At 38.2% G+C, this 72,089-nt stretch overlaps 2 protein-coding genes and 1 pseudogene across 9 annotated transcripts; 2 read left to right on the top strand and 1 right to left on the bottom strand.

Moving 5' to 3' along the window:
* The first annotated feature begins 11,719 nt into the window (after window positions 1–11,719).
* LOC137737618 (low affinity inorganic phosphate transporter 1) lies at window positions 11,720–17,274 on the top strand. The gene is made up of 2 exons (XM_068477153.2): window positions 11,720–12,088; window positions 15,389–17,274. The coding sequence occupies exon 2, from the start codon at window positions 15,473–15,475 to the stop codon at window positions 17,084–17,086; it is 1,614 nt and encodes a 537-aa protein (XP_068333254.2). The 5' UTR covers window positions 11,720–12,088; window positions 15,389–15,472; the 3' UTR covers window positions 17,087–17,274.
* Window positions 17,275–49,118: 31,844 nt separating this feature from the next.
* Window positions 49,119–53,180, top strand: LOC137738077 (putative inorganic phosphate transporter 1-7 pseudogene; annotated as a pseudogene). The gene is made up of 2 exons (XR_015955319.1): window positions 49,119–49,260; window positions 51,366–53,180. The product of XR_015955319.1 is annotated as a putative inorganic phosphate transporter 1-7 pseudogene (transcript).
* Window positions 53,181–54,954: 1,774 nt separating this feature from the next.
* On the bottom strand, window positions 54,955–59,418 carry CRY2 (cryptochrome 2). Of its 7 annotated transcripts, none has more exons than XM_068475942.2 (8): window positions 59,011–59,418; window positions 58,768–58,832; window positions 58,607–58,657; window positions 58,080–58,474; window positions 57,324–57,545; window positions 56,508–57,220; window positions 55,755–56,427; window positions 54,955–55,215 (listed from the first exon to the last, which is right to left on the bottom strand). In XM_068475942.2, the coding sequence occupies exons 4-8, from the start codon at window positions 58,387–58,389 to the stop codon at window positions 55,190–55,192; spliced, it is 1,944 nt and encodes a 647-aa protein (XP_068332043.2). In that variant the 5' UTR covers window positions 58,390–58,474; window positions 58,607–58,657; window positions 58,768–58,832; window positions 59,011–59,418; the 3' UTR covers window positions 54,955–55,189. The 7 variants fall into 7 exon arrangements, with proteins under 7 accessions (XP_068332043.2, XP_088539020.1, XP_068332042.2 ...); XM_088682894.1 differs by having other exon boundaries at window positions 56,508–57,214; window positions 58,080–58,524; window positions 59,011–59,397; XM_068475941.2 differs by having other exon boundaries at window positions 58,080–58,524; window positions 59,011–59,341.
* Between the last annotated feature and the right edge of the window lie 12,671 nt (window positions 59,419–72,089).

Here is a 72,089-nt window from a genome sequence, read left to right as displayed (position 1 = left end):
AAATTTTTCTCATGCATGTATGCATAGATGGGATGTGGAATCAATCACTTTCTTTTTTTTTTTTTTTTTTAAAAAAAAGCATAAGGTTTAACTCAGATGGGCTCCCCTCAACCTTTTATTATAGTCCTTGAATGTCTGTCTATTTTTCGAAGTTTCCTGGAGTTTGCTGGGATATTTTGGCAAATTAATATAAATGGTAAATTTCCCTTTGCCGCTAATTTGTGGATTTTTAAATATGAATGAATGAGATGGCATGTTGAATCAATCACTTTCTTTGGAAAAAAGAAGTTTTTAAGTTTCGACTCATATGAGCTCCCATCAACTTTTTTTATAGTCCTTAAATGTCCATTTATTTCAAGAAGTTTGATGGAGATTGCTTGGAAATTTAGAATAGGATTCTTTTCTATTTTTTTTTTCTCTCATATTTTTCTTTTTTATTTATTTATTTATTTTTTTTGCTCTTTAAAAAAATTAACATAAGATGTTGACATGGTTTAATGGTTTAAATAGGACAGTAGGAGAGTGAGATTAGAAGAGAAAAAAAATTCTACTCTAACAATATAAGAGGTAAACTTCCTTTGCCACTAATTTGTGACATTTGTGCCAATCAAGCAACACCGGCTCAATTAGCCGGCAGACACTCTGAATCTAAAAGATTATTAAGGATGTACTTGTTTCCATGCATCTTTGTTTGGTTTTTACTATTTGTTCCATCTTTATGTATTCTCACATATGGTCGGAGAACAAAGTCCAAAGCTAAAACTAGTAAGTGTTGCCCATCGTGGTTGAGGAACTTTGTACAAGTAACAAAAGCACATCAGATAAGACAAATGGAGGTGAGCTAGGCCTTCCTGAGCAATGTTTCAGTAAAATAAAGCTGTATTACTACGGCAGCACAGTGGCGAAGTTCATGATTTTTAAGCATGTGGGTGAGGGGGTGCCAGGGGCACATTGGTACATCGTGGCTCCGCCCGTGACAATAATATTGTACGGATGGTTGTATCTTCAAACCTGCGTTGAGGAGAAGTGTGCACAAAATAGGGCACTTTGGGATTGCTTGTTGTAAAAGCATTTTTGCTTATAAACGCTAGCGCTTAATTACGTTAAAAGTTCACTTTTATTAAAGAAGTATTAGAGTTTCTCTAAAAAGTGCTTCTTCGTGAACCAGAAGCATTTACAAAGTTTTTATTAAATATAGTCAGAAAGAATTTTTAACTTTTTTAGAAACAACCTCAAACATGCTCATAGTATAAAGGATAATGCTAGAGAGATCAAATTTGCTACACCAAATTTGCAAACCCAATGATGCAGTTGTTAATGATTGGATTATTACTTAACCGTTGATTAACGTGCTTATTTTCTATTGGTGACATATCATTTAGTTTACAAATTTAGTTTAAAACTTCAGTTTCCCAGCTTTACCCTAGTATAAATATTTTTTGGGACCTTATTGTAAAATTTAGTATTTGACACAATATAATAAATGCACCCACCACCCCATGTACAAAACTTTCATATCTCGAAATTATAGAGGAACCAAAAGGGCAGAAAAATAAAAGTCACCATGCATGCTTTTTCATATTGTGTTTAAAACAGGAAAATATGATATAAGTTCAAGTTTTTAAGCAAATATTAAAAATAGTCCAATTTATTAAAATAAATACAATTTTTTTTTTAATAAGCGATATTATCTAGACTAAGGAGAAGGGGTGGACTTAGCCTTACAATGGACTAGTAATAATGTGGTTCAAATTCGCCTTTAGCCATAATTGAACCTAAGACCTCTCATTTTCAAGTGAAGAGGAACACCCCTAGATCGTAATATTAAGTGGCAAATACATACAATCCCTTAAGTTTATGATTATTTTATTATCATAATTATCTCTTTAACGATAAAATTGTATTACAAAAAGTAAATGTCTTCCTAATTATCTCTTTAATTATTTCTTCTTATTTCTTTTTGTTGCAGTCTTATTAGATTGGGAATGTGATTGTGTAAATCCTAATAGATCTAGGAATATCTCTTTATATTCCCATTAGGAGTTAATTACCTATTAAGAGTTGTAATCCTAAAAAGGTAAGTAATTAACCTTCCCTACTACTATAAATAAAGGCACAATGTGGTGGAAGAGAACATATCTCACAACTACACATCTCTCTCTTCTCTCTACTATTGCCGCACCCCTCTCTTTATGGTGTAACATCCCACATCATCCAGGGGAGTGGATCCTGTAAACCTTATATCTATTTTCACATCTCTACCTAGCACGAGGCATTTTGAGAGCTCACTGGCTTCGGGTTCTATTGGAACTCTGAAGTTAAGCGAGTAGCGCGCAAGAGCAATCCCATGATGGGTGACCCACTCGGAAGTTCTTGTGTGAGTTCCCATAAACAAAACCGTGAGGGCGTGGTCGGAGCCCAAAGCGAACAATATCGTGTTACGGTGGTGGAGCGGGCTCAGGAAGTGATCTGCCCAGGGCCGGGATTTGACAATTTGGTATCAGAGCCTAACCCTGGGCGCATGTGTGCCAACGAGGACATCGGGCCCCTAAGGGGGGTGGATTGTAACATCCTACATCGTCCGAGGCCTTTTAGGAGCTCACTGGCTTCGGGTTCCATAGGAACTCCGAAGTTAAGCGAGTAGCGCGTGAGAGCAATCCTATGATGAGTGACCTACTAGGAAGTTCTCGTGTGAGTTCCCAAAAACAAAACCGTGAGGGCGTGGCCGGGGCCCAAAGCGAACAATATCGTACTACGGTGGAGTCAAGCCTGGGTTGTGGTAGGGGCCCGCGCCGGGATGTGACAATTTGGTATCAGAGCCTAACCTGGGCGCTTGTGTGCCGGCGAGGATGTCGGGCCCCTAAGGGGGGTGGATTGTAACATCCCACATCGTCTAGGGGAGTGGATCCTGTAAACCTTATATGTATATTCACATCTCTACTTAGCACGAGGCCTTTTGGGAGTTCACTGGCTTCGGGTTCCATGGGAACTTCGATGTTAAGCGAGTACCGCACGAGAGCAATCCCATGATGGGTGACCCACTAGGAAGTTCTCGTGTGAGTTCCTAGAAACAAAATCGTAAAGGCGTCGTCTGGGCCCAAAGCAAACAATATCGTACTATGGTGGAGTCGAGCCCGAGTTGTGGTGGGGGCCCGGGCTGGGATGTGACATATGGCCTCCATAATTGTTCAGTAAATTATTCCTACATCACGCTATTGACGTTACGCTAAAGAGAGTTTCATTCTTCAATCAAGAGAGTATTACGTTTTAATCATTCATTTTAAGATTAATTTATCATTTTATTGAATTGATCTACATGCTATTGATTCAATTTAATTTTTTTGTGTTGAATGTGATACAACGCATTGGAGATGCAATTCCGGCTTTCCGAGATAGATCTTTTACAAATTCAAAGGCTTTTGTTGTTGTTTTTTTCCAATCAGGTACTCTTAAAATAAAGGAAGATATTTGAAATGACCATGAAGCATGAACCCCCTACATTTATATTTACCTTCCGATATATATATTGTTTATGTTCCATATATTTGTCAATATATATATACACACACACAAACACACGTTTCATGCATTACGCAATTATATTTGCTATGTGGAATATATGAGTCAAAGTATATTAATAAATTAGAAGCAAATCTAGGGTTTGTAAAACCCTAACAATTTTGAGAAAAAAAAAAGGGGAAAATTGGACACCACGACACCACCACAGTCGGCAGAGTCACTGGCCTGAAGCCCAGCTGACCATCACAACAACCAGGCCTTGGCCTGGGGTCAATCTCAACAGTGCCTAAAGCTCTGCGCCCACCAAAGCCGTTCTGGCCTGATTGCCAGCAAGCCTTTGTGCTTGCTGGGACTTGTTGCCCCGACTCATAGCCATTCCACCAACCCAATTGGTTGGGTCCCTTCCCACGGCCCGTGCCTCAGTTAGCAAGCCCATGGGGTAAGGCTAAGTCCTCTTATGTATAAACCCATAGGCCCGCACTTCGCTAGGCCTGACCGGTGCCCCACTTCGTCCTAAATTAGAAACCCAGCTGCGGTTAGGGTTTCTCTCGCACCCGTAAGCCTTTGGGCTTGCCCCTGTGCTATGGTCTCAGCCCAATCTCGCCAGCAGCTTGCTACTGGGCTCCTGTCATTTGGCCTGTGCCCTGAAGCCACTTCATGGGTTGCTATTGCAGCCATACTCGTGCCCTTTGCTCACTGCACCTAGCCCAATTTTTGGGCTATGGTATTTTCAACCCAACACTATTATTTTAGCATTATTTTACTTTTACGATAAACCCCGTTTGGTCCCAATTTATTGAATTAATTAAAAGTGACCTGCAGTCCATTAATCTGATAATGAATCCAAAATTATGACCTGAAGATCACTTTTGGACATTAACGATTCAATAATTTATTTTTATACTTTGAACCATTGACATACTTTTGTATTAACGAAGCTCTCACACTTGAGTTCTCGAAGAAACTCAAATCCACTACATTTAAATTAGTATAATACATTATGTGTTTCTTGCAAGAACCTTTCTTTTATGAACTAAACGTTCATAAACTAAATTGAACCTATAGTTTCAAATTTAGTGCCTTTGAAAACCGAAGATTTCATAAAACAATACACCCATGAAAACCCGATGTTTTTCATGAAAACCATGTCTTAGAACTTGAATATTCTAACTTTGATGCTTATGGATGATTCATTCCTATAACACGAACCACAATCTTGTTCTATCCATTTAGTGGATTGTTGAACCGTAACAAGTTCGATTTCATTGATTTGGACGTTTCTTAACTAAAACCACTTTATGTGGGGTATAAGACGTGAATCTCCACTTGACCATCACGAAACTGAGAAACCATTATAGCCAACAATGGCATGGAAAAGTTGAATAAGCCTCCGCCATGATCTTCATTCGAAGACTTATTCTCGAAGCATTACAAATGGAAATACCTCCCGAAGCAACAGTGTAGAAAGCATAAGTCTACCAAATTCTCGGATCTAATTACTACCACAAATGTGAAAGAAAGGTATAGACTCAGTTTGGTTGGAGTCTACTGAATGGCTCGACCCAGTTCGATCAAAGCCTACTGAATGGTGATTCTGTAGGGATACATCAAAGGGCATGCTTTACTTTAGTAGAGGTGCACCGAACGGTACTACTTTGCTTCGGTAGATACCTATCGAATATACCCTTCCAGCTTCGACTGGAGCCTACCGAACCGAATTCAGGGTCTCTCTCTCTCACAATCCAATTTCAAGTTTGTTTTTACAACATATGGTAAAATCAGAGCCTACCAAGGTGTGGCATCATGCCCAAAGCATGATCTTTGGTACCTAAGACCTAAAACTTCAAGAATAAGGGATAATATTCCCGAACCTTAACCTTACAGAATCTACTTCCATCTTAACGGAATAGATTATTGGTTATGCACCTGCTTGTGCCCCTACCAATGTTTTTAAGGAGTACCATTATAGTAGTCAATATGTGAGACTAATTTTGCTCCACCAAATACCGTTGGAAGGGCCAAATTTTGACATGAATGGCCTTGTTGGCCGAATCCACCATAGTAACTTTGGTTTACTTTGTGAACATTTTTCCATGTTCTTGGATTCAAGTTTGGTGTATATTTTAGTTATGGATAATTTTATTGATATTGTCCTCGAATATGAGTTAATTGGATCATGTTTCTTAATACATGTTACCCAATTCAATTAAACATGTGATTAGGTAGGAATGTGGGAAAGTTAGTTGTCTGGATGAATGCGATACTATGCACACTAACTTTACACCTAAATCACATCTCTAACAACAACTTCAGGTATATCCAACCTGATTAAGAGCATTGGCACACTCCTCGTTGTATAAATGGTACTGAATTACCATTTAAGAGACCTTAAATTCTCCATGTCGTTGAGTTTTCTTAAGGATATTCAAGTTGACAATGATCATAAATGAAACCAATGAAGAAAATAGAGTGAAATATCTTTGCACCACCTCCAAAAATGAGCCTAAAGCTTTGCTTTGGGGCCAATGGATTGTCTCCCAATTGGGAACACACCACATGTGGCCAGCCTAGAACCTGGTGATTGAGCAGTTTACTTGCTTTTGCACGACCTTTTGGAACACTTAGGTCGAACAATGATGTTACAACACATCTTCTTACCTGAAGTAAGGAGCTTATGCCTACAAGCACACTTTGCCAAGCCTGCTCATTAGGGAAATTGATTTCATCCCTCGCAAAGATACGAAATGACCCTCTTTTCACAGTGGATTCAAGGAAATATATGTGGACTAATCCAACGCAAATGCAGACCATATAAATACTTATGGTTTTGGTTGATGAATCAACAAACTAGTCACATGTTTGTCCACACACATTACTGCTAAACCTCTTGGCCGATTAAGAGCTCGCCACTCTACTTATCCCATAAAGTCCGGCAAACTGGATAATGTCAGAGACTTTATATCGACGGTTTTCGATAAAGTATTGCATGCATTTTGGGTTTATAATTGAACATCGAATTCCCATGTTTACCCCAAATAGCCTTGCCTAGCAATCATAAAACGCAATTTAAATGATCATCCAGATTTTGGTGAATGTACCAAGTTTTCAGTTTTTGCCTAGGGCTATGCAATCTTGTACGCAACTATGTTGGTCCACCTTGAGGCCCATTGCTACCCAACCTATTTGACGTTACAGTTGGTTACTGGGTATGAACCTGACGTTTTTCATATTTACGCATTTGGGTGTGCATTCCATGTGTCAAGTTGAGCCACCGCAACGTACCAATATGGACCCTCAACGAAGGATGTGAATCTTTGTTGATTATTATTCTCTTTCACACTAGCTCTCTTAAAGCCCTTGCACGCTATCTCTTTATCGCTCATTTGCAGGTTGTCACTTTAATGAGACAATTTTCCCGCCGTTAGGGGGAGATAAGAACGTCAATGTTCTTGGAGAATGACGCGAATTTGCATGGATGTCATCCACTATGTCTCATCTTGATCCACAAACTGCACAAGTGTGATAAGCAAGTGCGATAAATTCTATCTCAAATTATTTCTATCTCATAAGATTAATCTGGATTACTCCCGAGGCTTGAAGTTCTTGGTCCAGTATACTAGTTTGGATGAGCTAAATGGAATTGAAATAAGATTACTATCGATGATGTTTTCACTTATATGGTAGCTACCGACATAAATGAAAAGCGACGACATCGAACCGTGTTCCGTTGATTAAGTGACAACGTAGAAACTAATTGGACAACTAAAATTACAATCCAGGTCAAATTCCTTATCAAAATGTGTTTGGACCTATCGTTCCTACACTGCCCAAGGTAACCCTATTGTGTTACAAGTGGGAAAGAAAGCGTCATGAGATGAATGAAATAGTGCATTATGATGCACGCCTTATTGTGCAAGGTTTCTCTCAAACGTCCTATGATTGGTAGCAGCATTATGAAATGTGGTTAGTGTTTTGTCCATTGGGATATTGATACAGAGATTTACATGTAAGTTCACGAAGAATTACATGGACTGGTTCAAATAGTTCCAATACACAAAACACCCTCTTAAATTGTTTGTGGCATTCACTTACAATATGACGGATGTGGTATACTTGTCTAAGTGATTATTTGATCAGTCAGGGATGAATTATGCCCTTCATGTTAAACTATGAAGTCTTATTCGAATTGCTAGAGTTACAGTTCATTTCGTTATCACGATTCTCACTAAAATTCTGGAAGAGCTTAAAAAAACTGCCTTGCACATGAAGATGGAATTTGAGATGAAAGATCTTGGGAAAACTCATCTATGCCTTGACCTGAAGATTGAAGCATTGTTCTGATGATATTTTGGTCTACCAGTCGAACTACACCCTGAAGGTATTACCTTTGAGTATACATGTGATCATCCATACGTTATATGCAAATGAGACCTTTGAAGAGGTTATGGAATCTGAAATTTCATATCTAAGTTCAGCTTTGCGCTTCATTATACTTAGCTCATTGTATTAAGACATGACATCTCCTTCGCTATTGATCTTGGTAAAGATGTAGCCCAACGCATCTTCAACGGATCCAACCCCCTTTATCCTCAGAATGATGCTTGCCTTATTTGTTATGCTGATGCTGGTAACTTATCAAACCTGCACAAGGAAAATCCCATGATGGTTATGTCTTTACCGTTAGGGATATCGCAATATCTTTGAGGTCCACGATATGACATTAGTTGCGAAATATTCGAATCATTCCAAGACTCACCTTACTTCACCACGCCATAAGTGAGACATGGTTAGGAGTTCTTGTTGAGCATATTTGAAGTACTTGCTGTGTTTTCATCCATCGTTGAGTCCCAACGACGATCCATGAAGATTATGCCGTATGTATCCACCCGACCAAGACATGATACACTAACGAAGTCAATGCCAAGACATATTGCGTCTACATCTATATCAACAAAGCATCAGAAGATTGAAGTCATGTAAGCCAATCCCAGATAACCTTGCCGACCTTTACACGACATCACTTCTGAAGTCAACCTTCTAGAAACTTGTTCGAGGAATTGGTATGTCTAACTATCATATGCAATGCTTTTCGTTCTCATTTGGAAGTTCTGTCAAACTCAGGGGGAGTATCCAGAAGTATACTTACTTGATCTTAATGTACTCTTTTTCCCTATGATTAGAAGCATTTTTCCCACCGAGTTTTTGCTACCTAACTAGGTTTTAACGAGGCACTCATCCTAGGCTGATCATACCCTTGTGAGCTCTTCTACTTGTGTCCAAAAGACGTATAGTTTTCACTTAATGCAACTTCTCACTTTTCTCTTTAGACTATGGGTTTTTCCCCCACCTTAGGTTTTACAATACCGATGTTTTGTGAGTTTTACCTTTTTATGCATTCTTCCATTGATTTGAGACTCGCATTTGCTCATTGTGCTGACGACTTCATCAACTTTACTTACTTCATCGCTGAAGACCTAATGTGCCATTTACTTGAGTATTTTATACACACTCAAGGGGAAGTGTTGTGGTCCTATTAGATTAGGAATGTAATTGTGTAAATCCTAGTAGATCTAGGAATATCTGTTTATATTCCTATTAGGAGTTGATTACCTATTAAGAGTTGTAATCCTAAAAGGGTAAGGAATTAACCTTCCCTACTACTATAAATAAATGCACAATGGGGTGAAATAGAACACACCTCACAATTACACATCTCTCTCTTCTCTCTACTATTGCCGCACCTCTCTCTCTATGACCTCCATAATTGTTCAGTAAATTATACTTACAACACTTTTTATTTATTTATTATTTCTTATTCTTCCTCCTACTCCAAACTCCATTTATAGATTATTTATTTAATTTTTATAATCAACCTATCATACATACTTATTGTATTTATCTACCCATATGACATATTCATTTTTATAATCAACTTGAAAATCACAAATTAATATGTCTTGCTTGTAAGTATATTATATTTGTGTACCTTTTAGTTAGGTTTCATATCTCTCTTATAGGTGAAATATACATTCATATATTTGTTACTTGACTTAGGGTCGTATGTTCTGTAGATGGATTTGTGTTCGTATATTAATTTTTTTTTTTGTTAGAAGATATCAAGTGGATTGATTGGAATTAGAATATACTTGAAATTAGAACATTTTAATTTATCTCTAATATTTTTAAATATTAAATGCCTGTAAAGGTAATAAAAGTGGAGAAAAGATAATATACTGGACTTAACCTAATAACATGTTGATTTTATGAACCCAAATCTAAATGCCCCCAAAAAAAACTTGACGGTAGAACAGAGTTTTATAAAGTTAAAAAAAAAAAAAAAAAAAAAAAAAAAAAAGAAGTAACACTTTGTCAGAGATGTAAACCTTACCCGTTGTCGTAAACAATAAATTGAAATTGAAATACAAAAGATACAAGAAGAGGGTACTTCTCACTTTGCCAAACTCTTGCATTTATAGGAACAGATTACTTGATGTTCAAGTTGTAGTATTCTCAAAATATAATCTTGACATACTTGGAATTATCCTTAATATCCTTACAAATCATTCTCCCACCGAAACTCAATTACTTCCAAGTCCCGCCTACATCGACTCAAATTAGGATTTTGAACCTAGACTTATTATGTGATCAAGTCATACTTTTGTTGGGGTTTAAAAATGCTTCACTACTCTAGAGATGTTTATCTCACAAAGAAGAATGTAACGCAGCGGAATTGATAGGCAAGAGAAAGATAGAATTCTCAAAGTATTACACAAGGTTTTTATTCACTCACAAACTTAGTAAAAGAGGAAACACTCAAACACTCTCAGAAGCTTTGTTGCTTCTTCTTACTTCTTACTTGACACTCTCACTTCTTACTACTTGCTCTCTTGGTTGTTACAAATGGTGTGGATGCCTTCTCCTTTTATAGGCATGGATGGAACCTTGGAGAAGCATGGAAACATCATGCTAGAGATATCTAAATAATTCAACTACCTTCCTAAGCTAGAATTATCTACATTAATCTTGTATGTTGGTGGAATCCTCACCATTCTTCTAGACTCTTCCACCAACTTGAACTTTGCTAGAATTCTCTAGCATGTGCATGGATCTTTCTTTGTGTATGGGCCAGATCAATTATTTTTAGGCCAAGACAATATTACAATTCAACAACTTTATCCATAAATTAATCTATTGATCGTCCCAAAAAACCCAACTCTGATCCTCAAATAGTCTTACTTCGACTAAGACTCAGCCACGCCAGAAACCAATCTTGATCTCGAAGCAATTCTACTTCACATAGGATTCGGCCAGTAGGATTCGGCCATGCAATACATTACTGAGCTGAGACTCACATCTTTCTTTCTGGTCTGTCAACCAACTAGTCCAAAACCAGGAACGCAGGCTGAAAATCATCTTGATCTTTTAATTTTACCGCTCCAAACATATGGGGTTGATAGTGCAAAATTGTAGCAACCAGCCGAGCTGGTCAGGTGATGTATCTTACCATAGTATGCCGGCACGGTAAAATTCACAACAGAAGTCACTTCATGTTGCACTCGTAAAGGCAAACACAAAACTCAAAAATGCAAGTGGAACTCTTTAACTGTAAAAAGCAATTTAGACGAGAAAAATGATAAAAACTCTTCTTTTTTTTTTTTTTAAAATTTTTTTTATTTATTTTCTTTTAGACATCTATGTTTAATTATTTTGTTGTTTTGTAGATGACATTTTACCACAATAACGAAAAATAATTATATCTATGCACCATAATGTGGATTCCATCCCCTCTCCCACCCCCACAACAACTAACAAATTAATGCACCGATGCTATAGTTTGTAAAAAAAAAATATAATTTTTGTTGTTTTAATTTAATTTATTCTCTGATTGCAGAAATAAAAAAATAGTGTACGAAAGGCAAAAAACGATTGATGAACATTTTGCTTGCATCACTGCTACTTTAGCGGCATACAACGTCCTTCTCGTGTTATCCATTTTCTTTCACATGATTGATGAATATTAGACCATGACTTCCAACTTCCAAAATAGCATTAAAAAATATATATGACATCAAATCCGCAATAGAAAATTAAACTAACAGAACATAACAATTAAGATGTTGATGATGATGGAATTTATTAATATTATGAATTGGAATTTATTTTTCTGCATCTCTTGATCAAAATTACAACGTGACTGGTGCTCCAATGACTTTTTTGCTTTGACCACAACCATGTTTACTCTATTTTTGTTTCTTCTATGTATCTTAAATAGTCGATCGAGGAAATGCCAAGAAGAAACTGTGAGTTAATCGGAGAGAGAATTTAATCGTTAATAGATTGAAGGAATTTGGAGAGAGAGAGAGAGAGACTATGTTCAAGAGTTGACTTTCGCGCAGGCAAGGTTGAAGTTTAAGGCAGGAATATTCTAATAGATGCTAGAATTGATTCTTGCCGTTGAAGGATCAGTAACCCTTTAAATGTCCGCTACTTTCTTCTTTGACATCCACGCCATCAACCAACAACACATCTTCATCTCCCTCCTCAAAATGTCAAGTTCAACAAGCAGCAGGTAATTAGTCCCTGCAAACTCAGTTTTTCTTTGAACCTGCGAAATATGTGTTTGTGTGTGTGTGTGTGTGTGTGTATTCCGACTTCTATGCATGAAAAAACTTTCACTTTTTTGGAACTGGTTTTCTTAATTTGGGAACTTGATAGGGCTACTTAAAGTAGAGATAGACTTTACCTTTCTAAAAGGTAAAGGTTGTTACCATGCAAATAGGGTAGCACTCGAATATTATTTCTTTTCTTATCTTACGAACTTTTTTACTTGTTCATGAGTCAAAGCTTTTTTCTAATTGGGCTCTTCGTTGAAAGTTGAAACTTTCCCAGTTCTTATATTTCAATTTGTTTTGCGTATTCAAATAAATAATCTAAATTTCAGTTTATGAAGTAGATTCATAATCTTCTATTTCACGCAGAGTACAGGGTCCCACTAACTTCAAAAACGTATAGCGAAGATTCATATGTGGAATAGAAAATACGTAGTGTTTGTTGATTTTAGGTGAATGTTTAAGCATCTTAGTATTCACATATGAGATAATTTGATATTTTCTTTTCTTCAATCAAAGCAACTTGCACGTCATCCCCTGCAGGCCTTTTGTTCCACCTTTCTGTCTTTAATTCCTTCAATAGAAAAGATTTTAGCCCAAATTTTCCGGAGTATTTTAGAAAACCCCAGAAAACTTTCGTTTTTGATTTAAACTACCATATCGCTAGCATAACCTTCCGTTTTCGTGTGATACATAAGAGAACTTGATATAAGTCATATTTTTTTTAGTAAATATTAGAATAGTCAACTTTATTAAAATTAGTCCGATGCTTCATTCTCAATCTGTCCCTAAATTTAAAAATGGATAGAAACATAAATTTATTGCTTATTGTCAATTCAATGCTAAGTTATTCAACTTTTTTTCTTTTTGTCCGTATTATTCTACCTTATATGGAGGAATAATTTATATTGGAATTTGTCATGGTGATAATAATAACTAAAGATAATATATATTTCTTTTGCTTCTACATGTCTTAAAATTTGCTAAATGCTTATATATCTTTGACTTAAGTATATAATTGTTTTGGTATCTTTGGTAAGTAGTAATATTTTCATTTGTATAATTGTTTTGCATCCCTTTTATAGGTAAATGAAAATGTTTATTAAATATTTTTCATAGATATAAAATTGTATTATATATTATTTCAACAACAAAAAAAAGTGTTTTGAGGAGAAAAAAAAAAGTATTTTAGATATTTAATCGTCATAGCTAAATAAATAAATATAATTATGAATAAATAATTGTCATAGCTAAATAAATAAATAAATATAATTATGTCGGTTGGGCAATGGAAGAGATGGTTTTTTTCTTTGGCCAATGGAAGAGATGATTCAAATGACAAATTCAGGATAGCTGCGTGAATAGGGTTTTTTGAGTTTTCGGTGTCCAATTTGGACTTCTGATATCTTTCCAGGACTCATAGCTTTGCCAAGATATAAGATGAATTTTGACATATTAATTACGGTTTGAAGGGTTAAAAAGAGCATTTAAGTTTTTAAAGGATGTTTTTGGTATTTTTTTTTTTTCCCTGTTTTGTTTGCTTTTGCTTCTAGTTTTTTCCCAAGACTGTAGAAACATCGCTAGGGTTGTATTTTATTTGTCTATTATTCAATTGAAATTTGAGAGTTTCTCTCAAATCTCTGGAGCTCCAAAGCTACAAAGATGCCCGTTCGTGAACTCGTTATCGTATAACTTCTGCTATTTCAAAACCAAAAGACTCATTTCCTACAAAAAGTTACTATGGGTTAACTGTATTATATATATATATATATATATATGTAGTGATACCATCTTGGAACGAGGGATTTTTTTACTACATAATTGAGAAGCTAGGGGGAGAGATACTTTAATATAGTTTGCTATATCAGCTAGGGGGAGAGGTACTTAAATATACTTAAAGCTTGGGGGAGTGATACCATCTTGGAACGAGGTAATTTGCAGCCATCTATAGGAGACGAGACTTGAGACTTTGGTTTTAAAGGAGAGATGCCACTATTGAGAGCCTTTAACAAGAACGATCCTCATTTTTCTTGACCGTTGAATTGACTTTAATGAAATTGTGTGGTTAAGATTAAATCTCAGGCTACACAATCTCAACCACACAATTTTATTAAAGCCAAATTCAACGCTTAAAAGGATGTCCTCATTTTTTTTTTTTTAAATGAAGATCCATCTTATTAAAGAATTCCTTGAGTGACGTTTTAAAACAAAATTTGAAAAACAAAAATATCCCTATTGAATGACGTTTTAGAACAAATTTACTGTTAGGGTGTGAAAGTCAGTTATCAACCACGGTTAATTTCCCAAAATTATTGCTTTAAACACACGCATGTACATGCGTTAGGCTTTAAGCCAAGTCGTTGATCCATCAATTTCATTGATGCAGGCCTGCGGTGAATAAAATTCCCATTAATTTAATTTATGCGGGCCCGTAGTGAATAAATGGCAAGAATTTGAAAATTCAATATCGTACGCTCCACTCCACGGACTGTATGATTCAATACTAGAAAAACAAAGGGGCTTTTGAACATTAAATATAAAAAAGATCGAAAAAAAAAAAAGTGTTAGATTACATATGGATTTTAATTCTTTGAAGTTTCTTTTTATTAAAATTATATTCTATTTTTTTTATTTAATGTGTTTCATTTCTTGTCACCACATAACTGTAGAGAAATGTTTGCATAAGTGTTCTGAAATTATAGTAGCGAATATATTAAATTGATTTGTTTATATTGAAATGTCTGTACTTAAATATTATCGAACTATATTATAATAAATTAGTGTATTTAAATGTTTGTACTGAAATATAATTATAATAAATTACTGTATCTAAATATTTGTACCGAAATATATTTTAATGAATTAGTGCAAACTTAGGAAAAGAAAAGTCCTGAAATTACCAAATAAATAAATAAAATGACATGGTATATAAATGTTGGCATTTAAATAAAATCAAAGGACTCAACTCAATTTTGAATCTTGTACCAGGTATTTATCTAAACTTCATCTTATTAAAGGATTAAAATCCAATTTTCTAAAACAAAAAAGAAGTTTCTTCTCCAATATTTCAAATAGTCATGAGCGAATTTTTCTTTTAACTGATATGCTTCTACAAGGTTTGTGGATTTTAATTTGTGATAATGAAGATGGGATTTATTATTGTTTTTTTATTTATCATATGCTCAATTAAGTAGCACTTGTAGTTTATTTTCTTTCTATTTTCTTGCTTCATTTGATCATTACTCCTTTTTCTTATGCAGATGAACTTAATTTACAGTGAACTAGTGGAGAGGAAGATTAACATTGTTATAAGTTGTGACAATTACTAAGCTTTGTAGCAATCAATGGCTAGAGAGCAATTGCGAGTGCTTAATGCACTAGATGTGGCCAAGACTCAATTGTACCACTTCACAGCAATTGTGATTGCTGGAATGGGATTTTTCACTGATGCTTACGATCTCTTCTGCATTTCCTTGGTGACCAAGTTACTCGGTCGTATATACTACACCGACCTAACTCACCCAAAACCCGGCACATTGCCTCCCAATGTGGCTGCTGCTGTTAACGGTGTGGCTCTATGTGGCACCTTAGCCGGCCAGCTCTTCTTTGGTTGGCTCGGAGACAAAATGGGTCGAAAAAAGGTCTATGGTATGACCCTTATTCTCATGGTTTTATGCTCCGTTGCGTCAGGCCTTTCGTTTTCGGATCACCCAAAGAGTGTGATCTCCACACTTTGTTTCTTCCGGTTCTGGCTTGGGTTTGGCATTGGTGGTGACTATCCCCTCTCAGCCACAATCATGTCCGAGTATGCCAATAAAAAGACTCGTGGGGCATTTATTGCCGCGGTGTTTGCCATGCAAGGATTTGGGATTTTGACTGGTGGGATTGTGGCCTTGATTGTGTCATCCGCGTTTGATCACGCTTTCAAGGCTCCTGCATACTCTGTGGACAGACGTGCTTCTCTTGCACCACAAGCCGACTTTGTCTGGCGTATCATTCTAATGGTTGGCGCCCTTCCTGCTCTTTTAACTTACTACTGGCGTATGAAAATGCCCGAGACAGCTCGTTACACAGCCCTTGTAGCGAAAAATGCTAAGCAGGCTGCCACAGACATGTCTAAGGTTCTCCAAGTTCAGCTTGAAGCTGAAGATGAGAAACTAGAGAAGATTACTGAAGAGAAGTCCAATAGCTTTGGATTGTTCACCAAGCAATTCGCTGCTCGCCACGGTCTTCACTTGCTTGGCACCACGTCTACTTGGTTCTTGCTAGACATTGCCTTCTACAGCCAAAATCTGTTCCAGAAAGACATCTTTAGCGCAATTGGGTGGATCCCGAAAGCAGAGACCATGAATGCAATCCATGAGGTGTACAGAATTGCAAGAGCACAAACCCTAATAGCTATGTGCAGCACTGTCCCTGGATACTGGTTCACTGTTGCATTCATTGATTACATGGGCAGATTTGCAATCCAACTGATGGGATTCTTCTTCATGACTGTGTTCATGTTTGCTTTGGCAATTCCTTACCACCACTGGACCCTAAAGGCCAACAATATTGGGTTCGTTGTGATTTACTCGTTGACCTTTTTCTTTGCCAATTTCGGACCCAATGCCACCACATTTGTTGTACCCGCTGAGATTTTCCCTGCACGTTTGAGGTCTACGTGTCATGGAATATCAGCTGCAGCCGGTAAGGCTGGAGCAATCGTTGGGGCGTTTGGGTTTTTGTATGCAGCACAAGACAAGAATCCTGCAAAGACTGATGCAGGCTACCCACCTGGCATTGGTGTGAAGAATTCTCTAATTATGCTTGGTGTGATCAACTTTTTCGGCATGGTTTTTACACTCTTGGTGCCGGAATCCAAGGGAAAATCACTTGAGGAGTTGACAGGTGAGAATGAAGAAGAAGAAGAGGCCCCAGAGCAGCAGGCAGCTTCTGCTAGAACCGTTCCAGTTTGATGTAATTTTACAATGGGTTTTATTTCATTTGCGAAGCAATAACAAAAATGAAGTTGATATATGTTTGCTTTTGGTTTGTGTAATTGAAGTAGAAGCAACTACAACTTGTTTTGAAATCCTTTTGGTTGTGCATGTAATATACCATTTTTCTTCGTCTTTGTTTTGAAATATATTTCCACCCTTCTTAATTTTAATGGCTATGTATGGCTTGAAAGTCATTGTAATTGTTACTTATGCTTATTGTAGAGGCATTTTCTAAAATTTTGTTAACTTCTGTTATATGATGGACATGTAATAAGAGATATCACACTAGACTTCTTACTCCTAACTATGAAAGAGACGCCAAAATGAAGGATTTTTCTCTAAAAACTTTGGTGTTATTATCGACAAATATATATAAAAATGTATTGTACTCCTTATACAAGTTCTTTATGGTAATATAAAAATTATTAAGGGTACAAGTCAGCAATACAATTAGAAATATAGTTAGCAAATTTGTTAGTATTTGGTTAGAGTTGTTAGGCTTACTAGTATAAAAACAAAGTGTGTAATCTTCATTCTTTCAATCAATACAAATCATATTGCTCTCTCTAAACTCTCTCCCTCCCCCCCCCCCTCTCTCTCTCTCTCTCTCTCTCTAGATCTCTGTGTTCATCCTTCTGTTCATCATTTCTTCTTGATTTTCTCTTCAATTCCCAAACATTTCAATGTAGTTAACATGGTATCAGAGCCATCAGGCTCACGCCGTGGATTTTGGTGGTTCCGTTTTTTCTTTTTTTTATTAGATTTTATCTTCTAGTTTTAGTTTCTCTTCAGATTTTCTTCAGAAATTCCGTCAAGTTCTTCTGTGCTTCCGCGATCATCCTGTAACTTCTAGGTTGATTTTCAATTCTTGAATTCGGGAATTTTTCAGTGTTTCATCAAGTTTTTCATATTTTAGTCGATCGAGTTTTGAGAAAGAAAATTTTCTGGGAAAATGTCGAATTCCGGGAAAGGAAAAGCATCAGCTTCTGGACAAGTGTCTGATTCCGTTGAAGGAAAGTATGATCGTTATGTTCCTGAGTTGATTGATAACACTCAAGTTCAACAGGCAAAGCTTTAAAGATATGGCGATTGGGGATTTTTCTTTGCTCGCTTCCTCTAACGAGAACTTTGTGCTTCCTCTTGTCGCCGCCTTAATAGAACTCGATTCGCAGTCAAGTGAAAACGCCGCTGAGAATGTGGAGCCGGGGAAAAGAAAGATCTATAAGAAGGGTTCGCTTAAGAAACAAAATCTACTGCTCACCTGGGATTCAATTTCCTTCATTCTTCTCTCTTATCCCAGAATCAGATTCCGCAACCGTGAAATCGCAACTGAATCTGTGTTGGTTGGCACTACGTGGAAAAAAAAAAGATCGAGGCATGGGTTGTCGATGGAGAGATATATGGCAAGTTGTTCTCCGTTAGGCCTATCGGGGGGCTTCTTTTCATCGATATGTTGTTGAAACTCGAGACCATCAGGTCGACGAAGGGTTCGCCCGCTGTGGGTTTGCTGGACTCTGGAAGGCCGAGAAAAGTTGGAGGAGCCATGGCTGCGAGCTCTGTGAAAAATCACCGATCGACCGAGTCACTGAGACTTTTGTGTAGTCCAAGTGTTTACCGAAATGCCTAGCTCAAAATTTTCATGTGAAGGTTAAGTTTTTCAACCACTTCTTCTGAATTTCTTACTATGATTCTTTTAGTATTATGTGAATCAATTAGTTTGTTGTTGTGGGTATGAAGTCATTTAGTTGATATATTGAGTATTAAAGAGCTCAAAGTCTTCTTTCTTATGAATCTTTTCTTGGTTCTTCCAATTGTTTGTGACATTTGTGTTCAAGATTGTTCATTGTGTCAAGATCAGTGTTTATGATGGCCTCCATTTGATTTGTTGAGTTTTTCATAATCATATATTGTGCAATCTGTATAATGTCCAATTCTTGTCTCTTTGCTTCATTGATATTTTGCAACTCTTGATATATTTGCAGAAATGAGTGAATTCTTGCATTCTAGCATGTACAAGTTTATGGTTGTTCAGATTATGGTTTGTGCCAAAATGAGAAGTGTAATGTCTGAGAAGATTGTTCAAGTGCTTATTGAGGAGTTTGTGCAATATATTTCCTTATCACAGCCTATAATGTCGAGTCTAACCAGCTCAGTTGTTAGCATGTATCTACTGTAAGTCCGGTTATACGATGAAGTGTTTGAAGAAGTTGTTAACGATAAATCCCACGAAGGGTAATTCCGTGATGTGAATAGGTAAAACCCACGAAGGGTAGAAGAAGTTGTTAACAGTAAATCCCAAAAAGGGTAATCCTACATAGATGTTGATTTTCTGTTGTTGAAATTGTGAAGGCCGATGTCATTGTTCAAAGAAGTTGTTTTTTGGTAAAATCCATAACGGGCGATCCCGTGGTGCTATAGTTAAGGCTGATGCCACACTATAGTTTGTTAATTTTCTGTTTTTTGTCAATATTAAAGGCCGAAGCCAGGTTGAATGAGATTGTTGACGGTAAATCCCACGAAGTGTAATTCCGCAAGAAATTGTGACAACCGACATGAGGGTGTGTTACAACTTTATAAGAGGCTGTTTTTTATTGAAGCTCTTGCGAGAGGCAGAAGAATATTGGTTTTTTTGGATGGGAATATTGTATATGTGTTGACCCTAAAAATTACAAAGCCTATGCGGTGCGCAGGCTGAATAACTAATAAGCTAACTAAGTCCTTCGGTTGAATGCGGGGCGTGCCAACTCGTTGGCCAAGGAGTAAAATTTGTTGATGTTGCGTTGAACGTGTTGCTCACTTCTTTATCTTGCGACTGCGATCGAGAAAGGAACACTTTCAGTCTTTGGGTTCTAGAGCCTGAAGACAAGGTTGCTAGTTCTGCGAAGTTCACAAGTCGTCGGTGTCTGATTCGGTCATCGTGATTATATTCGTAAGAGTACAAGCACGTCGAATCGACACCAGACTATACGAACATAAATATTCAAAGGTGATGTATGTCTTGATCGTGAACGTGGTTTGACCGTTAGAATGCCGAACTCTAAAACTCACTTGTGAATATCCAATCATAAAATCACTCGACGTCCGATACACTGAATGCCGTAACTTGTAACACCGTACTTTGCCGAGACGGTTGATAAGATGACCCATGCCAATAAGGATTCGAAAACCCTTGTCGGCCGAGACTTGGATAACCAGTCGGCCTCGATGCAATGCTGTTTATCCAAACTGAAGATGCTCTTCGGTTGACTGATCTACGGTAACAGTGCTGCTTACCCAAACTGAAGGTGTTCGTCGGTTGCCTCCACAGTGCTGTTTATCCAAACTGAAGGTATGTTGGCGGAAAAAGAAAAGGAAAAATCTCAAGGTATTTGAGAGGTTTTGCGCAGGGCAATTGTATGTTGAATTGAAGGTCCTTCTTTGTTGCATGATTTCTTGTATTTATAGCACCCACTCCTTGAGACCGAATTAAACCCCTATCTCGATTGGGAGTCATTGCCTCGTTCCAACTTTACTTCGAACAACCCTACTCCCATTAGAACTTTGAACTCACCCCCCTTCGAGGCTTTATTCATCGCTGGCCGAGAATCCTAGTTGCACTAGGACTTCCTCGACCCTCTTTGTTTATCTGGACTACTCTTTCTTATGATAGGACTCGACCAACCCTGCTAAATGGCCCGGAATCAATCAGGCAGCCAATAGTATTTGACACAGCTTTGGGCCGAGCACAACCCTATACTCGGCCCAACAATATTATTTCTGGCCCAAACATTGCCCCTTCGCTTCTGAGGTCACCAACTGTCAACCTTTGGTCAGATTTCGACCTTGAAGAAGCGGAACCATCTTTTGCTCTTTAGATTTCACTATTCTTGATAACCATTACTATGCACATTTATGGGATATGATTGCACCATACTCGTTACTCCCGACGTATAGCCACGTGTCGACTCTCTGCCAATCCTAACAACTTTCAATCATGGCCCTCGAAAACGTGCACCCACTGAAGCGTCTATTCCTCATTAATGCATTAAAACCGCCATCGCACGCAATCGTGCGTCCCGGATCCTTGAAAACCTTAATCCTATCCTTGCAGGTTCCCAAAATATCCGAAATGATTGGGGCCATTTCCCGGTTAAATTTCCCTCCAATTCAAACTCTAGTGCTTTCGAATACCAAACATTTGATCTTCCTTCTGAAACGCCTATAAATACCCAAATTTCTATCATTCGTATCCCACGCTTTCAGAGATTTTGAAATCTTCATTTCGTCATTCCTGCTTGCTCAAACTATACACCCTCAAGCTCATCTCTTTGAAACCCTCTTTTTAACCTACGCACTACTTTATTCCTTACCAATGGCCTCTTTCATCTCCAAGCTTTCCGACGAGTGCAATAAATGCAAGGACTTCATCGACCGGAGCGCCATCAAAACACTACGCTTCGAAAATGACCTAGCCAACATTCACCAAATTCTGGGGCTATTATTCAAAGATGCAGTGTCGTCGTGCATCACCAACCTCCTCAAGGAACAATGCCTGACACCCTTACTACAGGGGTTTAATTGGTCGAAATGGTGTTTGGCAGGGCCCCAAGGAGCTCAGCCCTCGACCACTGCAGCTTGGGCTGTCTGGGTCGACCGAATGGGAGCATTCTTCGGCAACGAATGGAAAGCTCTTGGCATTCATGACGCCATCATGCTCTCGACCATGACGATCACCATGGATAAAGAACTGCTCATGGCTGCCCTGAGTTTATGGTGTTCGGCTACCAACACCATGATCATTCCTTTCGGCCCTCTCGGCCCCCCCGTCCTTGATATCTCAGCTATCATTGGGACTTCCCCGTCTGGTCTCCCAATCGATGCTGCCCTTTCCGGATGTTCCTCGCATCTTGACCTGAAAGTGCTGTTCGACGAACGGGTCGTTGAGACACTCAGCCAAGGCGACCGAGAGCCTTCGAAAGAAGAGGTTCAAAAGCTACACAAGAACTTCTTCAACTACAATACTCTTATCCTCCACTTCGTCGGCCGAGGTGAAGAGAATCTTAGGAAGGGAGAACATGAAGCCTTCCTATTCTACTGGTAAAACAAATTCATTTGTTTTACCAGGTCAAACAAATGTTTGGTCGAGAATATGCCGGTAGCTCAGGCCCTGGCTAGCGGCCACTTCTTCGCGCTCAGCCCGGCCATCCTTGCCAATCTCTTCCGTTGTTTGGCCTAGACGACCATTAACAAAATCGACCCGCACCAGAATGGACCCTCTGGGTATTCCAACTCTGGCTGCAGGTTTACTTCTCCACACTTCGGCCCGAAGTCCCTGTTTTCCAGCGTACCGCAGCGCTTGGTCTCCAACTGGCTTCTCGACTAGCAACTTCTCACCGGGCTGACGAACTCCTCAAACACTTCTTCGGCCTAAACAACCTCTCTGACGACGAGTTCCTGGTGTGCCGGCATCAGGAATACCCCGCCTCGATCAGGCTTTCGACGGTAGCGTGGGCCGAGACCGAAGATGCTGATCTTCGCCAGCATTGGGGGTCATTCGTATTGACTCGCGACCTTCCCCTTAGTTGCGATGCTCGCCGAGCTAGTAAGGAGGTCTATCATCCCCATTTCGTCGCCCGGTAGCTCGGCTGCCTCCAAGGTTGCCCCGTACCCCTACTCGCTTCTCGCTCTGTCTTAAGTCGATGACGCATTTCTGGTTCCTACGAGAGGGAGTGTAAGACGACGGAACAAGAGTTTCAGGACAAGTGTAAAAAATTTCAGCTTCGACCGACCGTTCCTGAATCTCTAGGTACCGACACCTTTGGGGATTGGTGGGACGAGTACACCCGTGACTTCTTCGGCGTCTCGGCTGAAGACGTGGTGAGCAGAATCTTCGGCGACTGACCCAGACAAGCTCCTGCGACCTAATCCAAGGAAACGACCCAAGGTACATTGTCCTTTCGTCTGTTGTACTTCAATTACTTGCCCCCTGCTACTGATTATTTCGTTATCTTAGGTGGTCATGTGTTGAGAAGGGCAGAGGTGGTCGTCGCGGCAGTGGCCAAGAAACAATTGGTCCCAACGAAGAAGACCATTATTACTGGGCAAACGCCGTCGACCAAGCGCACCCACCGAGACGCCGAGACGGGGGATGACACTCTTCGCCCTTCCAAACGCATCAAGAAGTTGGCGAAGAAAGGGGACCGGGAGATTCATGTTGTTCCCAGCGACACCACGGGAGCGACTGCTCCTACCGTTTCTCCTTCCATCTCGGCTGCCCTGGCTTCGACAGACCTCCTTCCTCCGACCGTCCCCAAAACTTGGGTTATGGCCGATCCGGCCGCTGTACCAGCTGCAGCCTCGGAGCCGACCATTGCGCCAGCCTTGAGGGTAACGGCTGCGCCCGTCCAGCGACTGACAGTTATTCTGGAAGAGGTATGATTCCACTGCTAACCTTTGTTTATTCAATTTTCCAGTTGTAATAAAAGTTTCCTCAGGACGATGAGAGCGAGAGTAACGAGATCCCGCTGAAGCATCGCCCTCGACCAGCCAATTCTCCCCCTACCAATCCTTCCCCTGAGGTCGAGGCTGCCGTCCAACTGGCTCCTCCTTTGGCCGATCGTGGGAAGAGACCCCTGGCCGAGCCTGAAGCGACGGCCGAGACACCGCTTCATCTGCAGGATGAATACCTCAACATTCCTCCATAGGAAGTGTCATCGGCCTTTGTAAGTCTTACTTCTTTTCTTTTGTTGATTTTATCATGACGCACCTGTACTTAAAAGAAATATTAAATGTCAGGTGCCCGAACGTTCATTTCACCGATAATTTTATGCGCCGACAGGCGTTATCTATATTTCCTGGCCACCATCGTGGCCATTAAATGTAGATAACCTCTATTGGCCGCGTGAATTAAGAAGCTGTCTTAGGCACTGGGCTTGGCCATTAAGTTTTCTAGGTTCGAGCAATGAACCAGAGGGCATGGCCGAGGTCTCCTCCCATCAGGTTTAAAAACACTCCATTTGTCATGCACTCCATCTAGAGACACATTCCCTTTGTTATGCATTTCGCATATTTCCTTTTACTGACGTTTTATTTTCCTGTGCAGCCTTCATGGGAGGTCGAGCTCGATGCCTTGATTGTGATGACCTCGGGGGTGGCAGGCTCTTCTACGCCCGCAACAAGAACTTCCGCATCCACGGCCAAACCGAATGCCCTCACCAAGCTGTAGGAATTGATGTCTCTATCGGCATCACAAATCCTTGAGCGCCAAGGCCTCGACTCGATAGGAGCATATTTGAACGATCTTGCGATTGATGGTCAATTAAACATCGAAACCATCACTCGACCTTCTTCTGCTCTGGAACACACTTGGGAGTATTTCAACGTTTTCGAGAGAGCTCTCCGGGCCGAAGATGACCTGAAAGCCGCGATGGTCGTTCAAGAAGCTTTGCGTCCACGGGTCGATATGTTGAAAGCGAGAAAAGATACGCTAGCCGACCTTGACCGTCAAATTTCGAAACTTCAGAATCGTAGGTCGGCCGTTGCTTCTAAGCTAGCGAGAGACTTCGAGTTGGGCGGCAAGTCCTGCCTGACTGAATATGCAGCTAGTGTGCGGCATGTTGAGTAGCTGAAGATGGATAAGAGGAATCGGCAGGCCGAGGTTACTATGGGTGAAGTGAGGTGGTTAGAATTAAAGGCTGTTCTCGAAACTCTCATTCCCTCCTCACCTTAAGGGTGTTTTAGCCGTAAATAGGTCGATCATATGTACTTGTATGCTCATTTTTACGGGCTTGTTAATGGAATAGTCTATTCTTGCATTTCCCATGTGACCGGGTAATACTTTTTTAAAAATTTTCCATTAATCGGTAATTTGGTGAATTAAACCGGTTCGATCTTTGAGATGATATGCCCCCTTGTCGAGAACTTTGTGAACGATGAATGGTCCTTCCCAATTCGGCGACCATTTGCCGAACCTGGAGTCTTTAATCCCGACAGGCAACACCGTTTGCCAAACCAACTCTCCTTTGCCGAACGTTTTTTTTCTGATGCGTTGATTATAAGCTCGCTCGATGATTTTCTTATGTGCTATTAATAAGTTACTCGCGTCGATCCGACTTTCTTCTAATTCTGGTCGCATGGCTTGACAATATTCGGCACTAAACAAACTACTCTGCTCGATCACTTGTAATGAGTTTATACTTAGCTCGACTGGCAACATAACGTCGTGTCCGTAAGTTAACGCATAATGGGTTGTTCCGGTGGCCGATCGGGGTGAAGTCTTGTATGCCCATAATGCTTCGTTTAACTTTAAATGCCACATCCCAGGCCTCTCTCTTACCGTTTTCTCGAGAATGCCGATTAATACTTTATTGCTTACTTTGGCTTGCCCCTTTGCCTGTGGGTAGTACGGCGTAGACTGCTCAAGTCAGATATTCAGGCTTGCCGTGTATTCCCTAAACCTATCAGCCGTGAAGATTGTGCCATTGTCGATTATGATCATTTCTGGCACACCAAATCTGGTCACAATATTTTCCTCTACGAAATTGCAAACTTCCTTGGCTGTTAATTCGGCGTATGACTTTGCCTCGACCCACTTAGTGAAGTAGTTGGTTGCTACTATTATCCACGCATGTTTTGCCACCCCCGACGATGGCGTGATTTTGCCAATTACGTCCATTGCCTATCCCCTGAACAACCATGGTTTAGTAACCGAGTGGAGTAATTCGACCGGGGCTCTCTGCACGGGTCTATGAATCTGCCACGGTATGCATCTCCGTGCATATTCAATGCAATCCTTTAATATACTTGGCCAAAAGTAACTGTGTCGTCGAAGCAACTAGCGCATTTTTCGTCGTGATTGGTGAGCCTCACAAATTCCTTCATGTACCTTGGCCATCGCTTGGGTAGTTTCTTGTGGGCCAAGGCACAATAGTAGTAACCCGTCCTCGCCCTTTCGGTATAATTCATTTTGGTATGACACGTAATTCGTGGCAAGGACCTTTGTTCTCCGGTCGTTATTCCCATCGGGGTTATCGAGGTATCGTAACATCGTCTTTCTCCAATCGTCTGGTTGTACCTCGACATCACATACTTGTAAGGGGTTTCCCCGTTCTAGTAACGATGGTAGCGATATCACCCTTGTGCGTATTACGTGATTGCGCTAGAGAGTTTGCTGATTAACCAAGGTTGGGTATGATTGCAGAACTGTGGTGTTACCCGATTTGGGCGAGTTTGTCGGCGTCCGTGTTCTGAATACGCGAAATATGCTCAAATGTGATTCGTTCAAATGACTCGGCCAAGTAGGTGGCGACCATATGATAGAGCGCCAAAGTACAACTCATGCAACAAAACACGTCGTTGAGTTGGTTAATCACGAGTTCAGAATCACCGAGGACGAGAACGCGGGATGCTCGTAAATCATGTAAAACGTGGAGGCCGATGATAAGAGCTTCATACTCGGCCTAATTATTTGTACAGCTGAAATCCAACTTGGGAGAAAAATACCAGTGGTATTGGTCGGGTGACTAAATAGCAATACCAACACCAGCCGAGGTTGAAGTACTGGAACCATCGAAATGCATAGTCCAATGGTTATCGCGTGTTGTGACTAAGCCGATTTCGACGTCGCTACCCCCAAAACCATAAGTAGAAGGGTGTTGGGTCAAAAAATCGGCAAGAGCTTGGCCTTTGACTGCCTTTTAGGGGACGTACTGGAGACTGAACTCGGATAACGCAAGCGTCAATTTCCCAATTCGGCCTTTGACGATAGGCCAAGTGAGCATGTAACAAACCATATTTGTTTGGGCAATGACCTGTGTAACAGATAGGAGCATATAGTGCTGAAGTTTTGATGCGGCGAAAAACAAAGCTAAGCACAGTTTTTCGACGGGTGAATAATTGAGCTCCGGCGAATCCAGATTACGGCTGAGATAAAAGATAGCTTGTTCACGCCCCACATTGTTATCTTGCGCGAGGAGACAACCAATGGATTCAGCTGCTGCTAAAATGTACAGTTTAAGAGGTTTGCTACGACGAGGTGCAACTAGTACGGGTGGTATGGAAAGGGACACCTTGATTTGCGTAAATGCTATTTGATGTTCTTCGCGCCATTCAAACTTCTCAGAATCCTTAAGTTTGAGGAGCGTAGAGAAAGCCTTTATCTTGCAGGCCAAATTGGCGATGAAGCGGTGGAGAAAATTTATCTTCCTGAGCAATGACTGGAGCTGTTTCTTTGTTGTCAGGGGTGGAGCGCTAATGATTGCGCGAGCTTTATTTTTGTCGACTTCAATGCTGCGATGGTGCACCAAAAACCCCAAGAAATTACCGGCTGATACACCAAAAAGGCACCTGGCTGGGTTCATTTTAAGATTATTCTTGCGCATGTGAAGGAACGCTTGCCGCAGATCATCCAGGTGCATTTGGTGGTGTTTTGATTTTATCACCACATCATTGATATAAACTTCTATGATTGTACCGATTAAGTGGTGGAATATCATATTCATGGCTCGTTGGTATGTGACGCCGGCGTTCTTGAGGTCGAATGGCATGACTACTCATTCGTACGTACCGAGTGCCCCTGGGCAGCGGAAGGCGATCTTGTGGATGTCAGCTTCAGCGATAAAGATCTGGTTGTAATCGGCATGGCCGTCCATGAAAGATAGCAATTCATGATTGGCTGCAGCATGAATTAGCAAGTCTGAGATTGGCATTGTGTATTCATCCTTGGGAGTGGCCAGATTTAGATTGCGGAAATCGATGCAAATACGGAGGGCTCCACTTTTCTTTAACATCGGGACGATATTGGCCAACCATTCGACGTACCGAGCGGTCCTAATAAACCCGGCTTTTAGAAGCCGAACTAATTCCTCCTTGATGCCAAGTTGTACTTCGGTCGAGAACTGGCATGGGGGTTGTCGAAAAGGCTTACACCCGTCCTTGATGTGTAACTCATGTTCTACAAGGTTTCGGTCAAGGCTTGGCATCTCATGATAATTCCATGCGAAACAATCTCTAAACTTATGAAGCAATTTACAAAGCTCAACCTTCATAGAAGGTGGTAGTAACGCGCTGATAAACAATGGTCGAGGATCATTGGCTGTGCCAACATTGATTTCTTCCAATAGGTCCTTAACCTGAGGCCAATTGTCTTTGAGTTCGGTCGGTGCGGCCTGAACTTTGTCAAAAGATAGAACGGGGCCGTTATCTGCTTCGGCCAAAAATTTGATTAAGTTTATGCCGGAATGTGGCTGCTTGGCAATGGTGTACCAATGGGCCAGCAGACATTCCATTGTTGACGAAACCGCGGCCTGACGCCTTTCTTGTTTGGTGGCGTCAATCATCGGCATCGGTAATTAAATCTGCCAAGCCGAGTCTCGCCAAATCCTGTTGGACAGTCTCGGCGCCTGCCTCGATAACTTTTTGTACAGAAATTCTCGTCGGCTGTTCATCCTCGTTAAAACCCTAGAAGGTGATATAGCCGACGTGATCGTCATAATAGCGAGCCTGAATCATGTTGGTTTCAAATGGCTGATTATCAGCTGGGTGTACTACGACCGATTTTTTGTCCCAAAAGATGAGAACTTGGTATAGTGATAAAGGAATGCAACTGGTTTGGTGGATCCAATCGCGGTCGAGTAATGCATTATAGTCGGTCTTGGAGTCAATTATAAAGAATGCCGTCATGTGATGATGACCGGCAACGCTAACTTCCAACGGGAACACTCCTTTGGTCTAAGATTTGTCGCCGATGAAGCTGCTCGTTATTATTCCTGACGGGATAAGCTCGTCATCAGAACGACGTAAGGTCTTCATGACGGACATCGGCATAATGTTGATTGTGGCTCCGCAGTTGACAAACACTTTAGAAATGGGAAATCATTCAATATGAGCCGTGACGTATAACGGCTTTAGATGTTGGAGATTAATCGAGGGGGAACGGGGGAATAGTTTGGCCAAAGCTGCCTTAAGGTTGTCGTCGTTTCGGACTTCCCCATCGTCGTCGTTGGTGATGAAATCTACTTGTGTTGCTTCTTCAGCAACTACATCCTCATCCAAGAAATTTGACTGATGGGTACTTGTTTGGAACTCAGCCGGTAGGACGTGGACCATACTGATCTCCATATGTTCGAGGACCGAGGAACCCATCGGGTCGTGGTCGTTGTCTTCCACAGAAGTAATCATAGTATCAGTCGTTGGAGCATCCTCAATCGGACTTTTGAGTGCCTCGGCACAAATCGGCTCCTGAGGCGTATTGACTGAGTCTATCTTATTCTGGCTATCTTTCTCGACCATGTTTACTTTCGAAGACTTATTTCATTTCTGTACTTTACGGGCTCGTTCTTCGTAGGCAATGTGGGCGTTCCTTGTGTCCAGATACGCATCTAAATTCGCCACCCTTTTTTCCTCATCGGCCGTAAGGCCGAAGAGAGATACAGCCAAGAAAACTTCAAAATGATATCGCAAATGCTGAAGGTCTTCGAGTGAAAAGGGTAATTCGGTGGTATCGATATCCGTGTAGGGATCGACCTCAAAGCAAGGAACCGAGCCTCCCGTATATGTTGGAATCTAGCTTTCATTGCTGGATCGGAGGTTTTCTGGATAATTTGCTCGGCATCAGAGCAAGTTAGTGCTAGGTCGAGAAACTTCCTGACACGCCTTGGGTAGTCCGTATAAGTCATTGGCAGAATATTTCTTATGAAACTCCCGTATGTACTCTAAGGATTCACCGAGGAATGGAGGGTGTAGATTGCGTCGTATTTTGATGAACGATTCTAGCGGTGGCAACGGAGAAAGTTTCCTTTTGGCTTATAGTCTAAAATGTTCGAGACGAGTTCTCGTCTCCCCAGGCCAGAGAAGGAGCTTGATGTGTTTCTCGAACTCTTCAATGGTGGTCTCAAAGTCACGAGCCGCTACCTTTTTCCCTTCAAGTAATTCGGTCATAATAGTCGGGGTTGGCCGATCATCCATGCTTCCCACGGCCTCTTTTGGCTGCCACCAGGTGGTAGGGTTGATCTGGTGTCCTGGGGGGTTTGAAAGTTTTTCGATCGACTAACGAGCCCGAACTGCTAGCATTGCGTGAGTAATAATCCTCGTTATAGAAAGGTACATCAAAGTGAAGACGCCGCCTGATCAAGGCCTGGTCTTTTGTTCGTACCTGTGGGCCGAGTCTCTCAAACACTTGGCGTCGTGGACCATTACTAAGTTCCTTTGGCGATTTTGTAAAGGTCGTGGACGGTGGGCCTGAAGTTGGTGCCGAAAATGTCCTCTTTTTAGGTTCGACTGGGTTTTACAATGGTCGCATAAAACCATTTATTCATGAGTTTCCTCGGAACTCGACCCTTTCATAGGCTCATCGATGGTCGACCCTGAGCGCTCCGTAGGTGGTGCATTTGAAAACAAATCAATCTTCAGTCTTGGTTGACCATTCTGCTTACGGACATGTTGCACCGGGACGTATTCGACCATCCCTTTTCCTTTGTTTTTAGGGAGATGAGCATCCACCATACCAATTGTTGTTGAAGGGAAGGGATTGACGTCGACCGCCATCTGTTTCTCCGGGAATTTTAGTTTTCCTTTCTCGATCCAACTTTGAATCGTGTCTTGATATACAACACAATTATTGGTGGCATGCTTATTAGAATTATGATATTTGCAATATATTTTGCCCTTCAATTCTTCGGCCTTAGGGATGTTGTGTCCAGGCAAAAGTTTGATGATTTTTGCTACCAATAATTGATCGAAAATTGCATCGGCCTTGGGGATATTGAAAGTGTACACTTTCGATGTTTTACTCATCTCTTCGGCGGCCGAGCGGGTCTTGGTGTCTTTGGAACTAACTTGAGCTAATGCCTTGCAGACATAAGATTTATCTATTACTATCTCAGCCGTGTCCACACTGGCATACTGGGTGTCCTCGTTTTCGGCCAATGCATAGTTAACCGTGAGATTCTTATACAACGTTCCCCGGGATGGTGACTTCGACATCTTCTCTTCTTGGAGCAAATAATCATACTGCTCAACGTGTTGAGCAAGTTCGTACATATCTCGAATATTTGTCCCAAGAAACTTCTTTTTGTATTCCACGTCCAAACCGTTTAGGGCGATCCTGACGAATTCAACTTCAGGGAGAGGTACTCGGCACCAATTCCTGGCTGACTTAAACCTTGTTAAGTATTCCATTGGAGATTCGTCGGACGCTTGAGCCATCCTAGCCAACGATAAGACGGACATTTCCATCCCCGGCCGATAGAATTGTTCATGAAATTTCTCGACCAATTCCTCCCAACTCTGTATGGAGTTCAGTGGGAGATTAATGTACTAAGCGAAAGCTGAGCCTGTCAGTGAAAAGTTAAACAACCGTAGTTTATGGAAGTCACTATTGACGTCTCCACACTGCGCCGTGAACCAAGCCACATGTTATGACGAGGATAAGGATGATTCTCTGGCGAACAGACTGAAATCGGGAATCTTGAAGCCTCGTGGATATTCGTACCTCTCTACATAAGCCGAGTATGGATGGATGAATTTTGGAAACTTCGGTCCCTTCTTTAGGGCCGAGTCGATCATTCTTTGGACCTCGGTCACGTTGACAGATGCTGCTTCTTCTCTCTGGCTTGGTCCGTCAGATCTATTGCCTGGTCCGCCTCTTTTCTCTAAGTTGATTGGTTGTAGCTGGACGGACCATTTCTCGGCTTGTACTGGAACATTTGTAAAAGAAGGCTACCGAGGTTGGCTAACCTAGCCATCTTCAAAGGCTTTACTAACCAATAGTTCAAGCATCATGGTATGTGTGTCGCTGTTGCTTCGTATTGCGTCTAGTAAATCATTCATCTTTTGACCAATCAACTGCTCGACCTGTCGATATTGTTCATCGAGTCGTCTCTGAAGAAAGGACCTAGTTGGTGGATCAGAACGGTCCCCACCATCTTCGTCGCAATCTTCCATTATTCCTTCAACGAACATGCCTGCTGTTTGGTTAGGGACTTCTGAGTTGCGAGGTTGTCTGCTGAGACAGAATTTATTCTCTCGGCGCGTCACACTTGTAGCCTCGGGCGGCGCAACAATGATCGGATTTTTCGCCTGATGCAAATCCTGCCCAAAGCCTTGCACTAGTAAGTCAGCTATTGACTTTCCCATAATTGTTTTCTTTTTTATGGACCGTGTCTCAATGGTTATGAACTCCAAAGGTCTAGCACAATGGTCCCACCGGGCGTTCCAAAACGTTGACCCTAAAAATTACAAAGCCTACGCGGCGCGCAAGCCGAATAACTAATAAGCTAACTAAGTCATTCGGTTGAATGCGGGGTGTGCCAACTCGTCGGTCGAGCTCGGTCGAGGAGTAAAATTTGTTGATGTTGCGTTGAACGCGTTGCTCACTTCTTTATCTTGCGACTGTGACCGAGGAAAGAACACTCTTAGTCTTTGGGTTCTAGAGCCTGAAGACAAGGCTGCTAGTTCTGCGAAGTTCACAAGTCGTCGGTGTCTGATTCAGTCATCGTGATTATATTCGTAAGAGTATAAGTATGTCGAATCGACACCAGACTATACGGACACAAATATTCAAAGGTGATGTATGTCTTGATGGTGAACGTGGTTCGGCCGTCAGAATGTCAAACTCTGAAACTCACTTGTGAATATCCAATCATAAAATCACTAGACGTCTGATACGCCGAATGCCGTAACTCGTAACACCTTACTTCGTCGAGACGGCTGATAAGATGACCCCTGCCAATAAGGATTCGAAAACCCTTCTAGGCCGAGACTTGGATAGATAACCAGTCGGCCTCGACGTAGTGCTGTTTATCCAAACTGAAGATGCTCCTCGGTCGGCTGATTCTACGACAACAGTGATATTTATCCAAACTAAAGGTGTTCGCCGGTTGCCTCCACAATGCTGTTTATCCAAATTGAAGGTATGTTGGCAAAAAAAGAAAAGGAAAAATCTCAAGGTATTTGAGAGGTTTTGCGCAGGGCAATTGTATGTTGAATTGAAGGTCCTTCTTTGTTGCATGATTTCTTGTATTTATAGCACCCACTCCTTGAGACCGAATTAAACCCCTATCTGGATTGGGAGTCCTTGCCCCGTTCCAACTTTGCTTCGAACAACCCTACTCCCATTAGGACTTTAAACTCAGCCCCCTTCGAGGCTTTATTCATCGCTGGCCGAGAATCCTAGTTGCACCAGGACTTCCTCAACCCTCTTTGTTTATCTGGACTACTCCTTATTATGATAGGACTCGACCAACCCTGCTAAATGGCCCGAAATCAATCAGGCAACCCATAGTATTTGACACAGCTTTGGGGCGAGCACAACCCTATACTCGACCCAACAATATTATTTCGGGCCCAAACAATATGCAACGGGTGTAATTTGGTTTGCAGTAGTTACAGAGGTGTAGACATCAGTGTCTTTTGCAATCAACTCGAATGTTTGGTCCCAAACAGGATTCAGATTGTTATCAATAAACTTGGTCTTAACCTTGAACAGTGGACGAATGTAGACAACAACTTAACTTGTATCAACAGGCACACCACCATTTGGAACAACAATGGAGTGTGGCCACTTGAGCATGTGTATGACAATAGATCATCAATCATATTGGAAATTCCAGGGAGGGTTGTTAGGCTTCCACCAATAACCTTCAGAGTGTAATCAATTCTCGGCTTTGGCTTCAACTGAATGGGAATGGAAGCAATAAGTGTTATCAGTGAGCAGAACTTCCAGTCATGATTCTCAGCTTTGCTTCCCATATTCAAGATAGCAATTTAGCTCTGCAATTATCTCAGCAACTTTCAGTCACTAGTATTTATGTGCAGCATAATCAAGTTGGAAGGTGTTTACAACAGTAAGATCACTTGCTCAATAACTCAGATGGGAATGGTTTTGATATGGAACAAGGTGATATAAATGAAGATATTATGACATGGAATGAATCTGAGGTGGATGAAGAGGGATTGCAATATTGCAGATGGTTCAACTCTATGTTTTGCTTTATGGTTTCATAGCAGTGATTGCAGATATGTCCTTCCAATCTCAAACTGGGTTTCTCCAGTTGAGATTGAAGGGGAGTATTAAGGGTACAAGTCAACAATATAGTTAGAAATATAGTTAGCAAATTTGTTAGTATTTGGTTAGAGTTGTTAGGCTTACTGGTATAAAAACAAAGTGTGTAATCTTCATTCTTTCAGTCAATCCAAATCATATTTCTCTCTCTAAGACCTCTGTGTTCATCCTTCTGTTCATTGTTTCTTCTTGATTTTCTCTTCAATTCCCAAACATTTCAATGTAGTTAACAAAAATGTATTGTACTCCTTATACAAATTTTTTTTGGTAATATTTTGGGTGCTATTATTGGCACTCTAAAATTGTCATTCTACAATGTGACCAAAAAAAATTTTAATCTCTAAATAAATTAGAAGTCCAAGATGACCTTCATGGAGTGTTCATAACAACTCACAAATAAATGTCCACTGAAAAACGATGTTAGGCAAGTGGTCAATTGTCATGGTGAGGTTAGGGTTTTTCTCTTCAACCCACTATGTCCCAAGTTTGACCATCTCCCTCCTCCTCCCTCTTCACCTTGGTCAGCTTAGAGCAGAAATATCGTTTATATTAAAAAAATGATGTTATTAGTTAGAACATGGTTATATTTATTGTTATTGTATTAAAGAAATGTTAAAGGACTCTCTCAAAAGTCATACTCTCTGCCACCTCATATTTTTGGCACAATATTTTATTATGTTGGCATGAAAAGTGTTAAACTGTAAGGTGACAGAGAGTCTATGGAGAGTTCCACTTTTAAAAGAGCCCCCTTACCATTTCTCTTATTATTATAGTCAAGCTTAGGTCCAATCCTTATATAGCTTAGGTTCATCCAATCTAATTTGTTAAGTTTTGGTTGATTCAGTATATTGACAAAATGAATGCCACATAATTATCTAACACTTCTTAATACGTACTAATTGGGGTGACATGACATAATAGTTGTTTAATTGTTAGAGATAAATAACATTCAGATTGAGTTCACTAAAATAAAAATAGAAAATACTGCTACCCTGGTTTATATTTAAAAGTTCGGATTATGATTCAAAATTTCGGAGTATGAGTTGGTGCTCCAAAAAGATTATTGATTTTGAAGTTCATAACTAACCTGTTTGCTTGATTGGGTTTGTTTTTGCCATAAATCAAAGAAAGTATGATTGATGTCAATACTTGATTTGCATCAAGTGTTTATTTCGGTACTAGGAAGCTTGAGATAAAGTATGAGTACAGGTGTCCCATTATTGGAGGTTGCTGACATACATTGTTTGTCACTAAATTTGATTTCTTAAGTAAACGATCGATTACCGAATGGAATGCTAGTTCGGTTAGATTTCTTTTTATGCCTCGAAAAGTGAGGCCTTTGGATACTCTGTGTTGTGCTTGCCTAAAACTTAAGTAAAGAGAAAGAAATGAAAAAAGAAATGAAAAAAAAAAAAAAAAGTTTTTCATCATTCCATAACTGAAATACCATTACAATACTTAGGAAGAAATACGAAAGCTATAGGCCAAATTACATAACTAAATGAACTTAAAGGAAATACACATGAAAATACGAAGATTTTGGGCCTCGAAGAGCAAAAATTTAGTTGGAACTAGTTAGTAATGCCCTCGCGTTGTTGCAGGATTACAAATTGCATGAATAATTATGTATCATTCTCTTCAAACAATTTCTCTAATTATGAGTTTTATTAAACAGGAAATAAGACTGTTTTCTTGTCACATAATTAGCATTTTCTATGCATCAAAGGAAGTGGTAATTATTAAAATGAATATGTTAACATATAGCATAAAATCTAATAGCCTGAATAATAGTATTTTAATTGACATCAACAATCAGAAACACAATTGTATATATAAAGTTGGGTGATTCAATGGTTACAAACCATGTAAATCACCTAGACATAGAGAAATAAAAAGTAGATGAAAATTAAGGATTGACTTGAGCTTGGAGTTCACAAAATGCTTTTAAGAGTAACATATGTTCTGTTGGATTGAGTTCTTTGTAATGAGATACTCTTCTCTACACAAATTGCACGAATAAAATTTCAAATTTCAACCACCCCTAATTTAAAATAATTAAGCTAAAGCAAATACACAGTAAGCACTGCACAATCACAATAACAATTTTCTAATAGCATTACATTTACCAATTACTGTGCATAGGAATTTCAAAAATGGATAACTAAGCTGTAATTTAAGATCTTAGAAATTGCAATTTTATAAGTCACTAAACCCAAATTACAAATTATGCTGTCAATCTCACAACCATCCTTATTACACATCGAAAGTTATAAAACAATATGGTTTCTTTGAGATTTGTAAGTGGAAGTACCTCATTGAAAGTCTTTAGGAAGCACTGCAACACCTTTTGGAACCTTTGCCTCATTTTGGTCCGGAGTGCAAAATGCGCAAGCAGTTTAAGCATTTCCCAGCACCACAGAGCATCATATTTCCTATTATTAATCCATAATGCCTCCTCCAACTTTGAAATAGTAGCTGGGCAAACAAACACAAATCTACATTTATAAATTCAAACTCTCAAATAACTAAATGGAAGAAGTCCCAAATTTATATTTTCAACTACCAGATAAAACATGGAGATTTCCTACATCTAAAATAATTAATCCAAAAAAAAAAGGAGATATTTCAGGAAAATTCAAAGTTAGCACCTTGAGTTAGCTTTTTTGATTCCAGTACATTCCAAAACTAAGACAGATTGCTCTCCGCTTCCTCTCATAATACACACATGTAGCTTCTGTTTTTTGATCAAGTAAAGCATAGTCTATTTTTTGAATCACAATTAACATTAATTAACAAAAATTTTAAATCATATATCCAATCTCACAAAGAGATCAATCAAATAGTTGGTATTTGGCGGTGAAACTTAAAAACCAAAACTGCACTTTAATGTCCTAGAGAGAACAAAATTGCAAGCAAAAGTAGAATATTGAAACAATATCGTGATAGTCACAAAATAAGTTTATGGTTTACTAATATTGATTATTAGGTTCCAAGTTTGTCTCAATTTATCATTTTCTATTAAGCTAAAAGTGTAAACATTTTGGTACTTACCAAGAAAAAAGTAATTAATTATTTGATGCTACTTACAAAACCTATTGGCATATATAGGCTTTGATTAAAAGATTAAGTATTTACCAAAATATTCCAGCTGCAAAATGCATGGAAGATCTACAAAGTGTTTGATAAATCTGAAATTTGATTCTTTCTCTTCCTCTGTGTCATATCCCGGCTCGGGCCCCACCACATCCCGGGTTTGACTCCACCGTAGCACGATATTGTCTGCTTTGGGCCCCTACCACACCCTCACGGTTTTGTTTATGGGAACTCACACAAGAACTTCCCAGTGAGTCACCCATCCTAGGATTGCTCTCACGTGAACTCACTTAACTTCAGACACCGGAAGCCAGTAAACTCCCAAAAGATCTTGTGCTAGGAAAAGATGGGAATATACATATAAGGTTTACAGGATCCACTCCCTTGGACGATGTGGGATGTTACAATCCACCCCCCTTAGGGGCTCGACGTCCTCGTCGGCACACATCCGGCTAAGGATTGGCTCTGATACCAAACTGACACACCCCAACCTAGAATGTCCACTAGGACTCCGAATCGAGATGTGTTGGCCAACACCTGAAAAGTGACGAAGCTATAAAGTGTGGTGATGTGGAAAGTGTGAATAAATTTAAACCTAAGAGTGCCTAAATACCAGAGTGCGTTGGTGAGTGAATAAATTTAAACCTAAGAGTGCCTAAATACCAGAGTGCGTTGGTGAGCGGGAATGAACCCATTCACACGTGACGTTAGAGCATAAGTAAAGTAGAGTATAGTAGGTAAGGATTATACCCTCAGAAGTAGCCACCTATACTGAGACTCACCAAGAATCCTCGTCGATACGAACTTTCAGCAGCTAAAACTTGGAGGGGCACAAAACAGAAAATGTGAGTGGGCAAAGACAAAGTTTTTGAAAACATGTTTCTCTTTCTAAACATAATAACCCCTCACCGTAAAACCCGTATGATTTCCCAGAAAATAGTAATACATACCTATGTAGAAATCATGCTTGAGAGTAGTGAAAATCAATTATATGCCATGTGAAGTATCTTAGTAATAAAATAAGTAAGCCAAGTGAAATAAATCAATGTAATTGATATGTCAGTCAGAGTCACCTAACGTGACATGTACGGCTGAGCCTATAGCTCACCTACTAATTCTTGCACACGAGTCGGAACCACCTAATGTGGTCTGTAAAACAGGCTGGGTGTAAATAAGTACGTTCAAGTGCTACGATCACGTGAAGGCTGTGCGACGAATCGCATGTCACCTACGAGTCGGAACCACCTATTGTGGTCTGTACGATAGGCTAGCACCTGCCTTGGATCCAAGTTGAGCGTGTGGTGCGGGAGGTGAACGATCACTTGAAGGCTAGGCCCTGGCCACGGGCGGAGCACTAACACCGGGGTGCAGGACAATGAGCTCTATGTGCATCAATTCATAATCAACTACCATGCAATTATACCGTCAATATATACTCACCTGAACTTACCTAGGCCTTCATAGTATCATGGAATATTATGCAAAGCTATACTAATTCATATGCTAAAATGTAAAGCAAATATGACATGGCATTTTAAATGAATTTCCATTTAAAACAGCTTATGGGAAACGCTTGTGTGTGTGTGTGTGTGTGTATATAGAAAACCAAAAGCCCACTCACCTCGAGCCCGCGCTATAACTCCTTAGCACAAACATCTAGGCGTCACGAACGATCAGTGTCTAAAACAAATTGTGAACACGAAAGATTCCTTGAAACAAGAAACCAAAATAACGTGTACAAAATAATATTTTTGTGTTTATGATTTTGGGGTTACGATCTCTCTCTAATTTGGTCCTCTGATTCTATCTTCGTAGGGTGTAGATTTGTGGATGAGTTGTTGATCCAAAGGGCCGTCGGGGCTTGATCTAAGGATGAACAGTTGATGAACCGATGAACACTTTCTTCAAGGGCCGTCGGGGCTTGATCTTGAATAATGGTTGTGTGGATTTCTTCAAGGGCTTTTGGGCTTGATCTTGAAGGTTGATGGATGAGCAGATCTTCAAGGGCTTTTGAGCTTAGTCTTGAAGAACGATTGGATGTGTGGATTTGTTTGTGCTGTTGATCCAAGGGGCCGTTGGGGCTTGATCTTAGGATGAACGATGAACACTTTCTTCAAGGGCTGTCGGGGCTTGATCTTGAATAATGGTTGTGTGGATTTCTTCAAGGGCTTTTGGGCTTGATCTTGAAGGTTGATGGATGAGCGGATCTTCAAGGGCTTTTGGGCTTAATCTTGAAGAACGATTGGATGTGTGGATTTGTTTGTGCTGTTGATCCAAGGGGCCATTGGGGCTTGATCTTAGGATGAACGATGAACACTTTCTTCAAGGGCCATCGGGGCTTGATCTTGAATAATGGTTGTGTGGATTTCTTCAAGGGCTTTTAGGCTTGATCTTGAAGGTTGATGGATGAGCAGATCTTCAAGGGTTTTTGGGCTTAATCTTGAAGAACGATTGGATGTGTGGATTTGTTGAGGTTGTTGATCCAAAGGGCCGTTGGGGGCTTATGCTTAGGATGAACGGATGAACACTTTCTTCAAGGGCCGTCAGGGCTTGATCTTGAATAATGGTTTAACGAAGAACGAAGAGAACTTTCTTGATCCTTCGGAATTCTTGGGAATTTGGATGGTTAGAAGCTTTGGAGTTTCAAAGCTTCAAGGATTTGGGGAATTCTCTTCTAATTTTGGAGTAGAGAAATGTATTTGTGAATTCCTTGATGCTTGATACCTTGATGGAGAAGCCTATTTATAGGCTTTGAGAATGAATCACCACCACAAAATATTTTTTTCCTTTCCAAGCACCATTGCCTAATTTTCCCACTTAATGCAATATTGAAATTGAAGTGGTGTAACTTATGGCCTAATTTCCCACTTAATACAATTTTAAACTTGAAGTGGTGTAACTTATGGCCTAATTTCCCACTTAATGCAATATTGAAATTGAAGTGGTGTAACTTATGGCCTAATTTCCCACTTAATACCATTTTAAACATGAAGTGGTCTAACTTCTGGCCTAATTTCCCACTTAACACCATTTTAAACTTGAAATGTGTATGCTTTGTCATTGCCCAAATGAGAAAAACTTGCTTTGATCCGTAATGGATTGAAGTGTGCTTGCCTTGTCATTGCCCAACACGAGAAGAAAAACTTGTTTTGATCCTCAATGGATTGAAATGTACTTGCCTTGTCATTGCCCAAAATGAGAAGAAAAACTTGTTTAATCCTTCAAGGGTATTTCTTCCTATTTTGTTGAGTCACACGCCATGTGTACAATTTGTACAACACGTGGCGTATGCCATGTATGCCTTGACACGTCAAAACTTTAATGCATTGGTGAACATTTGTTTTACTGAAATTTCGATGTCTACACAAATATCAAACCACATCTCAGAATCCTTACTAATAGAACACATAATTTACATAAAACACATCCCCAAGGACGTTCTAGCCTTCACGTGATCGTTCACCTCCCGCACCACACGCTCAACTTAGATCCATGGCAGGTGCCAGCCTGTCGTACAGACCACATTAGGTGGTTCCGACTCGTAGGTGACCTGCGATTCATCGCACAGCCTTCACGTGATCGTAGCACTTGAGTGTACTTATTTACACCTAGCCTGTCATACAGACCACATTAGGTGGTTCCAACTCGTGTGCAAGAATTAGTAGATGAGCTACATTGTTTATGAAACTTTTTTATGAAAACTTACGACATTGTTTATGAAACTTACGACATTATTTATGAAACTTAATGGTACTACACTGTTTATGAAACTTACTACAATGTTTAGAGACGTGGTGTATCACTCCGTGTTCCAGGCACATTGAAAAATCTTTCGTCATCTTGACTACTATTGGGAAACAACACCACAAAAATAAAACTAGAAAAATGTAATTCAATTTGACATCTTTCTCTTATTCTAAGCAACAACAATAATAAGACAATGAGGAGAAAACAAAGTGGAAATAGGGGGCGGGGTGGGGTGTATGCGCGCCAGCAACCAACGCATGTGGTGTTTTTTATTTATTTATTTATTATTTTGTCCCTTGTCATTAAATAAAATTAGTAGATAATTTTTTATTAAAATGCAAAAATTTGAAAACCTTATCATTAGTTCTCCTTTGAATTTAACCAAGGTTCCAAGTATAGATGCAGAGGCATATAGGCCTTTGCCTCTATTTATAGAGCTTTGTGGAGGGCATCCTTGCTCTTATCGCTGAGTTAGGTGGAGGGAGAATCTGTCATCTGCCCATGGCATTAAGTGCATTTCCTATGTGGTAGATTGTTTATGTGCATTCTGGCGTTCATATGCTATTACAATGTCCATCATCTGGCCAGATGATGCTTTCCTTTCATTTCTTTTTTGTTTTTTTTTTTTTTTTTTTTTTTTTTTTTTAACAATGATGCGCTCCTTGTGACATTAAGAAGGTGCAAGATTCTCAATTTTTTTTTTTTTTTTCTGGTAGCAAGGTTCACAACTTTATTAAACTAACAAAACAAATCTACATGAGAGAGGTCCAAAAACAACAAACACAAAAAAGATATGGACCCCAATACACAACCCAACACAAAGTTGTGAGCCCAAAGAAAAAGAAAAAAACCGAAGAAACTAAGCAACTTGCATTTGCCGCCGTCTTCGTCGGAAAGATCCCATCCAACGCCCCCAGAAGCGTAGAGAAAGAAAACGCCAGCATCCTCCAAGGAGCACCCCACAGATCTACACCACAAACCGAATGAAGCTTGCAGGAAAAAACCCACAAGCAACAGTGCCAACGAGGGAAAACTGAGCAACGGTGGTGGTATGAACACCCGAGCCACGAGAAAACCTGAAGCTCTACGCACCTTCCCCATGAATTGCAAAAAATCGCAGTGTTGATTAGTGCATGCAGAAATAGATGGCATGTTTGGCGGAGAGATGAGGCAATTGAAATAGATAGGGAAAGGATCGGTGAAAATCATGGAAGTGGATGGCAAAATAAAGTGAAATCGGAGCATCAGGACAACAAAATCAAAGGGTGATAAATGATCACCCCAACAAGAAGGCAGAGGCAAAACAGCAAGTGAAAAGAGAAAGAAATAAGAGAAAAAGCAAGGAAAAAAGAGCAAAGAGCAGTCACCTACCCTAGCCAAAGCTAAGATCGGCGACAGCAAAAAGAAAACAGAAAAATTGCACAAAAAACTCACACGGTAGTGAGAAAACTCTCAGCGGAGCATAAAGGAGAGAAGTCTGGAAGGCTCTCACAGATTCTCGAAGTTTGGTTGTCTACGTGGAATGTGCCCGACCTAGGAGATGGTGCTTTGGGCTCGAAGATGAAGTCTTGAGCTCGGAGACGGAGCCTCGGGCTCGACCTTGCCACTAGCGGGCCTGGAAAACCATCTCGAATGTCAAACATTGTGGATTGCTAGAGCCATTGATGTTGGACCATCTAAAATTGGATTTGTTTTTGCTCCAAGTCTTTCATGAAAATAGAAGATTAATTTCCGAATGTGGGACGAGGCAGGAGATTAATGGATAATGGAACGCGAATATCACTAGACAAAGTTAATTATTTATTAAATCCTTTAAATTTGAGAAGATTTTTATGGATCATAAGGTATTAATTTTCTAACATTGTACCACGAGATAATTATATGAATTTATGTCATTAGTCAGATTGATTGTGAGAAAATTAGAATCTCATTACCTCTTTTAAAATCACCTCAAAGCTAAAGGGTGTAAGAGTAAATAGCCCTAAAAATTTAGAAAAAGATGGAATTTATAAGAGGATGCAAGGGAGAGAAGCTTTACTAGGCTGCTTAATTAGGATAACTCTCACTTCTATATAAGATTAATTTAGATTAAAATAGAAGTGTTATACTTTTGTTAAAGTTGCCCTAAAAATAATGTGGTGAAACAACTCTATCCAATTTTCTCTAGAACTGGGGAAGGTAGACTTTTTAGCTCTTCTTTGAGTTAGAGATAACCCAAATAAAATATAGATAAAAGATATGCATCTTGCTTTACTTTTTCTCAGCACCATTATGCATGTAATTGGAATCTCTACTACTACTTGCATATTATTCAGAATTTGCTAGCTTACCTTTTGGCAAGCATACGTGCGCACCTGTACCTTGTTCCACATACAAAAATATTGAAACGTAATTCCAAACTCTTTTTCTTTTTCATGTGTTTGTGAACTAGGTCAACAAAAACAACTTTGAAACGAAACGTGTTAATGTTAGCTAAGCTAAGAATGTTTCTCTCTTTCTGGTGAGGTTGATCAAATGAGCTCACTTTTTTAGTGATTAGAACCTCAGAAATTTAGGTGGTCCAATTTTATTGGGATTCATGAGTTGTTTTAATCTGGATATAACTTTGCCTTCATCTTGGAACCATAACTGACTTTTGAGTCTTTGACGTGCAATTACCCTGTGCTAAGCATCAAACCACAATGCATGCATGCATGCATACTGCTATGAATGACAAGACGAATACTTTTCTTCGGAGATTAGATGCTTTATTTTCTATACCAAATGCTTAATTTGTGATTCAATTCAAGACATTACTAATCAATTCTATGTACTGTATTAATGTAATATCCAAATTTAGATTTTATTATCAGTTAGTGATGTACAATAAATTTAGGATGTTATTATTGACACTAAAAAAAAAAAATGGAGAAATTAGGTTCTCATCCTTCCTTTTTTTTACTCCATTGATTAAAATCCTATTCATTTTCAATTTTTGATTAAGGTCCTTGGGTATTAATAACATCATTAATTTTTTCAATAATATTTTTTTTTATTTCTAAATATATTCATTTAATGTTAAAAATGTTACAATTAGTATATTTATATTTATGACTAAATTTTTTATCATATATTTTTAGTTTTAGTTTGTACCCATTTTTAATTTGTACCAATTTTCTTTTTAGTTTTAATTTGTACCCATATTTTTTTAAAGTTTATTTGTATTTGTACCCATATTTTTTTTATTTGTACTTTTTATTTTGCTAAATGCACCCATGCTAATTATATGTACCCATTCATGTCAAACTTTTTATCTTAAAATATACTCATTCTTAAATATATCAATTTGTTATATGTAAAATGTACAATTTTTTATATAAAATCTATTCAATTTTTTTCTAATCCATTTTTAAACTTATATAGGTACATTCTTTTTTCTTTGATTTTAAAATGTATCCATGTCAAGTTTAATCGAAGAAATTTACTAATGTTATAAAGCCTAATATCTTTTTTTTTTTTTTTTTGTGATTTTGAAGAATGTACCCATATTTTGATACAATTAATTTTTTGGTTAATTTTGATGAATGTAACCATGTTTACACACACACACACACAATAGTATATTTATATTTTAATATTTTTAGTCCCACAAATTATGGTTTTTTTAATTTAAAATCTCATTTATATAAACAACTAAAATTTCTAATTTTTAACTTAAAAAAAATATAGTAACGTACATAGAAATAACTTATCACATTAATTTCAGGGACCTTGATCAAAAATTAAAAACCAACAAGGTTTCAATTCAAGAATATTCATAACTAAGGACCGCATCTAAAGTCTTCCCAAAATATACTAAAAAGTGTGCAAATGATATTTTTAGAGTATCAATAATAGTACCTCAATATAAAAATTGCTAATATGAAGTTAACTTTGAAGAGTAAATTAGATGTTAGATTCGCAACTTATAAGAGATGTTAAGGGCTTATAGGCGAGAAGATGATGATATTATACTCTAAAGTGCGTCAAGTGACTTAAGTTGACGAAAAGTTGGTTAGAATAGCTTTAAATATAATAGTAGGGATGAAATTCACAATTTTTAATGAATTTAGGGATTTATTTTACCGAAAAAATAATTTAGAGACCTAATTTTCACGGAGGTGATAGTTCATGGACTAAATCGGCACTTCAACCTATTTATTATTATGCGTTAGTGAGGGTTCAATTAATAACTGATTTATTTTATGTTATCTGTGAATTTCTAACATATTTTAATATATATATTGTACATGATTATGTCGATATATTTAATAAGTATTGAATGAGATAAAATCATTAATTGAGATGATGTTTACACATTATTTGTCACATAATGTTATATTAAAAATCTGATATATGTGGATTAATTACATATACACCTCCTAAATTTTTTTTATATTTTCACAAAACTCCTTAGGTTTTCAACATACACAAACAACCCATGACGTTTTAAAATTATTTCAACTTACCGCCGTGACAAAAAAAAAAAAAGTAACAGTTTCATCTCTACAATTTCATCTGTTATCATGATATCATCTCAATTTCATCTATTATAATAATATAGTTATTATTTTTACTCAATAAAAAAGCTTTTTGACATTTTAAAATTATTTTATGCTGATGTCAGCATAAAACTAACAGAATCCTAACGGTAGGGGTTTTGTTAAATCATTTTAAAACGTCAGCATGTGTTTGTGATATGTCAAAATTTTCAAGAGGTTTTGTTAAAGCACAAACAATCTCAAGGGATGTGTATATAATTAACCCATAAAATTGCACACCTTGACATAGTCAAATTGGTTAGAGTGGAATTTTTCACTTATGTTAAAAAAAAAAATGTGATAAGATGATCATTAGATAGCTTTTTATTTAGACAAAGTCAATAAAATGAAATCGGTATATTATTTTTGTCCATAAACTTTTTGATTTAGGTCTAAATTATTTTTTATATTTTCTATGCCCATTTCGCTGATAAAATTAAATGACGAAATAAATTTAATATCCCTAATTATATGGATCATTTACTTCTTAATTTGATATTTAGAAATTTTCATTTTAATCCTTCATAAAGATGACATTATGATTAAAACCATGAGTAAGATCAAAATCTAATTTTAGTCCCTTGATACATTAATAACCTCATTTATTAATTATAGTTTGAATTTTTAATTATTTCTCTTTTTTTCCAAATTTTTAATGTATTAATTTTATTTCATTATAATTATAATTTTCATTTCATTTATCCTAATATATTTTATTGTAAACATTTAGATAAACTAAGTTTTGTTACACAATATATTTCGATGTAGTTTGTCTTCCATTTGGGTACATTAAATTCATTATAATAGATTTCAATGCATACATGTAGGTACATACATTTCGGTACAAACATTTAGGTGCATTAACATTTAAATACATTTCGGTACTAACATTTAAATACATTAGTTCAATAAAATACATTTCGGTACATTAATTGAGTTTTTCAAGTTTGAAGAATGTTAAATAAAATTAATAAATTAAAAAACTCTTTTTTGGTCAAAAAATAAATTAAAATTTGTATATTTATAAATTTAAATATTTAATGGGAGACATTAAAAAAAATGCACATTAATTATTTTGAATTAAGGACATATCAAGGGATTATAATCAATATGTAATCTAACACTAGGTTTATTTTAAATTTTCAATCTTCTTGAAGGATTAAAGTTAAAAAAACCCCGTTGAAATTTGAATGTTGTTTTGATGCACTTGTAACAAATAGAAAAAGGATTGTCTTATTGACACTTTGTTGGGGGACTTTTTGGTCGAGGTTAAGAACGTCCTTTTGTCTCCCTTGGTTCGGTTTCGTACCAAGTCCCGGAATATCTCGAAAGAGTTAGCTTGTCTTATGAAATATAGCGGTTGGATCAACGACTCGAAGATAGCATGATTTAAGCAAATAATGACTTGATCAAGAGAAGTGTGGTGTGGAAGCTAGAAGTTCATCAGTTTAGCATGTTGAGAGAGAGTTGGCATGGTTGCATGGTGTTTTCTGGTAGATAATCTGGGTTTCCTAGGGTAGCAGCAAGGCTTACGATAGTTGGGATTTTCAATGAAAGGCTATGGGAAATACTAAGGTTGCATGGATAACGATGCTTGAGGCTTGAAGTATGCTTCTAGACTAAGTGGAACTTTCTAGGCTTCTTCCTGAGTGGTTCTCTCTTACTACGTTCTCTCTATTTCTCCTTATGTGTTACTCTAACCTCCCCCTCCATGTTACCTTCTGCGTTGCCCCTTCTCTAATGGTTTCTCCCTCCTTATGTAAGTGAAGGGCTCTTCTCTAAGTTTCAAGGGAATTTCTCTTTGTGGTTTGGTTTTCCCCTTCTTTCTCCCTAGGCTTCCTATAATTCCCCCCTTTTGGTATAAGATAGCTGCACTGTTGTGACTTGTAGTTTGCTTTTTCCCTATACGGCCTTTCCCAGGGAGCCTTTCTGCAGGCTCTAATTCTGGTAGCACTCCTCACGACTTTCGCTTGTTAGTTATCTGTGCAGGCTGAGAAGGGAAAATCAGCATTAAATGCCTGACTTGCTAGGCTTAACATGCATTTAATGCAAGAATCTAGTTTAGATCTAACTAAGGGAGTTAGCTTGCTAGGGAAATGGGTAAACTAGGCTAATTCTCTCTCAATGATGCTTGCATGAAATGCAAAGGGTATGGGCTTGGATCTTTGGGTTCCCAAGCAACCCAAAGTCTTCCATAGGCCCGTTAACATTCCGTAACCATCCACACCACAATCCACTTGATAACCCCCGAATATGTGACATGGGCTTAGCATGGTAGTGATTAGCATGAGAAAGCATGGTGTGATGACTAGGTATGAGCATGGCATGAGTATCCAACTTAATCACCGTAGCATGGCATGTTTGTAAATATATTCCTCGTCAATCCCGTGCCATGGTATGTATTTGGGCTTAAATGTAGATTTTGCATGACAATTGGACCTTGAGACTTGGTTGGATTGGTGTGTGACACTTTTAGGCCCCAACACACTTCATATTTTTTTCTGCACTAAAAAAATTTTCATTTTAAATTTTCACAATATCACCATGTAATATGATATATCCTAGTATGGTTTGAAAGATTTTGTTCTCACATAATTTTCCTGCAACATGAGATTTAACAATTTTATTGATCTATATAATTTTGCAGTTTTCAATGAGCTTGACTTTCATAATTTTTTGTATTGATCGTGCTTTATTGTAATTTTATAAATGTTGATTCCAAGGACCCTTTTGGGGATGAACTTTTTCATGAATATTTTTTCATCAAGATTTCTTTTTCACGGAATATATATATAAAATGACTTTTCTTCGATGAATAGAATATCATACTTTATTTTAAAAAAAAGAAAATTAGTTATATTTTACAAAATGATTATTTACTCTTTAAGTATTTATTTTAAATAGAAATAAAAATTTAAAATTCTATTTTATTTCTTTTCTAACTCTCAAACTACTTTCACCCTCAAATTTTAAATAAAAATTGTAACCAATAAAAGCACAAACACATATTAGAGCATAATATGAGCTTCTACCACTCATATGGCCACACCACGATAAAAGTTCAATTCTTGGCTTTCTCATCCTGTAAGTAAAAAATTAATAACAAATACTATTTCAAGTGTCCAAATATGAAATTTATTTACACTTACGCACAGAATAATTAGAAGTATTACCATTGTATTTTTTTTAATACTAATAATTAGAATCCAAAAAATAAAATTTGGTTATTAAGAAATTGACTAATTAAGAGCAGGAAAGATAGGATAAAAAAATGAGGTGAAGTGAGGTGAGAGAACGAAAGATGGGGGGAATATGCCAGGTAGAAGAAAGATTCTTCAGTACATGACTGAAAAATTTAGAGGGTCGTTTGCAGTTAAATGCGGACTCAACCCCCCTTCCCTTCCCTCCATTCCCATACTTCACTCCTCTCTTTCCTCATATCTCTCTCTTTCTGTTGTCTAAAACTAATTACATTTGGTAAAAAGCCATTTCTACGCTTTGGCCTTGTAAACTTGGTCTTTGTGTTTCATTCCCAAAACTATTTCTTCATCACTACAAAGCCACTCCCTCTAACTCGATCTGGTTTTTCATCACTACTAGTTGCATGAACACACAGATACAGGTTCTCCTCGTACTGTGATTTCTGCATGATTTCGAGCCTCGGTCTCGGTTTTTAAGATTTCTTCACCTCTGTGTACGGCTTCAGATACAAGGTTTGTCTTTTCACTCTTGTGCTATTGTTTGGTTTTGTTCATTTTCTTGTTTGTGGTCTTTAATCTTCATTTGCCTGCTTATGTAATGTAATTGATCGGATCCGAAATCACATTCTTTCCATATTTGGATGGTAAGGAAATGATGACCAAATCTCTAATTATTCGTTTTACAAGATGATATTTCATCACATTTTAAATCATTCGTTTTATAGGTGCTTGGCTAACTGACCTAACTCACATCTGCAATTCATTAATATTGATCAACATGATCATTGTTACTGAAATTCTCAAATTTAACCCCATATTCCCCTCATCTTTCACAAGCTTTCATCTTTTTCTTTTTTCTTTTTTTTTTCTTTCTTTCCTAAAAGTGAATAAATCATAACATATTGGAGAGATTGTTTTGATGAACAGACATTTATTCTTTGTTTTGCTAAACCTTGTGTTGCACTCTGGCCTAGTATTATTAACCTTCCCCAGCTTTTAATTATTATTTGAACACCAACGTCGTTTAAACCCTAATACAAAAATTGAAAAAGGTGACGAACAGTTGGCTTTTTGTAATTTAATTTTTTTTGGTTGGATGATGATTTGGGCATGTAATGCCAAGGAATTTTCATTACAAGAATATTCATGGATGTTCTTTTCTGTTTCACCTATTCTTCACGTTTGTTCTAAAAAGAAAGAAGATCTAAAGGGAAATTGCGTGAGTTTTTTCAAGCGGTTTTTTATTCATGGAAATGAAAAAATGTAACCGAGAGCAGTGGCTGCTTTGGAGAGTGCCAAAGGAGCAGCTGCACAGAGCACCATCTCCGGGAGCCTCCATTTTTAATTATATATATAACTTAATTAGTACACACCCAAATTATTTTTTATTTTGAAAATTGCTGTATCTTTTTATCTACTTCCTTTTTTTCTTGATTAAAAATTTCATTTATGTGACATATACCATAGACGATATTATGTTACAAACTTGACTTTCATACTAAGTTTCGTACTTGTAAATATATCATAGAAAAAAATTATTTTAAACACAAAAAAAATTGTACGTTGAAGGTTCCCAATTTAAATTTGCACGGGGCGTCTGAAATCCCAAAGCCGGCCCTAAGTGAAAGCATGCAATATATGATACTGTGCTCAAAAAGCACAATTCTTTCATATGTTATCTACTTCAATGTCTTAAACCTAAAGGTTGTGTTTCCGGTGGGTTTAACAAAAACTTGAATCTTTTGCACAAGGGCCTGAGGTCTGAATCTGGCACTTACTTTCATTCTTTTTAAGATTACACCATAAAATTCCTTCTTTTTGCTTAATGTAGATTGGGTTGTGCGAAAAATATATTTAAATATGTATTTGTCCGTTTATTTTTTGTCAGTTTAGAGCTCTGGAAACAAACAGCTAGCTGTAGTTGCAGATGCAGCAGTGTAATTTGACCTCAGCCCTGCTTTCAAGAATTTTAACTTCGCTTGAATTTTTTCATAGGAATATTTGACCAAAAATTACTAAAATAATAGCAAAAAATTATTTAAAATTCAAATTTCAATCCATCTCTCTGCTAATTCAGCTGCATCTATTTACTATACCAATTTAATTTGCTGTCGTTGTGAATGTATAATTCAGTTTGTGAGTTTGACTAATTATATTTCTACAAAAAGATCAAATCCATTTTTCTAATTGGAAAAAATTAATAAATTCTTATTTATTGACTCATGACTTCCTGTGTTGTGGGTCATTTTCTCATGCGTCTTTTAGTTTGAAACTGTCATCATCAAGGTCGTATGGTTCTCTTGACAAACTCATCTGTCTACGAAAGTTCACTGATTGCAGTGGAATCAAATCAACCCCTATTTTGTCTTCTTTTTCCTCTGCTATCTTCTTTTGGTTCATGAGAGAATTTAAGTTGAATTGTCTTATTTAGGACACTTTGGTTACCAGATAAGACCAAAATACAGAGTATCTTGTTTTTGTGAGAGGTGCCCTACAGAAGACACTGTCCAAACCCCTTCCCAAGTTTTTATGTGCTCACCATGTTTTGATCATCTTTGTGTCACATAATTGATAAAAAATCACATTGTTTTTCTTTTTCCTTGAATCAAAATTTTCAGGTTTTGAGCAGTTGAAGGGAATACAATAACTTGAGAGGACGGCTAACTAATTAGCGATGGCCAGTGATCAATTGGAGGTGCTGAATGCACTTGATGTGGCCAAAACACAATGGTACCATTTCACAGCAATTGTGATTGCAGGCATGGGATTTTTCACTGATGCATATGATCTCTTCTGCATTTCCCTTGTCACGAAATTGCTCGGCCGCATTTATTACCAGAAACACGGAGCTGCAGAGCCAGGCAGTTTGCCTCATAATGTTTCGGCCGCTGTCAATGGTGTTGCCTTCTGTGGCACCCTAACTGGCCAGCTCTTCTTCGGCTGGCTTGGTGACAAATTGGGCAGAAAACGCGTCTACGGCATGGTGCTTATGGTCATGGTCATTTGCTCTATTGCCTCCGGCCTCTCATTTGGTAGAGAACCCAAGGCAGTGATTTCAACACTCTGTTTTTTCAGGTTCTGGTTAGGCTTTGGCATTGGCGGCGACTACCCTCTTTCAGCCACTATCATGTCTGAGTACGCAAATAAAAAGACTCGCGGAGCCTTCATTGCTGCCGTGTTTGCTATGCAGGGTTTTGGGATTTTGGCTGGTGGAGCGGTTGCAATTATTGTGTCTGCAGCTTTTAAGGCAAGATTTCCTGCACCATCTTACGAAGCTGATCCAGCCGCCTCTATTTTCCCTGAAGCAGATTATGTTTGGCGCATTATTTTGATGTTTGGTGCTATCCCAGCTCTGATGACTTATTACTGGCGTGCGAAAATGCCTGAAACTGCTCGGTACACTGCCTTGGTGGCCAAGAATGCCAAGCAGGCTGCTGCTGATATGTCAAAAGTTTTGCAGGTTGAAGTTGAAGCAGAACAAGGGAGAACTGAGCAAGGAGGGAATGATTTTGGTCTTTTTTCCAAGGAATTTCTTCGGCGTCATGGTCTTCACTTGCTCGGAACTACCAGCACATGGTTCTTGCTTGATATTGCCTTCTACAGCCAGAATCTATTTCAAAAGGACATCTTCAGTGCCATTGGTTGGATTCCAAAGGCAAAGACCATGAGTGCTCTTGAAGAAGTCTTCAAAATTGCCAGAGCGCAAACCCTCATCGCCCTATGCAGCACTGTCCCAGGGTACTGGTTCACTGTGGCATTCATCGATAGGATTGGAAGGTTCTCAATTCAAATAATGGGGTTTTTCTTCATGACTGTTTTCATGTTTGCATTAGCCATTCCTTACCAGCACTGGACTCTAAAAGAAAACCGAGTAGGGTTTGTTGTGATGTACTCATTGACCTTCTTCTTTGCCAATTTCGGTCCAAATGCCACGACATTTGTGGTGCCTGCAGAGATTTTCCCAGCAAGGTTAAGGTCAACATGTCACGGAATTTCAGCTGCGTGGGGGAAGGCCGGGGCAATGATTGGCGCATTCGGATTTCAGTACGCAGAAAAGGGAATTGGGGTGAGGAACTCCCTTATAATTTTAGGTGTGGTCAACTTGCTAGGCCTGCTATTTACATTCTTGGTCCCTGAATCAAAGGGAAGGTCATTGGAGGATTTGTCTGGTGAAGGAACGCAAGAAAATGCAGCTCCGTCAGGATCAAGGCAACAAGAAAATGGAACTGCTCCGGTTTGATTAGGCTTCTTCTTATCGTATTTCAATGGCGTTATCCGGTCGAACATTTTGAATTCACCTGGTGAAGTTCTTTGATCATGTTGCTTAATCTTCATGCCTTAGTGCCTGTTTAGTCTTTGTTGTAGGGCAATTTTGGTTTTTTATTCTCATTTGCAATTAAAAGTTAAAAAGAAAAGAACTTTTATAGGCTAAATGCTCCTAGTTTTCTTCAGTTTTGTTATGGTTTGTTGATGCTGTTTAATCATCTTATGCCCCCTCATTTAGCATAATCCACTTTCTAATCAAATAATAATCACATCAGTGCACTTTTCTCTGATCAAATTTATGCAATATCATTACTTTATTAAAGACATTTGTACGTAATTTCATCACAGAAACTATCAAAATTTATGCATATTATTAGTAATTTACTTTAGACGATGATTATCGAAATTAACATAGTTGTGCACATCCAAGGCATTGAGGATTTGGAACTTATTGTGTCACTAGTTTCTGGTAATTCTATGATATTATTTAGTAAAAAGTATAATGAACTACTTTCATTTGATAAATAAATAGACACAATCTAGAGAGAAACTTTGGTGCACCGTTTTCATACATTATTTGTGTTTTTCTCCCAAATCACATGAGATAATATTTAGTATCACGTATGCATTATTGTGAAATAATATGAAAAAACTTCGACTAATTTTTTGCACTCTCACATCTTCATGTAGTGTCACAAATCCACCTGTATCGCAATATGTAGTTTTGAAGTTAAATTTTAATTCTCTCAAAATCTCAAACAACTCAAAATATTTAACACACAGACGATCGACAAACAACAATTGCCTAGACCCAGTACGTCACAACCCAAAAAGCTTCCTTAATTTTGATATTTTGATTGAGAACGGGCGATCGATACAACTGCATGCGCTAAAATTCTTTGAATGTATTAATATGTACTTAACTGGACCTAACCATTACCAAGGGGGAATATTCATGATATTTGAATATACTGTTTAACTACTCAATTACATTTTGGCCATTTCCATATTATCATTCTAACCTTTTTTTATTTTTATTTTTTTTTTATTTTTTAACAAACGACTACATTAAGAGGGAGAGGGTGAGCTTAACCTCACAATGAGCTAGCAATAATGTAGTTCAAGTTTGCCTTTGATAAAAATTAAATTTAAGATCTCTCATTTATAAGTGAAGAAAAATACTATTAAGCCATAGTATTAAGTGGCTCGGCATTCTATTTTAATCTCTTGCATCTCTGAATTCTGGCTGTCAACTTGGACAGCAGATTTGTCAAATTGCTTGCGTTTCTGGATAAAAGAAGGATTTGCAGTGTGTGCTGACAACCAAAGTTGCCTATATCATTTAAAGTTTAAACTAATATAATGTTTTCTGACAGGACAATCAAACCTACGTTCGTTCGTTCGTTTTTTATTTTTTATTTTTTTTGTTTGTTACAACGAGTAACGTCAGACACACAAAACTGATGCATTATTAAGCATCTCTCTTAATAAGTGTAAATATACTGCATGCAATCAACATCATCAAGCATCAGAAACCGCATCTGAATTTACGTCATGATTACCGACCATACAACATAATATCGAGATTGTTTAGCAAGAGATTAGTCAGTGATGATTGAGTTTCATTTACTTGGTATTTAATTTGAGAAATGTAAGTGATCAAATTAATGGAAGGCTCTAATTGTTCAGATGTAAGTTACGGAAACACATTATATAGCTAGCTCACAAGAAGAAATTATTCTTTCCCGGTGAAACAATTTTGTGGGGGGCAAACTCAGAATTCTCCGGCACTGAACTTTCCCTAAGACAACCTTCGTTACGTCCCAAAAGGCCTACCTGAAAGTCTTTACGGACAAAATGGCTTGGCCAGCGAAATTGTATCTCGTACAGCTCTTTCTCTACGGACGCATACATAATAACCATGCACACTTGCATCAACAATTTTAGCAAATTGTCTGTCAGACGTTATTAATTTGCAAATCATTGAACTCTATATCTACGATTGTGAAGGCAGAATATTTGGACAGCTGATATTAGCCAGTATTCGTTTCGTTTATAAACTACGGATTACATTGAGCTAGTCATACCAAAAGGACAGACTTTACCATGCTTACTCTACATTATCCAGAACGGTCCTCTTTCTTGATGAACTCAGCAGCCGCCGGTGAATTCTGTATCAGAGGTGTTCATCTTCCACGGCTCCTACTCCCACAGAAGTTTGAAACAATGTGATTAAACAGCGCAATACAAGCAATGGAACTCAATATAAATAGAACCGACTATTATAACTATTGATTAGGCGAACAAAATATAGAGACAAATTCTCAGATTGAGTCATCTGTCATCCCTTCCCTAGCCCCGAACAACCTGGCTAAATACATTCCTAAATTTGCATCTCTAATTGTTCCTGGGGAGAACACAATAACATGTCAACCTTACTTTCATATTGATACATGTCTAATAGCATTTAATTAACTGTTAAGAGGATCTTGGATTCAAAACATGTTTCTGAAACCAAAATTCAGAGAGAGCAAACATTTTGTGTTCACCAAAAGTGAAATTAGCTAGAAAGACAATTGATTTTGGTCTCCCTACGTGAGGAGACCGATGGAAGCATGGATGAGTTAATAGTAAAATTTAAAGTCATTTCGAGAACTGAAGAAATTCATTTAGTAGAGTGAATTTGAAACAGTATGCCAAACAAAATCATCATACGGTCAAACAAATTTTTTATTAGTTACCATTTTTGCTTGAACTCTGCTCCATATCACTCTGTTCTTGCCATGACTGCTTCATCTCAGAAGATTCACACCCCATCAAGGGGTTGCCTTCTGATGATGAACATGACTGTGGAACCGAAAATGAATTTCTGCTAGTTGTCTGCTTCTTAGAGATTGAAGATTCAGCAGTAGAGCTCGTGTCTTCATTTGTTCTCGAGGGCCCAGCTTCGTTAGGATTGTGCGGATTATCTGGGAGTGGGCTTTCGTCTTGCATAAATGTTGATCTTTTCCTAATAAACTGATTATTCTTGGAATTTTGACATGTCGGTACCTTCTGATCATTAGAGGAGTATGTAGGACAAGGAGAGGTTTTCTTTAATATCACCTTTGGGATGGGCAAATCTTCACTGATGGAGTTGTCAACAACTACTTCATCTGTGCCATTTGCGCTTGCAGCCTTTGCTGCTGCTTCCATTTCCCACATCTTGAATATGGCGCTCGTCAAGCGTTCTCTAGCCAAATCTATCTCAATGATAGGTTTAGGATAGTTAAACCCAAACTCTACACCTGAAACTTTAAGAACAGAATCAGGTGCATCCCAAGGATGGTGGATCCACTCGGTTGGCAAACGTGATAACTCAGGCAGCCAATGCCTTACATATTCACCCTCTGGGTCAAATTTTGAGCCCTGAACCTAAATCCGAAAATTCAGTTAATTAAAAAGAACAGAGTGAAATAAGATTCTATGTGAACATTACTAAAGCCAAAACCTACCTCTGGACTGTCCAAACGCTCAAGCTCATGGCCATCTGGTAAACTCCCAGAGATATACTGCCAACCAAGGATATCGCTTTCCAAATCGGCATCTATAAGCGTATCCCAGAAATACTTCATTCCCCATCTCCAAGGAAGAAGCAACACTTTCACAGCAAAACTTGAAACGATCACTCTTATCCTGTTGTGTATCCACCCAGTTGCCCATAACTCTCTCATTCCTGCATCAACCAAAGGGTAACCGGTCCGACCTTGTCTCCAAGCCTTAAAATTGGCTTGGTCAGCTTGCCATGGAAAAAACTTCAAGTTGCTCAGCAGTGGTCTCTCATGAGTGAACGGGAAGTTAAAACATAGATACCGTGAGTATTCTCTAAGCCCAATGGCCCTCAGAAAAAGTGTCACACTCTCTTCCCCAGTACAGTTCCCTTCTTTTGCCCACAGTATCTGCTTCATTCGAGCTGATTGGAAAACTTTCCTCACGCTCAATTCTCCGAAGTGAAGATATGGGGACAAAAGTGATGTGGAGTTTTGTCCAACCTTCATCCTGTTGTTTGAGTAGTCAAGCAGGTGCAACTCGAAAAATTCACTTAGAGCCTTGTCAGCATTGCTCCAACCTGGAGACCATGCTCTTCTTAGGAGGGCATTGCTAGACTTTTCCGTTTCATTTTCAAGACCCAGTTCCTCGAGTGAACATTTTGCTACAGTTCCTATCACTAACAACAATAAATGTAATAAACTCCTCTTCTTTATTTGTTTGCCTGAAAACACAAACAAGCAGACGCGCACACACAAAGGTCTTTGGAAGTTGAAAAGTACCTGTTGCCAAAATCAATTTCCAAGGAGGAAGACGTGTCACAAGTTCCCGTTGTATGTGTAAGCACTTATCCCAGTACGCCTCAAAAGTTGTATAAGCTTGTCCTTTTCCAGCATATACTTCCCATGGCTCATACAACAGATCTGCATTGAAGCTTTGCACAGAAATGCCTAGCTCCACCAGCTTTCCTTTGATGTTGTGATCGCCAACAAGTGAAACGGGATCTGGGATGAAAAAAACAGGTAATATGTACAAAGTGGAAAAGAAAAGTAAATGCCTCAAACTAACCACGCAAGCAGCATCAACTCACTTAGCAGCACGACAGAGAAGGGCTGCCCTCCTACTCTTAACCTAATAGTCGACTTAATAAATTGGTTTTCGGTAAGATTTGTGACATGCCCTAGTTATAAAAGAAAACAAATTTTGACCATTTCTTGAGTGGGATTTTGTGAAATATCTCGAAGAAGCAAAACCTTCATGTTAATGATAGATAATTCATTAGTTATGTTGTGCATATGGACTCAGTTTTGTATTACCTTAGCTTTTCGGATCAATGGTAGCTTAACAGTTACAACTGTGCAGAGGCAAAATTTTAAGGATGAATAGAATCATCTTCCACTAGTCTAAAACACAGCACAAATACAGAGATCCGATGAAGGCATAAAAAGAATTAAAACTAGATAAGCTTCACTAATCTTTACGCGAATTAAAGTTATCAGTTGATTGAAATTACTTTCAAGAGAGGTTCCGGGATATACCATAAAGATGGTTGAAAACTACTTTGGTAGCTCCAATGGCTTGAATGCACTCCAAGAGAGCAGCAAGAGTACTTTGAGTTTTGATAAGCACAAGTTCTGCCCCAAGGGATTTCAGGGACTGGTCCAAGTGAGCAAGAGACTGCTTCAGCCACCACCGTGATACTCGACCTGGGTAAAATTGCTCTTCCTCTTTGGGGCACCATATATAAACAGGAAAAACACTACCATCCCTAGCAGCAGCTGCTAAAGCAGGATTGTCCTCAATCCTCAGGTCCCTCCGAAACCAAACTATAGTTTTATCGCCACTCATACTGCCTAATTCGGTTTCTTCATGATCAAAATTCAGTATCAAGCTTCACAAAACTCTCAAAAATCACCCTCCATCCTTCCCCACACTAATTATGAACATGAAGTACTAATCAATCACGAAATCAGACTCGAGGTGCTAAAACACAGAAAACCAACAAAGCAACTCAGAATTACAAACTGCAAGTTTTCCTAACGGTATGAAGTGCTGAAAAAAAAACCTCAAATTTCAGTGTCTGGATCAATTGAACCTTCCCTACATGTTTTACCAACTGAAAAAGTGAAATCCACCATAAAACCATCAATCAAACAATTCAACTGCATAAAACTAAATAATCAAGTACCAATTAAACAACTTTCAAAACCTGGACAAGGAACGTACTCAAGATCATTCAAAGAACAGTTCATGCATTTTGGTGCAGCTTTTCTCCTTGAACACAAATCCACCTGCAATGGAAGATCAGCTTTCAAGTCTATAAAAAAATATATATGAATCTGAATCTGAGAGCAATCCAAATAATTATTTCATAACAATCCAACAAAAAATATTATCTTGGAAACAGATTATCCACCTAAAACAATAAATATAATCACACAAGGGGGATTTAACAAATTCCCAACTCACCTTTTTCTGGATTATCCAGAAAGATCTGAAAAACCCAACTTTCCTAACACACCAAAATCAAATAATTAGCGTGCAATTATAGGGTTTTTGTTTCAAAGATGCCTAGTTTTTCTTTTTCCACCCATATTTTCCAGGACAAATGGGTAAAAGAATAGTGCAGAAGTGGAGAGAGAAACGGGTTTACGTGAGCATTTGGTTATCCCATTTAATGTAACACCACGTGGAGGTGGAGATAGCAACATTGATTGTGTAATCTCCACTGTCAATAGAAGAGATAAGGTTAAATTCTTAGGACTTTGTCCTAAACTTACAAAAGCAATTTATAGATAGTACGAGTACACTGTTACTCTATCGTCTTATATCTTTTCATCTTAATTTGAAATGCACATGTTATCTTGACAGCTTGCCATGTGTACTTAATACTCTGGCGAATTTATAGCTTTGATTCTTTAGCAGATTCATTTCGGCCATTAGTCAGTTTTGCACAAATTCGGACTTAAAGTTACCTAAAAACCCTTGACTGGAGGCCATCTTATAAATACTGTTGTATCATTTTGCGAGACGCCGTGGCAGCGGCATATTCAACGCTACTATTCCAGGGTCAAATTAGTGATTTTAAAACTTACCGACAGAGTACGGCCTTGGAACGTATTCTGAAACTAACCGACAAACAGCATCACATGCTTTAAAAGGTTTTTGCCAAAGTTGACCCCGTTTGTATTATGTTTGACCGTGAATTAATGAAGGGGTTTAGCTTTAAAAGGTTTTTGCCAAAGTTGTTGAACCTCCTTCTGACGAGTCTTAGTCCTATGTTTTCATTAACTGGTTTTGTCCTGTTTGCATGCATACCATGTTCATCTTCTTGGCCGACAAATTAAGTACGCTAAACTTTATATGTCATGTCTGTCTAACCAAATTAGTAAAAATGTAATTTAAGGCAGTTTCTCAGTTGTAAGTTTTCATTTCATTTTCAGTATTAGTTTTGATTTTATTGTAAGAAATAGAAGTGAAATGCTAAGATCATCTCCACCCTTGTGTTACAACTTAAATTTTTAATACAAGATTATTAAATAATGATTTAGGCTAAATTTTTTTCCGGCTACTTTTTTCAAAATAAAATTTATGTAAATTATCATAATTTATTTTTATGAACATTTTAAATTAAAAATATTTAGATTCCCAAAAAAAAATAAAGATTCACTAAACCAACCCTATAAAACACGTATTTATAGAGTTTTTGGGTGAATTTTGATTTAAAAATATTTTTAATGGTTTTAGCTGTTAAATTTAATTTTGGGCTATTAGATCATTTTTTTACTGTTAGATTTGATCATATTTGGTCTCAATCGTTAGATTTAATGTATTTTTAGACCTAACCCTTGAGGAATGATTGGGTTAGTTTAAAACCTAAATTTGGTGGGCCAGCCTTTTAACCCTGGCCTAAATTATGGGTTAAATTTGCCCAAATTTTGAGTTTGTCTACAACCTGTAAATATTAGGTAATGTGATTTCAAAGTTGGTAGGAGATCGAATTGTGGCTGGACTTAAACTAACAAAAAATTCCTATGCATTTAATTTTATTACACACAAAAAAGTATTTTTTTAGGTTTTTCTTTTGTTTTCATTTTTCATTTTGAAATTTATTTTTAGTTAAGTGGGATGAAGTTCCTAATATATGCCTAAATTTAACAGAAAATAGATAGCGTTAGTGAAAATGACCAATTGTACAACATATTATTAAGTTCGATGACCAAAGAAACTAATATAAGAATTTAGGGACAAAAATTAAAACTGAGAGTAAAATCCTGAGACCATTGTTACAATTCAGCCTAAATTAACTAATGGCCCTAAATTTATCTTTTCTAATATCTTATTTGGTCACACTTCTCTTTTTTTTTTCTTTATGGGTAGTTTTTGTTACTCCAGACCACTTCAACATTTAAAAGATGAGTACCAGTAGACTCGGGCGTTGTTGGGTCTGGGCTACTTTTGTTTGGAACATAATTAAGTGATGTAGTCTCATACGGTGACTAAGCAGAAAATTTATTTTCACCGACTATTTGATCAAAACACAAGATGCTCACATCGGAACAATAAATGTTATTGGTTTTTGAAAAGGACAATACCTAGCCTTGTACCTAATCCACGACCATGGAGCCCAATATCGAAGCCTTGAGCACCAAACTTCAAACTTCTCATCAACGTCTACGACCTCGTATCCAAACCACTAACCTTGGACATTTGGACTTGTGCATTAGACCTAAATCATGAAATCATGGACTACGAGCCCACAATTTTACCAAAATAGAAGAAAATAACATAGATACTAAACAATATAATTGCTTTCCTTTTTAATTTTTCCAAGTGATCTAAAAAATTAACTGTTAGATCTTGCACATAAGAATCTGTTGAATTTTGCAACAATTATGTTGAAGATAAAAATTAATCACATCCACTAGGAATACGCCATGTGACTAAAAGCTCAATATGAAGATTTTTGTGAGAGTAATGTTATTCATACCATGTTTTTATACCATATTTTCGTATCACCTTAGGTGACATTTGATGTGGACAGCCACATCATTTAATTTAATCATATTTTTAAATTTAGTTCATTATTTAATAAACTAATAATTAAAAAAAAAACTAATTAATTAAATGATAATTGTGGTATATGAGAAGTCTTTCTGTTTCCTTTCCTATAGTATTACCTTCTCCACTTCACTTTGTCAAGCATAACTGCCCATTGCTTGCTCCATTAGTATGCCTACCGGCAGACAACTTAAGGGCAAAAATTGGTAATCGCCACTTTGGTACTACTCAGAACTCTCTAGATTAAGTTTTCATCGGATTTTTTTGACCTAAGCAACCGGAGACCATTTGACAAACATCATCATCATCATCCTCCTCCTCCTCAGTTATTTGTTAATTAACCGAACAGCGTTATTTGTTTTGCAGGTCTAACAGGAAAATTTGCACACAAGATAAATCTTGCGTACCTAATAATGTAGCTTGACTTTTTCGTAAGGTTCTTTCAAGTTTTCAATCTCATCTTCGTTCCATTTCTGCTACCGAGTAAAATTCATGTTTTATCATTATTAAAATCTTTCTGCAATTGGATTCTAGACTTACAGTACTGCCGCCATTGGACCAGGCATGAATCCTAGATAATTAAAAATATAAATATAAAAGGAAAGCAAGATACCATGAATAGCTAGAGAGAAGGGTTTTGCACAGTTGGGGAGTTAATTAATTAGCTTAAGAGGACGAAAAGTTCAACAAATGACCACCCGATGAATATATACCGTCCGTAGTCAGCTACAAAACACACTTCAGATTGAAAGAGACAAAAGCATACAGCAAATGAAAATATAAAAATCACTGTTATATAAAGAACAGTCACACAGCGGTTGCTTGGGCTTGGATTAGCTCGCAAAATACGACTACAGATAGAGACGTGTTCGTGACTGCCCCAAGATAAACTGAGTCGTTTTTTATTTTCTATTTTTTTTCAACAATATGGTTCTGATTTCTATTAAATTATGAACAATTCTTGAAAGAGATTAAAAAAAAAAACGACCGGTACATTGAAAATACTTAAATGTATTTCGGCAGTTGGCAGGCTCGGATTTAAAAGCATCGTGAAGTAATTTTACAAGTAGAAGAAGAACAATACACAACACTCGCTCGTTTTTTTTTCTTTTTCAAAACCCTAGCCTCCAAAGAAAATTTACAGCAAAAGTCGCTGGAGGAGGAGGAAAGGCAAAACCCTGTAATAGTTCTCTTTGTGGTGATTTCTGTGTCTAAGATTGTTTAGATTTGAGTTTTCCATCACTATTTTTTTGTTGTCTTTTCTCATGGTGGCGTTGGTGCGGTTTATCCTAATGCAACCGGTAGCTTCTTTGGTAGTTTTGTGCACAAAATCTCCATTATATCGGTCACTATTTGTTTCTTTTGCCATTTCTCTTCAGAGTTGGCGTTGCTTCTACACCAGGAGGTTCCCTTACCTGTTTTGTTGACGATTTTTTTGCACACTCTCCCATGAAGCGAATTATGAAGTGATGAGTTTCTAGTTGCCAACATTGAAAGTTCTTTCGACTTTAGAGTGCTATTGTTCTCATGCTTGTCACACCCAAAGATCCCCCAATGGTGGCTATAAATGGGCCAAGTTGGTCACGTTTTTTGTTTTGAAGTTCTTTTTATTTGAGGATCATTCGAATTTAATTCAGGATTTCCTATTTGAAATTTGTACTTTTCTTAAAATGCTAATAAAACTGCTATCATTATGCCTAAAAAAAAGTCATAAAATCTATTAGTAAATATTAAAGACCATAATTGAAAAAAGAACATTGCAAAAATAATTGTATTTTGGTTCCAAGTTGTCATGGGTATCTCAAAACTATTTATGGTACACTTTTGTGGAATAACAACCAATTATAAACATAAAAAAGGTGAAGTTCGTTTAGTGTATGCTACAACTTTATAAAGAAAATATTGACATAAAATGGCACATCTCCCTTCTTCCTAAAAACAAATCTCACTTTTTATTAGAAATTTTGAATATGATACTTAGAAGGAGAAATTAAATTCTCATCCCTTGTCTTCCTATTTCATTGCTGAAAATTGTGATAACCCGTTCCTAATTTTACGTTTTTATAAATTTTGTTTGAGTGAATTGACGAAAATGCCCTAGAGGCAAGGATTTTGGTTTCCGTTGACCATCATTTAGAGGGACGGATGAGAAGAGAGAAAAAAAGAAAGAAAAGAAGGGAAGGGGGAAGTTGAACAGAAGAGAAGAGAGAATGTCACATCCCGACCTGGGCTCCACCACATCCCTGGCTCTACTCCGCTGTAACACGTTATTGTCTGCTTTGGGCCCCGACCATGCCCTCAAGGTTTTGTTTCTGGAAACTTATACAAGAACTTCCCAGTGGGTCACCCATCATGGGATTGCTCTTGTGCGAACTCGCTTAACTTCGAACTTCAAAGCCAGTAAGTTCCCAAAAGGCCTCGTGCTATATAGAAGTAGGCATGTACATATAAGGCACATTACCCCCTCTCCGTTGGTCGATGTGGGATGTTACAATCCATCCCCCTTAGGGGGCCCGACGTCCTCGTCGGCACACCTGCACCGAACGGCAGAGTGGCTTTAAAACCAAATTGTCATATCCCTACTCGGGCTCCACCACATTCGGGCTCGACTCCCCCGTAGCACGATATTGTCCGCTTTAAGCCCTGACCACGCCCTCACAGTTTTCTTTTTAGGAACTCACACACGAACTTCCCAGTGGGTCACCCATCCTAGTATTGCTCTCTCGCGAACTCGCTTAACTTCGAACTCCGAAGCTAGTGAGTTGTCAAAAAGCCTCGTGCTATATGGAGGTGGGTATGTACATATAAGACCCATCACCCCTTCTCCATTGGTCGATGTGGGATGTTATAATCCAACCCCCTTAGGGGCCCAACGTCCTCGTCGGCACACTCGCACCGAACGGCAGAGTGACTTCGATACCAAATTGTCACATCCTGACGTGAGCCCCACCACATCCCGGGCTCGACTCCGTCGTAGCACAATATTGTCCGCCTTGGGCCCCGACCACGCCCTTACGGTTTTGTTTCTGGGAACTCACATGAGAACTTCCCAGTGGGTCACCTATACTGGGATTGCTTTCGCGCAAACTTGTTTAACTTCCGAGTTCTGATGAACTTTGAAGCCAGTGAGTTCCCAAAATGTCTCGTGCTATATAAAGGTGGACATGTACATATAAGGAAAATCACCCTCTCTCTGTTGGTCGATGTGGGATGTTACAGAGAAAATGAGGAAAAATGAGGGAGGCTCGGCCAATGAGAAGGAAGGAGAAAATGAAGGGTGACCAATTAGAAGAATGAGAAAGGAGAGAAAAGAGGAAGGAGAGGAAGCAGCCAACCCGGACCCTCACTCAACCCGGTTTCTAACCCAACTACATACCTGGTTTTTCTTGCACCATTTCAACGAAATTTGTCGGCTTTTCGACGAATTACTATTCATTAAATCGTCACTTCCCCTTCATTTTCCACCTAAACCCAACTGGGTTTAAGCTTAGTTTCGTAGAGAACAAACCAGTGGGTTCCATGAGTGTCTCCGTGGCGATTTGCCGTTTCTACAACCACCATCGATGACCACCACGATGGTTCAACTTCTCTTGAACCCAGGAATAAGTCCTAAGCTTTGGTTGGCGCGGTGGAGCATCGGAGATTGTGAATTGAAGCCTACCCATTTCTAAGGTTTCCGATGAGTTTGAGAGAAATTGGAGCTTTTCCCGACCAAATTGAACTTGGCCACATGTATAAAACTTGCTATACTCATTGAGATCTTTATTTCTGTGAAATTTGGTAATTTTTGGAAATAGTTGATTTTTCCAGTGAGTCGGGCCGGCTGGCTGCCGCCACCGAGACCCACCTAACCATCCTAGGAAGATTTGGATGCCCCGATTTCATATTTGACATCCAATTAGTGAAATTCCAAAGTTTTAACGTAATTGATTGCCACTTGATTATTGTATGAATTAAATATCCAACCGTTGGATCGTCACCAAACCTTAATACGTTATAGTACATAATATTTAAGAATATTAGGAACTGACAAATTGAGAATCTGACATACGGATCTTCCCAGATGGATTTTCTAAGTTTATAAACCTAAACGTCGGCCGTCACTTAAGTTTGACGATTGGTGGAGATCTGACCGTTGGATCGTTTTGAAACTTTAGGATGTTGTTCTAGAAGTTTATTGAAACTCTTGGGAAGCTACGGATCAGAAATCCGTGGTGCAGATCTCCCAAATCAAGTTACGTAGGGTTGTGGACCCTACCGTAAACCTTTGACCGATGGTTGACTTTTGGTCAATGGGTTACAAATCATTCTAGAATGTCCTTGGGGATGTGTTTTATATAAGTTACGTGTTCTATCAATAAGAATTATGAGACGTGATTTGATAATTGCTCTAGGCGACGATCATTCTTGATGCCTCATTATTCGTGCTAGGGAGTTGTAGCGCGGACTTCATGTGAGTAGGTCTTTTCCTTTTCATAGTGTATATATATATATATATATGTGTGTGTGTGTGTGTGTGTGTGTGTGTGTGTGTGTGTGTGTATATGATTGATAGTTTCCATTTATGCATGTGAAAAAGAATTTCTTATGTACGCTTGGATTAGACTAAAGCTTATAAGAATTACAAAATGACAGAATTTATGAAATATGCTACATCCTACGGGATGCACAGGTATGTTTATAACCTTTGATGCCATAATTATATATACGGCTATGAATGTTAGTATGTTGATTAGACCTATTGAATCACTGTGACATGCTTATATTTACGTAGTTTGCTTATCATTGCTGCACCCCGGTATTAGTGCTCACCCAGGGCCAAGGCCAGTCTTTCATGTGTATGTTCACCTCCGCATCACACGCTCGCCTTGGAACCAAGTAGGTGCTAGTCCTGTCGTACAGGTTGCATTAGGCAACTTCGACTTGTACGTGATCACGAATATTGCCAGTCTTCACGTGATTGTAGCACTATAGTGTATATTATGATTACACCTAGTCCTGTCGTACAATTCGCATTAGGCAACTCCAATTCGTGTGCTAGCATAGATTGATGAGCATCAGTTTAGTCATACAGGTCGCATTAGGCGACTTCGACTTGTGTGCTAACATAGATTGTTTAAGCACCTGATTTTACTTATATTACTGTTGAGATTTTGTGATTTTGGATATCTTGCCCTTAGTTGCGAGATATTGTGCTGTAATAAATTCTTGAGATTTTGCAGGCTGCAGTAAGTATTTTTATACTATACATAGTAAATATATTTTGGAAACTATACTTGTTTTACGGCGAGGGATTACAATGCTTTCAGAAAGGTTTTTATAAAACTTTATTTTCAGGTCCACTCACCCTTGTTTTTCGCCCCTCCAGGTTTTAGTTGCTGAACTTTTGTATCGACGAGGACTCTTGGCGAATCTCAGTATAAGTGGTTATCTCCGAGGGTATAATTCTCAATCCACTCTACTGTATTTTACTTATGCTCTGATGTCATGTGTGAAATGGGTTCATTCCTGCTCACTAACGCACTCTTATATTTAGGCACTTTTAGGTTTAAATTTATTCATATTTTCCACATCACTACACTTTATGACTTTGTCACCTTCTAGGTTTCGGCTAGCACAGCTCGATTCAGAGTTCTAGTGGACATTACAGGTCGGGGTGTGTCAAAAATCTTATTCATTCAATTTTTTATCAAGATTCTTTAGTTTTTATTCACGTCATTATTTCAATAATAAAATATTTACATTCAGCATATTTAAATTGTATAATTAAAAACTATTTAACCATTACCAAATATATTCATTTAATGTTAAAAACGTTATATTTGATGTACTTATATTTTTAGTTTGTTCCTATTTCTTTAATTTGTAACCATTTTAAGGGTGATTTTGTATAAAATCAATCAGATGTTATGATATTGACAATATGTCAATCAAATTTATTTAAATTATAAATAAATCAATAAGAATTTAAGCTACATCAAAACACCTCAATCAAATAAAAATTACAATTCGTGCCACTATCATTTAAAACACCCAACCTCTCCATCTCTCTCATTGTAAACCGTGCAAAACGCTCTTAGACTTCAACCTCCATCACCTCGCAATCATAAAATGCTCCTCAGACTTCAACCTCCATTGCCTCCCACCACCTTCAACCTCCATTTTTTAACCTCACAACACCTGCCTTGTAAACTTTGTTTCACTCCGAACAATTTCATACTTAATTTTGCCCTAATTCCGACAAACGATTTGCACTTGCATCTGAGAAATCACGATCAAGTTATTTTTTTTCTTCCTATTTTCTTCTTGTTCTTCAATTTTTACGTTTTAGGTTATTTGAGTTGTGTTTTTTAGGGATTTGGTGTAATTTTGCGCTCTACACCTTTTGGTTTTAAAATTGAGCTTGTTTAGATTTTAAAATTGGTTTGGGCATATCACAAATTTAGTCTATTTGGGTATATTTGTTGGCTCTGCGTATGTTTATTTATTCATGGTGGTTATGTCGTTTAGTCTAATCGTCATTCCTCGTGCTCTTTTTCTTAGGTTATGTGCTCCACTTCAAATTCTAAGTTTTGTGGATTCAAACACTGCAACGCAATGTTTGTTTCCTGTTCTACAATTGTACATTGAAATTCAAAAAGTTTTATGGATTCAGACAATATGTGGCAGCATCTATTTCCTATTTTGTGATTGTACATTGATATTCAAAGTTTGTGATTCAGACACTGTAGCGCAATGCCTTTTTCTTGTTATGTGGATTCAGACACTTCGTTGCAGTGTTTGTCTCATGTTCTGTGATTGTGCATTGAAATTCAAATAGTTTTTGTGGATTCAGACATTACGTTGTAGTGTTTGTTTCTTGTTCTGTCATTGTACTTTGATATTCAAACGTTTATGTGATTTCGACATTGTGTTGCAGTGTCTGTTTCCAGCTCTGTAGATTCAGATACTGCAGTGTCTATTTCATGTTCTGTGATTGTACATTGATACTCAAATAGTTTATGTGGATTCAGACAATATGTTGCCGTGTTAGTTTCATGTTTTGTGATTGTACTTTGACATTCAAAAGTTTATGTGATTCCGACACTATGTTGTAGTGTCTTTTTTCTGTTCTAAAGATTCAAACACTTTGTTGCGGTGTTAGAGAGAGAGAGAGAGAGAGAGAGAGAGAGAGAGAGAGAAGAGAAGAGACGATAAAGAGGAGATAGTTAAAGGCTGGTTGGACATAACGTGTGCTAAAATATAAAGAGAAATAAGGAAAGATGGATAGAAAAGTCAAATTCCAAGTATTTATAATCACTTAAAGCCTTCATAACATTCATCATTGACCTATGCCTAATTAATAAAAATATATCATTGATTAATTCCAAAACAAAAATATGTCATTGATATATGGTTAAGTAGTAAAGTTTTTTTTTGTTTTTTATTTTTGGCTAAATTACCTTTTCTTTTATATGTACCAATTTTCTTTTTAGTTTTAATTTATATTCATAAATTTAATTTCCTTTTGTGCTCATATTTTTACAATTTTATTTGTACCCAACGTATCATATTTTAAATTTTTAATATGTACAATCATTTCAAATATCGATTATTTTTATTTAAAGCAATTTACATGCTGTCGCAACATTTTTTTTTTTTTTTGAAAAAGAATAATCGCTGAATTCCCAAGAAAAGGATCCGGCGATGATGCTTTTCCTCTTTTTTTTTTTTTTTTTTTTTCCTTCTTGGTATGATGGGTGATAAATTTTTTTTTTTTTTTTTTTTTTTTTTTTTTGGGGGTGGTTTGCTTTCTCAGTTCCCTCTATTCATTGATATGATGGGTGATGAAATATTGGGGGGTACTTTCTCAGTTACTTCTATTCATGTGTCTTTTCCCTGTACCCCATTTAATCTTGTATTTAAAATGAAATCTTCTGGGTACAATTATCCCTTATGGGGTAAATTTTCTTCTCGTAGGTAGATTGTTTTCTTCGTATGGGTAAATTTTATCTCGTTGGTGTATTTCATTGCATTGGGGTCCATTTTTTTCATATGAAATCAAAATTTGTTTTAAATTCAAATTCAAGGGATCATGTAGATCTCTAAACAAGAGGAAATGAATAATAATCATAAGGCTACCAATAGGCTAGGATAAAAATGGAAAATGTCACATCCCGGTCCGGGGCGGATCACTTCCCGGGCCCGTTCCACCACCGTAGCACGATATTGTCCGCTTTGGGCTTACCATTCCCTCACGGTTTTGTTTTTGGGAACTCACGAGCAACTTCCCAGTGGGTCACCCATCATGGGATTGCTCTAGCTCCCTTCTCGCTTAACTTCGGAGTTCCTACGGAACCCGAAGCTAGTGAGCTCTCAAAAGGCCTCGTGTTAGGTAGGGATGAGAATATACATTTATGGATCACTCCCCTGGGCAATGTGGGATGTTACAATCCAACCCCCTTAGGGGCCCGACGTCCTCGTCGGCACACTCGCGGCCAGGGTTAGGCTTTGATACCAATTGTCACATCCCGGCCCGGGGCGGATCACTTCCCGGGCCCGTTCCACCACCGTAGCACGATATTATCCGCTTTGGGCTTACCATTCCCTCACGGTTTTGTTTTTGGGAACTCACGAGCAACTTCCCAGTGGGTCACCCATCATGGGATTGCTCTAGCCCCCTTCTCGCTTAACTTCGGAGTTCCTACGGAACCCGAAGCCAGTGAACTCCCAAAAGGCCTCGTGTTAGGTAGGGATGAGAATATACATTTATGGATCACTCCCCTGGGCGATGTGGGATGTTACAAAAAAGGCTAATTAAGCTTTGAAATAAATAATATAATTACTTACGTGTAAATATATTAATATTAAAATGATGAGTAGTACAAATTTTTGATAAAAAACTAAAAGCTAATAAAATTTTAGTCAAGAATATTGATAATTAAAGGCTGCATTCAAAATCTCCTCTTATACATACCTTTTTTTTTTATATATAGAAAACATATCTGACAGGCAGATGATAATTTTATTAACAAATATAGTACAATCATTATATGAAAGAAAGACGTAATTTAGGATATTGGAGTTGCCCTTGTTAAAGTCATGTGCCCAAATTCTTTACCTGCTCACTAGAGTATATTACCTCCTGTATATGACGAGGCAAGCTTTAACTTTTGCTATGTCAATCAGCAAGGTGGAAGTTGCGTGTGTGACACAAAGGGGAGAAATCAAATTTCATCCAAAACTGTATACGTATTTAGATGACCATGATGGGATGTCTGTTAATTATGAATACAAATTTTTTTTGTCGAAATTATGAATATAAAATTAGTCTTGGCGCAAATTATCTAATTACCTAAGGTACACGAAGAGATTTTTTTTTATTTTTTTTTCCTTATGATGAATAGTTAACTACTTTTTGAAATGAATGAATTCATGTAATTATTAAGTATATGACGTACTTACTTTATATAATTAGTAAACTTATGAATAATAAGCGTATAATACCCAAAGTTACATATTTTTTTTTAAATTCTTTTGTTATTCATACACGTTTTAATAATTTCGTTAAATCACACAAAATTTTTAAAGCTCCAATATACAATATGCGTATAATATATAGATACTTTTCACGTTTAATACGTTAATTTCAAGCATTTTTAATAATATATATTATTACGTATTTTTAGCATAATAATTATAATATCCCACATCGCTCAAGGGAGTGGATCATGTAAGCCTTATATGTATATTCCCATCTTTACCTAGCACGAGGCCTTTTGGGAGCTCACTAGCTTCGGTTTCTATCGGAACTCCGATGTTAAGCGAGTTGGGGGCGAGAGCATTTCCAGGATGGGTGACCCACTGGGAAGTTCTCGTGTGAATTCCTAGAAACAAAACCGTGAGGGCGTGGTCGGGGCCCAAAGCGGACAATATCGTGCTACGGTGGAGTCGAGCCCGGGATGTGACAATTTGGTATCAGAGTCAATCCCTGACCGGAAGTGTGCCGACGAGGACGTCAAGCCCCTAAGGGGGTGGATTATAACATCCCACATCGTCCAGGGGAGTGGATCATGTAAGCCTTATATGTATATTCTCATCTCTACCTAGCACGAGGCCTTTTGGGAGCTCACTGGCTTCGGATTCCACCGAAACTCCGAAGTTAAGCGAGTTGGGGGCGAGAGCATTCCCAGGATGGGTGACCCATTGGAAAGTTTTCATGTGAGTTCTTAGAAACAAAACTGTGAAGGCGTGATCGGGGCCCAAAGCAGACAATATCGTGCTACGGTGGAGTCAAGCCTGGAATGTGGTGGGGACCTGGGCTGGGATGTGACATTAATGATGAAATAAAAGTTAACAAATATTTTAAATAAAAAATGTTAAGATTTAAAAAATGACTGAACTTTTTAATTAATTAATTATTTTTATTTTTATTTTTTTTTGTAAAGTTGTCGAATTATACCGTACATATTTTTCACATACCAAACGAGTCCTAACTATAGTACAAA

Source organism: Pyrus communis, chromosome 13 (assembly GCF_041283825.1).
Source record: "Pyrus communis isolate YQ-2024b chromosome 13, ASM4128382v1, whole genome shotgun sequence".
Lineage (NCBI taxonomy): Eukaryota > Viridiplantae > Streptophyta > Magnoliopsida > Rosales > Rosaceae > Pyrus > Pyrus communis.
Note: the sequence above shows the minus strand (reverse complement) of the source record. Positions and strands in the feature narration are given on the sequence as shown.

Coding starts and splice junctions, on each gene's coding strand:
- LOC137737618 (XM_068477153.2), top strand. CDS start 15,473: ATGGCTAGAGAGCAATTGCGAGTGCTTAATGCACTAGATGTGGCCAAG.
- CRY2 (XM_068475942.2), bottom strand. CDS start 58,389: ATGAGTGGCGATAAAACTATAGTTTGGTTTCGGAGGGACCTGAGGATT. Junction 57,221..57,323: donor GAAATTGATTTTGGCAACAG/GTACTTTTCAAC, acceptor TATTGTTGTTAG/TGATAGGAACTGTAGCAAAA. Junction 55,216..55,754: donor GCAGAGTTCAAGCAAAAATG/GTAACTAATAAA, acceptor CTGTGGGAGTAG/GAGCCGTGGAAGATGAACAC.